We start from the raw sequence: 72,089 nt of genomic DNA, 5'->3' as shown, positions 1-72,089 counted from the left end.
TTAAAATATTCATCACTAGGGTTGAGCGACTTTTACTTTTATAGGATCGGGTCGGGTTTCACAAACCCGACTTTTTCAAAAGTCGGGTCGAGTGAAATCGGCTGATCCTATAAAAAAGTCGGGGTCAGGGTCGGCCGAAACACGAAACCCAATGCAGTGCATTGGGTTTCCAATGGTTCCCAGGGTCTGAAGGAGAGGAAACTCTCCTTCAGGCCCTGGGATCCATATTTAAGTGTAAAATAAAGAATTAAAATAAAAAATATTGCTATACTCACCCTCTGACGCGCCCTGGTACTAACCGGCAGCCTTCCTTCCTTAGAATCAGCGCGTGAAGGGCCTTAGATGACGTCGCGGCTTGTGATTGGTCGCGCGACCGCCCAAGTGACCACTCGCGCGACCAATCACAAGCCGCGACATCATCTAAGGCCCTTCACGCGCTGATTCTAAGGAAGGAAGGCTGCCGGTTAGTACCAGGGCGCGTCAGAGGGTAAGTATAGCAATATTTTTTATTTTAATTCTTTATTTTACACTTAAATATGGATTCCGATACCGATTTCCGATATTGCAAACATATCGGAACTCGGTATCGGAATTCCGATACCAGATTCAGAAGATCGCCGACCTCATGGCCGACCCCACACAGGGGTCGGGTCGGGTTTCATGAAACCCGACTTTGCCAAAAGTCGGCGACTTCTGAAAATGGCCGACCCGTTTCGCTCAACCCTACTCATCACACTTAATATCACTATTTCTACCCTTGGCCCCCTTGTGGGGTAATGCCCAGTTCCCCCCGGGCGTGGATTCCCTTAGGGACTTCCAACTATGGGTGGCAGCGGGTATAACGAGAGTTCACCATCTCTTCAACGTGGATGGGATTATCCCATTCTCTGCTTTGAGCAAAAAATACCATCTCCCACCGAGAGAAATATTTCGATACTTGCAACTTAAAAATGTTGTTCAATCTCTACTAAGAAACTCTGCCCCCCCTTATTCCTTCACCCCCTTTGAACAGAGATGCCGCCAAAACCCACATGCCCCAGGTATCATATCTCTTCTCTATGCACACATTAACTCTCCAACCCACAGGCGGTCCCTAGGCTACACCTCTCGCTGGGAGTCTGATATTGGTTCAACCCTGACGGACTCGGAATGGACCCAGATTTGGTCTTCCTCCACTGGAGGTTTGCTTAACACCCTCATGTTGGAGACTAATTACAAAGTGCTAACTAGATGGTACCTGACCCCAGCCAGAGTAGCTAAAGGTACCTTCACACTGAACAACTTAACAACGATATCGCTAGCGATCCGTGACGTTGCAGCATCCTGGATAGCGATATCGTTGTGTTTGACACGCAGTAGCGATCTGGATCCTGCTGTGACATCGTTGGTCGGAGCAGAAAGGCCAGAACTTTATTTCGTCGCTGGATCTCCCGCAGACATCGCTGAATCGGCGTGTGTGACGCTGATTCAGCGATGTATTCACTGGTAACCAGGGTAAACATCGGGTTACTAAGCGCAGGGCCGCGCTTAGTAATCCGATGTTTACCCTGGTTACCATTGTAAATGTAAAAAAAAAAAAACAGTACATGCTTACATTACATTCCGGTGTCTGTCCCCTCGCCGTCAGCTTCCCGCACTGACAGTGAGCGCCGGCCAGCCGTAAAGCACAGCGGTGACGTCACCAACAAGCTTATTGCCTCCGTGTGAGTAATGCTTTTCAGTGACCTTCATGTACATCTGCACCCATGAGAGAGGACGCCCTCTACCACCAAGGGTGACTTCTGTAGAACCTGCATACAGTCATGGCCGAAAGTGTTCGCACCCTTGAATTTGTTCCAGAAACTATTTCTCACAGAAAATGATTGCAATTGCTCTTGTTTTGTTATACACATGTTTATTTCCATTGTGTGTATGGGAACAACAAAAATAGAGGAAAAAGGAAAATTGGACATAATTTCCCAGAAAACCTCAGTCAAAATTGTCACCTTTGCAAAATTTCAAGGGTGCCAACTCTTTCGGCCATGAATATGTATTTTAAGGGGCTCACCCTCCTACCTCATCATATGAACATATTTTTTTTTTAAAAAAAGAAGTCCCGATTATGCTCCGGATATCATTCTCTGCAGGATCTGCTTTTTTCTAGTCTCCTATAGTGGTAAACTGTGCAGGACTCAGAAGGCTCAAACTCTTTAATTTCATGCTAAATACATTCTCCAAATTGCAGCAGAACGAGGTAAACACGCTTTTTTCTGCACTTTACCCGAAAGTTTTCTCTTGTTGTAGAGAGGCTCATTTGCATCTTTATTTTTGGTTCAGGAGAGGAACATTGTCCTTCCATCTGTACTCAATGTTCTAGTCGGGCTGTACAAATTATATCAATTGTCGGTGTGAGATTTATGGCACCTTATTAAATATGCCTCCGGCTATATACTCGCAGACATTTGATTAATGACCATTTTTGAGACACTTCTAAGCTGTCTGAGCTAAATGCTACCGTGCCCCTCCGAAACCCCAGACAGGGAAGACCGTAATAGCGTATTTATTGTATTGTCATTCCATTTATACAGTAAATCATCAAATCATTCTTGGTTGATATTTCTTAATATATTTACATCTTTTAAAGCTTGGTGATGCTGGGCATCCTAGAACACCGCTTTATTTAATGGGGGCATAGGGAATGGCCCTGTTCTCCCTGGTGGTCACAGATAGTGAAGGGCCCCCTGAGCAAAAACAATATATTACCCTTAGCAGCCCAAGAGCTCATCATAATGCACCATTCCATCTGCTTAGGAGGTGCAATAGGCTCCCTGACCTCTTGGACCCCTGTGCAACAGGACATCAATATGTCCTCCTCCTGTTCTAGTGATTATGATAATCCAGCAATCATACATTTCTCAAAAAAATTATAAATACATTTAAAAAGTAAGAAAAACATTTTCCAGACCTCTGCTTTTAAAGGAATATGATGGCGGAATATAAGCAAGCATAATAAATAAATAAGATAAACAAACCTGCACATACCTACTATTTGTATTAAAGCCAATGTCTTATTAATTCATATCCAGTTTATAAAATTTTCTGCAAGATAAATGCATTAGCAACAGAGAGAAGAAAAGAACGGAGCACACCGCTTAATTCAAATGTGAAAATGACTTTATTAGGTGAACAACAAGTGCGTACGTTAAAAATATTTAAAATCACATAAAAAGTGAAGCATGGTGGAGACTCACAGTAAAGACATAAATATAAATGTATTACAATAAAAAAAAAACGCTAGGCCTGGGAGTGGCAATACTAGAATAAACCCAATATATGAACTGGGGAGATGTAATTGGTATAAATACCAGGACATGCACCAATGGATGAATAAATTCAAGCACATGTATATGATATCAGAACAAGTATGTACACAATTGCTCAAAGAAGAATACATGATAGTAAATAGTAAATTGTCAAATTACCACATGCATTTAAAATAGTATATAAAGCCTTGATTTAATCCAAATGTTCGTTTGTCAACATGCAAGGTAAAATAAAGACAGAAAGAATAATTATTTTGCTAATGAGCAAGGATAATACCTGTCAAATAAATAGTGAGAGCGAAAAAATACCATGTCTCTGTAATAAGATCATGATAACCTTATAAACCCATCAACCAGTAATAGTGAAATTCATATTGAACAAACTTACTTACCCAGGCCAATAGGAGGTAAGCTATATGTCACGTCCCAACGCGTGTCGCTATGCCATGTAGCTTCGTCAGGGGAAGTTAGTACTGTCTGTGTCTGGTCTCGTATAAATAGAGGTAAGTGCACTTATAGTTGATAAGCAGATCGCCGACAACTGAGTCAGCGTTCCGGGAACACATGTGGAGCAGTCAAAAGGAAATATATGGTGTGCCTTCATCGCCGGTCAGCGTGCATGCCAGGGATGTCACTGCATCTCCCATGTCTAAGATCGATGAAAATTAATTGAGTCGTCTCCAGTTAATTTATTATTACGGTATTTATTTTTTAATTCACATTAAACCTAAATTAAAAATGTAAACCCACAAATAGAGACAAAAATAGATGAAAAAATATATTTCTATCAAATTAACCTGCTTTTCTGTCTCTTTTTTTCCTCGGGGATTTGGCATTTTAATTTAACGGTTTACAGTTACTCCCACAGAAGCAGAAAATCCTGAGCCCTTTCTCTACCAGAACTCTCTGGAGACTCTCTCATTAGTTTATGGCCGTGACTATTGGACCACGTAAAGAAGTAGATGAAACAATTAAGTCAATTATGTGCTTGACCTATGAACCATTGATTTTGTTTTATTGGATACGGTTTTTTAACCCCTTAGTGACCGAGCCAAATTTTTGAAATCTGACCAGTGTCACTTTATGTGGTAATAACTCTGCAACGCTTCAACAAATCCCAGTGATTTTGAGATTGTTTTTTCGTGACACATTATACTTTATGATAATGGTAAATTTAGTTCAACATTTTTTGTGTTTATTTATAAAAAATATAAAAAAATTGAGAAAAATGTTAAAAAATTAGCAATTTTCTAAATTTGAATGATTATCCCTTTAATCCAGATAGTCATACAACAGCAAACCATTAATAAATAACATTTCCCACATGTCTGCTTTACATCAGCACCATTTGTAACATGTTATTTTATTTTGTTAGCATTTTAGGAGGTTTAAAAATGTAGCAGCAATTTTTCATTTTTTCAAAGAAATTTACCACATTTATTTTTTTAGGGACTTATCCATGTTTGAAGTGACTTTAGGGGTCTCATATATTGGGAAACCCCCAAACGTGATACCATTTTAAAAACAGCACCCCCTGACATATTGAAAACTGCTGTCAGGTAGTTTATTAACCCTTCAGGTGCTTTACAGGAATTAATGCAAAGTGGCATGACAGAAATGAAAATGTGTATTTTTACCACCTAAATGTTGCTAACTTCTAAACAGATTACTACAGCCGTCAGACTCTGAGGCCGCTATTTGGTCATGAATTGCCATCGCAAACATCAGGACAACAAAATCATGATCTGAGGGCACCAATTGGGATAAAGAAGAAGCCCCCACACTCTGTTAACCATTTACAATGATGTAGTCACTTTTGACAGCAGCATCTAAGGGGTTAAACAGATTTGGACGGTGCAAACACTGATCGTGGATGATACAGCAAGTTGTCAGCTATAGTGTACAACCAACAGATGCTGGATTGTCATCTGTATGGGGAGGCTATTCTCTTATATCTCAGGTCAGTTAAAAGACGTATTGGCGGTCCTTAGGGGTTAATGGCCCGGGATTTTGGTGTTCGGGTTTTAGGAGCGACCAGAACAACTGGGTGCTTTTCAACCTTTTCCCACATATCATGCTTCAAACATAAAGATACCAAATGTAAATTTTTGGTGACGAATGAACAACAAGTGGAACACAATTGTGAAGTTGAACGAAATTTATTGCTTATTTTAAATTTTTGTGGAAATTCAAAAACTGAAAAGTGGGGCATGTAATATTATTCGGCCCCTTTACTTTCAGTGCAGCAAACTCACTCCAGACGTTCATTGTGGATCTCTGAATGATCCAATGTTGTCCTAAATGCCTAATGATGATAAATATAATCCACCTGTGTGTAATCAAGTCTCTGTATAAATGCACCTGTTCTGTGATAGTCTCAGGGTTCTGTTTGAAGCACACAGAGCATCATGAAGACCAAGGAACACAACAGGCAGGTCCATGATACTGTTGTGGAGAAGTTTAAAATCTACCAAGACCCGGCCGTCCATCTAAACTTTTATCTCAAACAAGGAGAAGACTGATCAGAGATGCAGCCAAGAGGCCCATGATCACTCAGGATGAACTGCAGAGATCTACAGCTGAGATGGAACAGTCTGTCCATAGGACAACAATCAGTCGTACACTGCACAAATCTGGCCTTTATGGAAGAGTGGCAAGAAGAAAGCTATTTCTCAAAGATATCCATAAAAAGTGTTGTTTAAAGTTTGCAACAAGCCACCTGGGAGACACGCAAAAGATGTGGAAGAAGGTGCTCTGGTCAGATGAAGCCAAAATCAAACTTTTTGGCAACAATGCCAAACGATATGTTTGGCGTAAAGGCAACATAGCTCATCACCCTGAACACACCATCCTCACTGTCAAACATGGTGGAGGCAGCATCATGGTTTGGGTCTGCTTTTCTTCAGCAGGGACAGGGAAGATGTTTAAAATTGATGGGAAGATGGATGGAGCCAAATTCAGGACCATTCTTGAAGAAAACCTGTTGGAGTCTGCAAAAGACCTGAGACTGGGACAGAGATTTGTCTTCCAACAAGACAATAATCCCAGACATAAAGCAAAATCTGCAATGGAATGGTTCACAAATAAATGTATCCAGGTGTTAGAATGGCCAAGTCAAAGTACAGACCTCAATCCAATCGAAAATCTGTGGAAAGAGCGGAAAACTGCTGTTCACAAACGATCTCCATCAAACCTCACTGAGCTCGAGCTGTTTGCCAAGGAAGAATGGGCAAGAATTTCAGTCTCTCGATGTAGAAAACTGATAGAGACATACCCCAAGCGACTTGCAGCTGTAATTGCAGCAAAAAGTGTCAGAACAAAGTTTTAAGTTAAAGGGGCCAAATAATATTGCACACCCAACTTTTCAGGTTTTGAATTTCCACAAAAATTTTAAATAACCAATACATTTTGTTCAACTTCACAATTGTGTTCCACTTGCTGTTGATTCTTCATCAAAAATTTACATTTGGAATCTTTATGTTTGAAGCATGATATGTGGGAAAAGGTTGAAAAGTTCCAGGGGGCCGAATACTTTCGCAAGGCACTGTACCTGAAGCACTGTCAGAAAGGGAGTGATCCTTACAAAATATATATTTATATCATGGAATAGAACAGCTGTCATTTAGCAAACATTCTATCTCGATCATGGAACAGGAAGGCCGTCATATAGAAACCACTTTGTTGGACCAAGGAACGGCTGTCATTTAGCAATCACTCTGTCGGGCCAAGGAACTGCTGTCATTTCACAACCACTCTTTTGGAGAAAGGAACGGCTGTCATTTAGTAACCACTCTTTTAGGGAAAGGAATGGCTGTCATTTAGCAACCACTCTGTTGAGGAAAGGAAATGCTGTTATTTAGCAACCACTGTGTCAGGGAAAGGAATGGCTTTCAGTTAACAACCAATCTATGTCAGCAAATGGAACGGCTGTCATTTAATAACCATTCTATCATGGAATGATATCAAGGCATTATGGGCTCGATTCATTATTATTTTTTCGCCATTTTCGTTGTGGTGTTTTTGCACCTTATTTTTGCTTATACTCAATTCATTTGTTATGTGTTTGGATTTTTTTTTTGTTTTTTTTTCAGTTTGCCAATGTGGGTGTGGTTTATTGAATGGAGAAGCTGTGATTTAACAACCATCTTATCTTTATCAGACACTGTAATGGCTGTCATCTATTAAGGTACCTTCACACATAACGATATTGTTAACGATATCGTTGCTATTTGTGACGTAGCAACGATATCGTTAATGAAATCGTTATGTGTGACAGCGACCAACGATCAGGCCCCTGCTGGGAGATCGTTGGTCGCTGAATAAAGTACAGAACTTTATTTCGTCGCTGGACTCCCTGGAGACATCGCTGGATCGGCGTGTGTGACACCGATCCAGCGATGTCTTCACTGGTAACCAGGGTAAACATCGGGTAACTAAGCGCAGGGCCGCGCTTAGTAACCCGATGTTTACCCTGGTTACCATGCTAAAAGTAAAAAAAAACAAACACTAGATACTTACCTACAGCTGTCCGTCCTCCAGCGCTGTGCTCTGCTCTCCTCCTGTACTGTCTGTGAGCCGGAAAGCAGAGCGGTGACGTCACCGCTCTGCTTTCCGGCTCCCAGACAGTACAGGAGGAGAGCAGAGAAGCAGAGCGCAGCGCTGGAGGACAGACGGCTGTAGGTAAGTATGTACTGTTTGTTTTTTTTTACTTTTAGCATGGTAACCAGGGTAAACATCGGGTTACTAAGCGCGGCCCTGCGCTTAGTTACCCGATGTTTACCCTGGTTACCGGCATCGTTGGTCGCTGGAGAGCGGTCTGTGTGACAGCTCTCCAGCGACCAAACAGCGACGCTGCAGCGATTCGGATCGTTGTCTGTATCGCTGCAGCGTCGCTAAATGTGAAGGGGCCTTTATGGTCATTTAACAGCTGATCCTTTTTTGTGAGAAAATGTCCACAGAGAATGAACTGCTATAATCTGACAGTCATTTTATCTCATTCAGGTCATAAAACAGCTCTCAATCAGCTCCATCAGCACATGGATGAGCTATTTTTTTTTAGAAACTGGAAATCAAGCGAAATAACTTTTCTATTTTTTTAAAACTTTTATTGTAACTCCAAAAGCTGCATTTCTGAAATAATACTGGTCTACAATACCAAAATACCACCTCGATACAGAATCCTAGTGATTATACCCTATTAACACTGCCATATATTTATTGCTCACACAATAGTGCAAAAACATATAGCATTGAATCTCCAAATGGTATCGCCACATGAAGAACAAATTAATACTGCCATAGAGTATATGTTTAATACCACCATATAGATGTGTGCAGACTAGGAGACAAAGAAGACTTCATAACTATGAGTTAGTGGCTACAAATATCTTTTATTCTCAGTCAGAATAAAAGATATTTGCTCATGGACTTCTAGGAAAAAGGGGTATTTGCTCCGACCCTGAACCCAGGCATGTTATCAGGGAATGAAACAGCTGTTTTTTTATGGTCTGTACAAATAGATCAGCAGGCATAGACTAATAAAAGATAGGACTAAGTTCTACCCTGAAGGTGTACCAGAGGTTTCCCAATGGGTACTGGCATCCAATCCGAGGGTCCTCTTTCACAATGAGAGAAAGGGATGGCAATGGGGGAAAGCTCACCCCTGCAACCATGTGATGTTGTGGCATATTTGAGCACTATGAAGGAGCCCATAGCTTTCCCTAAGTAATAGGACGTATATTGGCTATAATTACATATTGAATGAAGTATTATATTTTATTTTCTCTTTTCTGCTCCTTTTTTTTAATTTCTTTACTGTTCCCTCCAAGTTTTGACATTTTTCTTGTAAGTCTTCAGATCAGCACAGAGATCTCCCTGCGACAAGCAGAATAGAGTTATCTATCCCCACAAGACTTAAAAGTCGTGAATCAGCAATTTCTATGACACAGATTGAACATGTTCAGTGTATATACAGTACCGTTACTGCAATGCAGGTGTAGGCATGCTCAGCGGACTTAACCCTTTGCTTCCCACTAAAGATTACACTTCTCCCCCTCCTCCTCCACTTTCTGTGCCTGTACTGTTTCCTATCTTCTCGTTATTTTTAATTATTCTGGACATTCCCACACATTTGGTTTATTTCTTGAAAATTCTATATTTACATGGAATTACATTCATGGCACTGATCAAAACCAGAAGAAGATGGCCCTCATTAACGTCAGTGTAAACATGGTTTTGCTTTCCAGGGTATAATCAATGTGGAGATGAAATTTTCAGCGATTGTTAGTATTGTAACTAAACAAGGCATAGTTATATCATACGCTCATACTATATCTATACATGTAGGTATATGTCAATCAGACTGGGGTACAGAGAACGGCATTGTAGAGTAAAAGAAATGGCAAATTATCAAAAAATGACATTTACGGATTTTTATAGAAAGGTGTCATGGGCCACTAGTGATGAGTGAAAGTGCTGGGATAAAGTTTTATCCCGCATGCTCGTGTGCTAACCAAGTAACTTCAGCGTGCTCAAATAATATATTCGAGTCCCCGTGGCTGCATGTATCACGGCTGTTAGGCAATTCCTGCATGTGTTGTGGCTGTCGAAGACACTCAGTTAGCAGCCAAGCATGCGGGATAACACCTTATCTGAGCACGTTCGCTCATCATTATGGGCCAGCAAAGATTTGATATATATAGCCACTGCCCTGTACTATTTGCCAGAGCCAGTTTTAGCGTAATATATAAACTTAGCCCTGAGCAACAAGCAAATAGTCATCTCTCATTCTTGCAATTTTAAATCATGTTTCTGGAGCGCCCCACCAGGGTCGTGGGGTACTCGGTATCGGTCTTAAAGGGGATGTCACGGTGGCTGTGACCCGGTCCGTGGCCCTGGGTGTCCAATTAAAGGGGAGGGTCTTTTAAGGGAATTTGTAATGTCTATTGTTCGTGACGCCACCTGTGGTTTTCGGTCAGTGAGGACCGACGCTGCTTAAAGGGGTCCTCTGGGGTGATGGTATGCAGCAAGATGGTGACGCTTCCCACAGGTGAAGCGGGGTCCCCAGGGATTCCCAAGTGTATGGCAAGATGGTGTAAGCCGATAAATGAGCAAAGAACGAGGACACAGGTTTGCAAAGTCTTTAACTGGTTTACTGATGGTACTCGTAGTCCTCAGTCCAGGGTACCAAGTGCAGGGTTGCTGTGGTCCGGCCGGCTTGGAGGCAATAGGAGATCCCTCTCCCAGGTGAGGTCCGTAAGCCTTTCCTACTTGCGCTGTTTAGTTGGTTATGTCCCTGCCGCTTGAAGCTCAGTGCAAGTCCCCTCTCTCGTCCTAAGACAGATGTCTGTACAATAGGCAGTTCGAACCTGTTTATAGGGACGCTATCATGCCCTGGGATCTAAAGTTACTGCTTCACCTCAGATTTGATTCAGGCAATCGACATACAGTCCTATGCCCTCCGGTTCTGCTAAGTGTCCTAGAGTCCCACTATAGCCTCGGGCTCTCGATACCCAGTTCTGCGCTCTGGCTCCCAGGGTGTCCATCCGCTGTTCCCCTGCTGAGCCTCTTCCTCCTCTGTGTTTCTTCCCTCTAAGCTCCTCCACAATTCAACTGCTCACGATATCTCTTTCCAGGGGTAGCAGCTCTCTCGTGGCTGCTCAGCCCCTACGTCTGCTCCAGACATCCTTCTCCTCTCCTGGAGACCAACTGTCTCCCTCCACTGTCTCCCTCAGACTAACTGGCTCCTCCTCCTGACAAGGATACATAAAGTGTATCCTGAGCTCCCCCTCCTGGCCTAGATTCAGATGTGTTGAATGAGAGTGCCTTACCTGATAAAAAAGAATCTCCCTTGCCTCCAAGCATGACATCACTCTCCCCGAAAGGAAGGCAACATCACTGCAACAACCAGTTACCTGGGGTGTTGCATTTCTCCCCACATAATACCACCATATAGAAAATATTACCATCTACAGCCAACACTGCCATAGAGTGCAAAGACAATACTGCTTAGGAGAGCCAACATGATACTGTCATATAGTATCAAAAAATATTGCCATCTCCTGCTCACCTAACACAGCCATATAGTGCTAAAAAACTGGCATCTGGAGCTGGCATAATACTACCATATAGTACCAAGAAAATAGTGCCATCTGTAAGCCACCTGACACTATCATAGAGTGCTACAAAATAAAGTAATCTACAGTCCACGTATTGTAGTGGTGCTTAGTCAATCTAGTGCCAACTTAATACAGCCTTATAGTGTCACGAAAGTATTACCATCAAAAAGTCACATAAAATTGCCTTAAGGGTTAGTGCACACTAGGCGTTTTTTAATTTTTTCAATGCAAGTATTCAATTGTGTTTTAAAGTACCAGCTATATATATGAGGTTTCAGAAATGTCATGCTCACAGCTTGTATTTTTCTCATCAGTATTTTGTGCTTTCCATGGTTTTTCGCACAATACTGTGTGTCAATACTTTCTTGGGTTTTTTTTTCAGTGTTTTTCACCCAATGACATGAATGTGTGGTGAAAAAATGCTGAAAATCCGCAGCAAAATCAAAGGTATCAGGTTTTTCTGCGTCTTTTTTATGCCAAAACCTGATTCTGTAGAATAGGACTTTTTTTTGTTGCACTAAACTTTATCAGCATTCACAAGAGACAAATCTAGCATGCCAAAACCGCAGCAGAAAAACCTAGGAAAACATGTGTGGCGCCGCAGGGTCCTGGTTGTCACAGTGGCATTGCTTTCCCCACGGGGAGAGTGATGTCATGTTTGGAAGCGATGAAAGATCTTCTTTATCAGGTAATCACAATGCACATAACATGTTCACACTCCAGGCCACAAGGGGGAGCTTTTGATCCTATTCCTAGGTGACTCCCTTATATATATTGTAGTTTGGAGGGAAAGAGAGATTAGATTCTCAGAGAGACAGAAGAGAGCAGACCGACATAGAGTGTCAGAAGGTCTGAAGGGGCCATGTAGTCTGACGTACTACAGCCCCTGGAGAAAGGGACATACAGAAAGAAAGAACATCATTCAGTGAGCGTGAAGGAGAGCGAGGCACAGGAGAGTGATATCAGAGGGAGACCAGCTGCGAAAGAGCTGCCTCTCTCTGAAGCGCAGATAACTGGTAGCCGGAACACCGAGGTTGTAAGGGACTCTACGACTTACAGTAGAGACCGGCAGGACAGCTGAACTGCAAGTTACCTGTCCGCCACACACACCTGAAGACACAGTAACACATAGAGCCCGGGGCGTGATAGAGTCCCTGTAAAAAGGCTTGAGTTACCTAGCATGCAGGTATTGTCCTATCCAATATGGGGGACAGAGAAGAAATGTGAGGACCTTATCAGAAGCCATAGGCAGTAAGAGACTACAATGCCACCGCGCTGGAGGAAGGCTTTTAACTCCCCCTAGTAAAGAGGAACTCTGGATTCGCTTCCAAGCCGGCCGGACCCTGTCTGTACCTGTGATCTGGTGCTCTGGACTGTGGCTGCCAGAAGTCTTCAGTAAACCAGGTAAAGAGAAAGCAAACCTATGCCCTCATTCTTTACTGCACCCTTCACCATCATCTTCCATCTACACACCAGGAGCCCTGGGGATATACTTCACCTGTGGGATGTCATACTATCTAGCCGCCATAACATCACCCCAGAGGACCCCTTTGAAGCAGCGTCGGTCCCCACTGACCGAATACCACAGGTGGGGTCATGAACATAAACTTTATTCAATTTCCCTTTTACATGGGTACCGAGGGCCACGGACCGGGTCGCCACCGTGACATCCCCCTGCGAATACCGGACCCGGTATCCCACAGCCCTGGCGGGCGACTCACATGCTTTTTTTCTGCAGCTTCATTCCTGCCAAGAGATCAAGTTTTGCTGCAGAAAATAAACGCTGAAAAAATGCTTTGTGTGAATTTACCCTTAGGGTATGTGCACTTTGAGTATTTTCTGCAGAAATGCAGCGTGTTTTTGCTGTATTTTTGTTTATTTTTTGTCTAGCTTTTTCCATGTGTTTTTGTTGCAAATTTTTCCCCATTTATTAGTATGGGTGAAATTTGCAGCAAAAACGCTGAAAGACTTGACATGCTGCAAATCTGCAAGTTAAAATTAAGCAGCATGTGTATGAGACTTCAGGATTCTCATTCACTTTGCTGGCACTAGGTTAGGAAATCCTTCAGGATTTGAGACAAAACTGCGCAGAAAAAAGTGATACAAAAACGCACTGCGTACACAGATTCTTATAATCTACAGCTTAAATAATACTGCTATATAGTGCAAAGAAAGTATTTCACTCTGCAGCCTACAAAATACTGCCTCATAGTACCAAGAACGTATTACCATCTACTTCCTATGTAATATTACCATACAGTACAAAAAAAAGCCATCCAAAGCGCACATAGTACAACCATATACTGCCAAGAATACTGTATATTGCCATCTATAACCCTCATAATACTACTATATAGTACTAAGAAAATAAAGAGATCTACTATTCACATAAAACAGCCTCATAGTACAAAGAAAGTATTTATAGCACATATAATACAGCCATATAGATCAGCGAAAATATTGCCATCTATAGTTCACTTAATACTGCCATAAAGTGCAAGGAAAGTATTTCCATCTACAGGTTATAAAATACTCCTATATAGTACTGTGAAAATATTGTCATCTACAGCCCATATAATATAATACTGAAATTGTGAAATTGTGCAAAACAATACAAAACATCTAGAGCCAACAGAATACAACCATATCATGTCAAGAATATGTTACCCTCTACAACAAACATAATTGTGCATTATATTGCTATACTGCCATTTACAGCCCTAATACTCCCAAATAGTGCTACGACAATACTCCCAAATTGATAAGAACCATATTGGTTGCAGGCTTTCCTTATCATAATTATAATAATGGGATGGCATCAAGAGAACAAGACTTCTGGAAAATATTAACCCTACAAGACTCCACAATCTTCCAGACACTAGAGGTGCTATAATGGCATGGTGCATGAAGTCGCATTACATATTTTTCAACTAGCATGAAAATGGTGTTGTCTTGAGGGGACTCAGCTTCATCAGTGGCCCTTGGGCTCCAGTATCAGAAGCGGTTGGGGTCGTAGAGGTAATTTGGAACTACAGGTGCTTCTCACAAAATTAGAATATCGTCAAAAAGTTCATTTATTTTAGTTTTTTTAATACAAAAAGTGAAACTCATATATTATAAAGGGTCATTACAAACAGAGTGATCGATTTCACGTGTTTATTTCTGTTAATGTTGATGATTATGGCTTACAGCCAATGAAAAAGTCATTATCCACATGAAGCATCGCAAGAAGATGGGAGGCGCCGGACCAAGAACAGCGACACCCATCTGACCGGACGCCCCGCAGGTGAGTATAATAAAAGTTACTTATCTCTTCCAGGTCGGATCGGGGGCTTATATACAGCAGCCCTGAAAGGTGGTGGCCATATCTCTAATCGGCCAAACCTTGTGACAAGTTCCCTTTGAAGTGAACCTGTCACCTGAATTTGGTGGGACTGGTTTTGGGTCAAATGGGCGGAGTTTTACGGGTGTTTGATTCACCCTTTCCTTACCCGCTGGCTGCTTGCTGGCTGCAATATTGGATTGAAGTTCATTCTCTGTCCTCCGTAGTACACGCTTGCGCAAGGCAATCTTGCCTTGCGCAAGCGTGTACTACAGAGGACAGAAAATGAATCAAACACCCGAAAACTCCGCCCATATGACCCCAAACCAGTCCCGCCAAATTCAGGTGACAGGTTCCCTTTAATGTGTAAGCCCACTGCCACATCATTGTGAACCTCTCAGTGGGTACCTAAACTGCAAGGCAGAGTGCTTAGTGGCTGCCAATGCCTCAGTAATAACACGCCATGTTACCAGGGCAAAGCCCCCACATCTCACAGCCCCCATTGAGAGGCTCTCCATGATGTGACAGTGGGCTTATACATTATGATCATATTCAGGTTTGTAAATTTTCCGTAGCCACAGTTGATCAATATAAAATATTTGGATGTCCGTTCATGTCTTTTTCTAGAGTTATGTTATGTAATTTTATAGCTCGGCTTCTTAAGAAAGCGCTAACAGCAAATGTTGCATTTTTTTTCAATAATTAAAAAATGTTAATGGGGAAAACATCTTCTATTTTTGATTTTTAAAATATTTAGTCACATGTTTTTTTACAATATTTTAAGTCTTCCGTAGATCAATGCATAATATTTGGATTTCCAGTCCATGGGTCTGATTCATTATTGCAATTGCATTTGCATTTTTGTCATTTTTGTTGCCTTTAGGCCTCGCTCACACTGGCATATAATGGAAGGAGGAGTCCGCTGCGAGAAAATCTCACATTGCACTCTCTCTGGCCAGTGTTATCCAATGAGACAGAAAAGATCTGTTTTTTTTTTCTCATTCTGATTCAGGATGAGAAAAAAATTGCAGCATTGTGCGATTGGCAGCGTATCTTGCACAGTGTGCACCCATTCAGGTTAAAGGATGCGTGCAAAACATCGGAATGCACTTGGATGACAGCCGAGTGCAGTCCAATATATGCCAAGACAGGCAATGGAGAAGATGGAGAGATTAATCTCTCCTTCTCCTCACCTGAGATCCGATTCTCACATGCGAGATGATTGGATCACAATAAAATGACACTCAGATCATGCTTGCAGCAGAATTTGAGCCTAGTGTCACTAGCATATCACATCCAATGCTCTAGGCTAATGTGACCCCGGCCTTAGCCTGTTTTTCAAGGATGCTTAATTCTTCTTTTAAATTGCACCTTTTTGAACCCCTTCATGACATGACGTAAATTTACGTTATATGTCATACCCCTGCCTATCATAGGGCTCTCACGTGATAGTTGATTTCCCTGCACATGATAGTTGATTTAATCCCTTTCTGATGTTGGGTATAATAGTACACCCACGTCGGGCTCCCTCCCTTTGATGTGGGCTCCAGCGCCGAGCCCACATCTTTCCCGGCATGCTAGCTATTTTGAACAGCTGACCTGTGCCTCTAACAGCCGTGGGTGGAATCACGATCCACCCACAGCTGTTAACCCGTTAAATGCCGCTGTCAGTCTCTGATAGCATCATGTAACTCATACTTCCAGGAAGTATGCCGGAAATCCCGCCCATCGGTGACCCCATCACCTGATCGCAGGTCACCGATGGGTTGGCATGACACCAAGAGGTCTCCAGAAGACCTGTATGGTTGTTATATTCAGATTGATACTAGCACCGCCCGGTGTTTGGCCCTCATAGCAAGTGGGCATTTCTGCTGCATACAGGCAATCTGATCATCGCCTGTATGTAGCAGAGCCAATCGGATTATGGCAGCTTATAGTCTCCCATGGAGACTATTGAAGTAAGCCAAAAGTAAAAAAAAAAGTTTTAAAAAATATTTAAAAAAAAATATAAAAATTCAAATCAGTGCCCTTTTGCCCCATTCAAAATAAAACAATAAAAAAATCAAACATGCACATGTTTCATATCCACGTGTTCAAACTTGCCGCTCTATCAATGTAAAAAAAATTAGCCTGATGACTAAATGGCGTAGCAAGAAAAAAGTCAAAACGCCAGAATTACATTTTTTTGGTCACAGCTACATTGCAATAATATGCAATAACGGGCAATAGAAAGAACGTATCTGCACCAAAATGGTATCAATAAAAACGTCAGCTTGGCCAACCCCAGATCACAAAAAATGGAGACACTACAGGCCTTGGAAAATGGCACCATTTTTTTTTCACCACTTAAATAAAAAAGAACCCAGACATTTTTGGTGTCTATGAACTCGTAATGACCTGGAGAATCATAATGGCAGGTCAGTTTTGGCATTTAGTTAACATGGTAAAAAAATATTATAAAATAAAAAACAGTACAGTACATGATATGTTAACACCAATGGTGTTTTTCAAAAGTACAACTCTTCCCACAAAAAACAAGCCTTCACATGGCCATTTTGACCAAAAAATAAAAAAAGTTACGGCTCTGGGAAGAAGGGGAGCAAAAAACAAAAACGGAAAATGGCCCGGGAGTTAAGGGGTTAATCAGCCATTATGTGTCTCTCACAGCAAAGGGTGGATCAGAGGTGTTAACTTGTTAAATCTTTGACAGCAGCATTTAAATTGTGCCGGCATGCATGAGCATCATTCCACGCTCTCATTGGTGAGCTCGTGACGTGAACACGAGGCGCATATGGGTTGTCATGACAGCTGTGGGTCTGCTGAAGAACCACATGCCTGTTATTATGATCCACAGGCCGGTGTTCAGTGGAGATAGAAATTTTCTCTGTATAATTAATCGGATGATCACAGCTCGTCCCCTAAGGCCAAAGAAGAAAAGAGAGCAGCATCCACCTCAAGTGAAAACGATTTCCAAAAAAGTGCTTTATTCTGCCATACAAAGTTACAATGTTTCGGCCAAGGTGGCTTTTGTCAAGTATACAAAATATCAAAAGTGGCCATCTTAAATAGTGTGGAGCCCACATGGGCACCAATCACCATCGAGGGGCGGCCTTTATTAAATCTACATACAAATAAAATATGTGCACAAATAATAAACATCATATCGTCCTAAGAACAATAACAAATCCTCCTCAATAATAAACACAATAATTGACAGCCCAGTAACTGTTTTTGTTGTTCCGTTGTCATGGCATAGATCCACCCAATCATCGGATCTTCATAGAGCACATCCCCTTTCTTCTCCAATCACTGTGCTTTAAGGAAAAGGCGCACAATGTACAGTCACCCAATCAGCTAACCCACGCTGGAAGGTGTGTCACCCACCCTAAGTCGCCGGCGCGTGCGCACAGAAAGCACCGCGCCGCCGGTCACATGACCGTCCCACGGCGCCGCCCAGCACACCGCGCCCGGCGTCATACACCTAGCGCCGGCAACTGAAGGAAGCAGACGCAGCGCGGCGTAAGAGGGTTGGCATGGAGACACCATAGCGTACAGACGCCAGGGACTCCAGCCCGCCCACACGCCACACCGCGCATGCGTCAACAGTGACGACGCAAACATAGCTAAATCCATAGCAATTATGTATTTACTGCGGAGAGATTAGAGCTGATTTAACAAACAAGGAACACAGGGAGGAGAAGAAGAAAAAAAAGGGGGACGGGAAAAAGGGCATAAAAAACCCCCAAATTCTAGGGCGATCGTAAAATGCCAGATAATATAATACAAACAACCTCCGTCTGTTCCTCAGGTATCAAATCATCGACCCACTATAGGAAGAAAAAAGAAAGAAGAAAAACATATTACAACAAAATCATAAAAAAACAAATAACCACATAATTAAAAATACACAGAGGGGGAGTATACGCTCCCAATGAGTAGGGGGGACACTATTTGCATATCATTGGAACTCAATTTATAGACCATGCAATGTCTTAAATACCTAGATAGTGAAGATTATGACACACAAATCTGTAGATTATAATCTACATTCAACCCACTGGGCTGTAGTGTCTCCAATACTGAGATCCACCTCAACTCTTTTTGCTTCAGTTTAAGTGTCCTATCGCCACCCCTCCTCAATACAGGAACCCCGTCTATGACCCTAAAACGTAGCTGATTGATTGAATGACGACATTCACTAAAGTGTTTGGGAATTGGTCAATCCAATACATTGGTCCGTATTGTGCTTTTGTGTTTACTTATTCTCGTTCTTATCTCCTTCGTTGTTTCGCCCACGTACATGAGCCCGCATGGACACACTATCAGGTAAATAACAAATTTTGATAGACACGTATAACGTTCCTTAATCAAAAATTTTTTGCCAGTTCGAGGGTGACAAAAACTGTCTCCTTTAAGCATATTGCCACAACAGGCACAGTTGAGGCAGGGAAAGTTGCCCATACGTGGAGGGCAAAGAGTCCTCTGTATGGCAACCTTACCCGTCCCAACATCAGATTTGACCAATTGGTCTCTCAAATTTCGACCTCGTCTATATGAGAGAATAGGGCGTGAGACAAAATCTTGTACCTGAGGTAGACCCTTATGTAATAAACCCCAATGTTTGTTCAAGATATTGGCAATACCATTGCTAGCTGGGCAAGAGGTGGAAACAAACGGCACTCGTTTCTGTTTCTCTTTAACATTATGGGTCTGTAACTCCTCACTAGTTAATCTCATCGCCTTCTCTTTGTGATCCAACACTTTCGTCTTTGGATATCCTCTCCGTATAAACTTTTTACACATCTCATCGAGTCTTCTGTCACATATTTGTGTGTCATAATCTTCACTATCTAGGTATTTAAGACATTGAATTGTCTATAAATTGAGTTCCAATGATATGCAAATAGTTTCCCCCCTACTCATTGGGAGCGTATACTCCCCCTCTGTGTATTTTTAATTATGTGGTTATTTGTTTTTTTATTATTTTTTTTATGATTTTGTTGTAATATGTTTTTCTTCTTTATTTTTTCTTCCTATAGTGGGTCGATGATTTGATACCTGAGGAACAGACGGAGGTTGTTTGTATTATATTATCTGGCATTTTACGATCGCCCTAGAATTTGGGGTTTTTTTATGCCCTTTTTCCCGTCCCCCTTTTTTTCTTCTTCTCCTCCCTGTGTTCCTTGTTTGTTAAATCAGCTCTAATCTCTCCGCAGTAAATACATAATTGCTATGGATTTAGCTATGTTTGCGTCGTCACTGTTGACGCATGCGCGGTGTGGCATGTGGGCGGGCTGGAGTCCCTGGCGTCTGTACGCTATGGTGTCTCCATGCCAACCCTCTTACGCCGCGCTGCGTCTGCTTCCTTCAGTTGCCGGCGCTAGGTGTATGACGCCGGGCGCGGCGTGCTGGGCGGCGCCGTGGGACGGTCATGTGACCGGCGGCGCGGTGCTTTCTGTGCGCACGCGCCGGCGTCTTAGGGTGGGTGGCACACCTTCCAGCGCGGGTTAGCTGATTGGGTGACTGTACATTGTGCGCCTTTTCCTTCAAGCACAGTGATTGGAGAAGAAAGGGGATGTGCTCTATGAAGATCCGATGATTGGGTGGATCTATGCCATGACAACGGAACAACAAAAACAGTTACTGGGCTGTGAAAATATATTATACCCCGATCTGCGATTTTATATGTCAATTATTGTGTTTATTATTGATGAGGATTTGTTATTGTTCTTAGGACGATATGATGTTTATTATTTGTGCACATATTTTATTTGTATGTAGATTTAATAAAGGCTGCCCCTCGATGGTGATTGGTGCCCATGTGGGCTCCACACTATTTAAGATGGCCACTTTTGATATTTTGTATACTTGACAAAGGCCACCTTGGCCGAAACGTTGTAACTTTGTATGGCAGAATAAAGCACTTTTTTGGAAATCGTTTTCACCTGAGATGGATGCTGCTCTCTTTTCTTCTTTGAGTTTTCCTGGTCTGATTGGATCCTTGGACTTTGGAGCGTGCATCCTTCAAGCCGAGTGCTGATGGTTGAATTTACCTACTCGTCTCCTAAGGCCAGTCTCACACGTCCAGATAATTACGGTTCCGGAAAAATCGGTACCGGAATTATCCGTGTCCGTGTGTCCGTGTGCTTACCGTGAACATCAGTGTGGCACACGTGCGGAATATGAAATATAAAAGTTCAAATCACTTTTCTTTTGCCCCATTAAAAATAAAATAATAAAAAAAATAATAAAAAATAAAACCACATATATGGTATTGCTGCGTTTTTTAAAATTCCGATCTATCAAAAAATAAAATAAATTAATCGGACAAGTAAACGACGTAATGATAAAAAGGATCAAAGCGCCAAAATTACATTTTTTTACTGTGGCAACATTCCAATAAAATGCAATAAGAGGCGCAAAAAATAAGCCCTCACCCGGCCCCATATCAAGGGAAACGAAAACGTGGTGTCTCGGAAAATGGAGACAAAAGCAGAAAAAAAACAAAAACCTATACATGTTTGGTATCTGTGTGCTCTCTCTGACCTGGAGAAACATATTGTCAGGTCAGTTTTACCAAATAATGAACACGGTAAATGAGAAACCCCAAAACCAATTGTGAATTTACACATTTTTTGCACTTGGAATTTTTTTTTCCAGTACACTATGTGGTAGAATTAATGGTGTCATTCAAAGTGCATCTCGTCCCGCAAAAAATATGCCCTCACGCGGCTATGTGGACAGAAAAATAGTTACGACTCTTGGAATAAGGAGAGGGAAAAAATGTAAAATGGCTAAATCATGAAAAGGTTAAAGTCACTTTTTATGTATTTGTTGTTTTTTTTTAGTTCATCATTGTGGGTAGGCGTTGAGGTTTCATACGTTTTCGCTTGATTCATCGTTTGTGACTTTTCAAAAAGTGGCACATCTTTTTTTATACAAATGGTCTTCAGTTCGTCCCTGGAACGACTTTATGTACCCCAACATTTTTGTGATTTTTTTATGCAACTTTTTGTGAAACTTTTTGCTCTTAAAAAGTCGCAAAAAAGGCTAAAGACCAAAAATAAAGATAATTTTTTATTTTATGCAAAATTGTCTGAACCGTGTGCTTCATTTAGTAGAATTAGGTGCAATAAAAATCAGCGAATACAACACAGAAAAAGAAAGGTGACTTAAAAAAACCCAATATGTTTTTTGCAAGGAGTTTACAGCACTCTTTGCCCAGTCAGTTTATTACTTATTGTCCATTGCAATAGTTACGGTACATACAACTCTTCAATAGTTGTCCTATTGTTCTTTGGTTTCACTCGGCACTAGCACCTTTTTCATGCGACATATTGTAGCTACTCTTGTTTATTATATAATTTTTCACATATTGCTTATTTTTGCATTTTTGCATTTTTGCACATGATTGATTCTTCAATAAGTTTTGCTATTGTTCTTTTGTTTCACTAGGCACCAGCACTTTTTTGTGTGACATATTGTGGTCACTCTTGTTTATTATATAATTTTTCATATATTGCTATTTTTGCACATGATTTTTATTATATATATATATATATATATATATATATATATATACATACATGTATATATTTTCTATTATTGTTTTCTTACAATATTTTGTTTTTATTTTTTTTAAATTATGATTAATACTGTAATGATAAAACCTGGTGTATTGAATTTTAATATGCTCTCTCTCTTTCATTTTTTTAATCATTTTATGCATACTATTTTTCATATTTTTTGTTAACATCAGTGGCGTATCCAGGGGGGGGGGCAGCCGGGGCATGTGCCCTGTGTGCAGCCGACAGGGGGGCACCAGCGGGCCGCCTGATGATGCGGCGGTCCAAGGAGGCTTCTCATCGCCGGCTCAGAGAAAGTGCTGCGCGTCGAATCCCAAGTGTACAGCCAGCGACGCTGTCGCTAGTACCCTTGGCTTTCCTTGTGATCCATTTGTAAGCCCTGACCGCACAGGCGCTGACCGCCGCTGGCACTTCCGCATCAGTGAAGCGCCAGCAGCAGCTGACGTCACTCTTCACAGACACACAGCAGGGCACAGGCTGCGTTGCGGTTGGTGGAAAGTGCTCCAGCTTCAGACCGCGGGGTAATGGAGCTGAAGACACCGACCAAAGAATCAGATAATGTTTGAAATTTAGGGGGGCTGGTTAGGGTCGGCTATATGGAGCCTGCAGGATAGGGAGGGAGCAGGGGCCAGGGGCAACGGTAGTAAATTGTGTGTGTTGTGTGTGTGTGTAAATATAGAGGTGAGAGGTGCTGTGTGTTTGTGTGCTGTGTGTGTATATATAGAGGTGAGAGGTGCTGTGTGTGTGTTGTGTGTTGTGTGTGCGTGCATGAGTAGCGCTGCGGGTGAATGTGCAGAGAGTTAAATGGTTTTGTGTGTGTACGGGGAGGAGAGGCGAAGGCAATGATGGGGCTGATGGGGAGAGGGCAATAATTGGGATGAAGGGGGAGGAGGAAATGATGGATGTGGTGGAATTGGCAATGATGGAGGTGGCAATGATGGAGGTGGAATGGGCAATAATGGGGGTGGGGGGAGAAAATGATGGAGGTGGTGGAATGGGCAATGATGGGGGTGGGAGGAGGCAATGATGGAGGTGGAAATTGGAATGGGCAATGATGGTGGTGGGGGGAGAATGCAATGATGGTGAGGGAGGAGGAAATCATGGAGGTGGTGGAAAGGACAATAACGGGGGAAGAAATGATGGAGGTGGTAGAATGGACAAGGATGGTGGTGGTGGAAAGCACACTGATGATATTGGAGGGGGAGAAAATGATGGTGGTGGTGGAATGGGCAAGTATGGTGATGGCGGCGGAAAGGACAATGATGATAGTGGTGGAAAGGGCAATGATGGGGATGGTGGGGGAAGAGAAAATGATGGATATGGTGGAAAAGGCAAAGGAGGAAATAATGGAGGTGGTGGAATGAGCAATGATGGGAGAGCTGGGGAAGGAGAAAATGATGGAGGTTGTGGAATGGGAAATTATTGGGTCGTGGGGGAGAAAGCAATGATAGTGGTGGTGGAGGAGGCAAAGATAGAGGTGGTGAAGAGAACACTGATGGGGTGGGGTATAGGAAAATAATGGGCATATATGAGGAAACAGTACAGGAGAATGGGAAGCATGTATGAGGAAACATTACGGGGGAATTGGGGGCATGTATGGGGAAACAGTACTGGGGAATAGGGGGCATGTATGAGGAAACAGTACTGGGGAATGGGGGGCATATCTGAGGAAACAGTATGGGGGATGGGTGCAGACAGTATGAGGAGCGAACGGGGGAATGTATGTGGACACAGTATGAGTAGCGATGTGAAAAATGTATGTGGACAGAATACGGGGAGTGAGGGTGATGGGATGTGTGCAGACACAGTATGGGGAGTTAGGTGAGCAGGCAGTACAGAAAGTGAGGTGGTAAATATATGAGGAGACAGTATGGTGAACAGGGGGATATGAGAGGAGACAGTATGAGGAGGGAGGGGAATGGTGTGAGGAGACAGTATGGGGGGAGAAAAGTGAGTGGGCACAGAATGGAAACTGAGTAGTGGGAGCATAGCATGGAGGGACAGTGTAAGGGCACAGCCAGGAGGGGACAGTATACCAAGGAGGAGGAGTGTGATGAGAGAGTACAGTATAAATACTGGGCCCTATAGGGGGGACACAGTGTGAGAGAACAGTGTGAAGAGGGGGCCGGTATGGAAAGGAGAGATCAGTGTGAAGAGCATGAACCATAAGAAGGACAGTGTGGGGGTCATATTTTGTGCAGACAATATAGCGAGGGGCAATTTTTTATTCAGGAGCATTATAATGAGACTTGTATCTTTAAGGGTATCATGTGGAAATTTTCTGCAAAAGAGCGGACAAGATGGAAGTCTGAAAAAACGAGCTGTGGATGAGAAAACTCATCATGGGGTCTGGACTAGATGAAGAAAAGGAGAATGACTCCAGAGACGACATCATCTATAAGGTACCTGGATGTAAATGTTATTTGTGATACTAACTAACTCATGTTTTTATTTATGTTAGGAGCATTAAAGCGGATGTCCAGGTTTGTGATGAGTCTGCAGTCATTCTTTGTGACTGCAGACTTCTGAGTTCTCACAGTGCGCACTGCACGCTGTCAGGATTCTCTCGTGCTGGTGATTTACATACATGCGGTCACGTGCTGACTACACATGTATGGCCTCACTCAATGAAAATGAACTGAGCGAGGCCGAGCACATCTAGTCAGAATGTGGTCAGAAGTATACAAATCACATGCTTGTGCTGACATGACTGTCCACAGGCAAGGGAGAATCCTAAAAATGTGCAGTGCATTGGTTGTGAGAATTCAGTAGTCTGCGATGTCAGGATTCAGCTCTACAGGTTCCAGTAGTCATCACATGGACACTTCACTCGTATGCGATTTTCATACTTGTGGTCCTGTGACAACGAGCTTCTCTTCTGCTTCTCTCAGTTTTTCACTGAATATTGAGAGCATTAGGGAGAGGAGGTTGTGGGTATATGACAAAGTGTGCAAATCACATATGTCCTGGGGGGGCACCAAAATGAATTCTTGCCCTGGTTGCCAAAAACCCTAGATACGCCTCTGGTTAACATAATATTGAGAATTTATTTCCATTTTGTATATATTTGATCATCTACTCACTACTTAGCACAATTATGTATTAATCCATGCGGGCACCTCTTTTTTGTAGTGCTACATTTTACCCTCACTAATAAAGGTATTTTAAACCTAAATTTTATTTGTCCTATTGTTTTATAACCCTTGTTCGGTGTTTCATCTTTTTGGTTTTATACTTATTCCTGAATGGTCTGCCATTCCTTTGATACAGCAGGTATATATCACACATTATCTACCATACTTGATCTATTTTATATTATTAGTGATATACATCTATTGCTATGTTCAATACATCTTTTTTACCAAAATTTGATTTACCAAAGTTTCTCGAATTTGTCCAGGACATTCGATTCACATCAAATTTATTCAACTCGAAGCAAATTTCTACTAAAAGTCGTTTCTTACCCTCTGATGTTTTTCTAAACCCATGAGAACAATAAGCAGATGGGTTAAAAAAAATAAAAGATATTATACTCCCTTCGCTCCTTGCCTGTCCTGGAGACGCTGTTCCATACCCAATCCTCCGCTGGCTCGCTTCTTCCTTCCTGGGTGTCCACAGTCTTCGTCACTCTTCGTTGCCTCCTGTGCTCACTACTCTGTCATGATGTGCGACACTCTGCGTGAAGATGGTGAAGAAGCCAGAGCGGAAAAGAAAGCCAGCAGAAGACCAGGCGGAAGGTTTTGTTTATTTCTTCGGTTTATAAACCTTCCTTTTTGCTTAATTTGTGTGAGCTAAATCATAAAAAAATTGAGTTCTGGTAAATATGAATTTTTATGAAAATTCAAAGAGAATTTGATTTGCCTCAAATCAATTCACTCATATGGTGATGCAAAAAAATTATTTTTTAAGTTTTTTTTATCATTGGGAAAAAGAAATAAAACAAGAAAAAGCATCTAAATTTGGAATTATCGTACCTCCCCGGCCCGTTAATGTGTCAATTATCTCCCAAAAATTTTGAGGAATTGTTATTTTCTACCATTCTCCTCTTGAAAGAAAGCAAAAACGAATAAACAGTTTTTCAATTTTTTTTTATACATTCTATAATCGTGGCTTTAAAAAAAATTTAATTCATGCCATCGTGTGGCTATGCTGGAGGAAGATAAAAATGTGTGCATGAAAGATGTGCTTGGTCCAAAAGCTCAAAATAAGATCAGCACAATCCTCTCTTGAAATATTCTATGCTGCTTGGAAATTCCCAGTTTGTGACTCCCAGTTGTCTTTTTTGTCCTAGTTACATATTTTTGGAAAGCTGGTTGACACACAGGCAAGACAAGGAAGTGAAGGGTCATAGTCGTGGTGTAAACTCTGAGCAAAGACCCCCAGGTGGGAACATGTTATAATGTCCATGCTTATCTGTCTTCTAATTCATTAAACAGAGAAGCGTGGCGCTACGTAAGATTGTTCCATACATATTTCATTGACCACAATGTACCAGGGCAGGGACGTGATTAGCACCTCTGAGCGCCAGCGGCTGCACCCCATTGTATTATATAGGATTATTGTTAAATTTTAAATGCCAACTCCTGCCCTATATAATATTTAAAAAAAAAATACATTTTACACACCCTGCTTTTCCTGAATTTAAAATAAATAACAAAAATAAAAGAATTAAGCATATTCAGTACCACCGCATCTATGAATATCCAATCTATCAAAATATAATATTATTTAGTCCATATGATAATTGTAAAGTAAACAATTTTTAGAATGGACATTTTTTAGTCTCTGCACATCTTCCAAAAATGGAATAAAAAGTGATCATAACTTTGCATGTACCTCAAAATGGTAATAATCCAAGACCACTGCGGCACACAAAAAATAAGTGCTCGTATGGCTCCATCAATAGAAAAATAAAAAACTATACAGGTCAGAAAAAATGGAGACACAAACAGTGGAAGAGTGTGAGGGCATATTATGGAGGGAGGCAGAATGCAGAGGGGAAAAAAGTGTATGGAGGGGAAACAGTACAAAGATTAGGCAGTATGTGAATAAAAGCTCAAAAGGACAGTGGGAAGAAGGGACCAATATGGAAAGTGGGTAGTATGGGGGGACACTTAAAATAGGTACAGAGTGACAGTTTTAGCTAATAAGGGCAGTGTACTGCTGCAGTGCAGTATTGTGCAACCTCCACCAGGGGATGCTGGTGAGGGAAGAGAGGTTGCACACACAGCGCAGCACTACTGGGCAGCAGCACAAGGCGCCACCAGGTGGTGAAGGAGCAGTCAGACGAGCCGAGTAAGCAACAGTTGGGAAACAGAAGTACCAGATGTCACAGCAATACACGTGGTCAAATACAAGCCAGAAGTCAGAGCGAGATGGGAGCAGAGATAACCGAGATGTGAGACAGTAAAACAAATCAGAAGACAAGCCGGGTCACATACCAAGAGGTAAAAGCACAGGGAGCGAACACTAAGAAAAGTGGGATGGCAGGAAAGGGAAGTCACGGGAACAGAGCAAACGGTCAGAGGACAAAACACGGTATCAAGAGATCAGCTTCTCTAGCCTGGGAGCATGAACTATCACTGACATTGGTCTGCAGGCCAGAGCAGACTGAAATAGCCACACCCAGAGCAAGGCAGAGTTGGTTAACCCATGCATGACCAGACCGATGAGAGAATAGCAAGAAACAAACCCGGCCTGGATTATGACCGTCAAACAGTGTAGCTAATAAGGGCAGACAATGTAGAAGGTATAGCTAATAAGGGCAGACATTGTGGCAATTATAGTTTATAGGGCCAAAGAGTGTGTTGGTTATAGTTCAGAAGGGTGCACAGTGGCGTCATAGTTCACAAGGGGAGCAGATTATAGCAAACAAGGGAGGATGGTGTGGAGAAAATATTTTATAGGAGCGGATAATGTGGAGGCCATGTACCATAGAAGGGAAATTGTGAGAGTCCTGTGCAGGGAGTACAGTGAGAAGCACAGATAGCACAGAATAGGGTAGATGTTGTTATTCACTGACATTATAATGACAATGTTGTTTTTAAGGGGCCATGTGCTGCAGAAAACCGGAGAAGATGGAAGTTTACAGAGTTGAACTGTTATCATAGCCCATGGAAAAGATGGAGAAGAAGAGAACAACTCAAATCAGAGAAGATGTCACTTATAACATACCTGGATAGAAATGTTTATTTGTGATACTGACTTTGTCTCATCAGTACTGTGGTTCCTGTACGGTCCACTGTCTGATGATGGCTATTAGCAACAACTCAGATCATTTTTTATCACCACTATAAAGGACATACTGGAAGTTGTAGGTTCATATGATATAATCATATATGGCGCTAACTTTACATTGCAATCTACCACAATACTAAGCTTGGTGCTGTATTCACGTATTGATGATTTTTCTGGTGTTGTATTCATGTATTAGAGGTTCTGATTTTATATTCATGTACTGAGAGTGCTACTTCTAGTACTGAATCCATGAACAGATCATGGTTCTTATGATGTATTCATGTACTGATAGTGGTTCTAGTGATACATTCATGTACTGATGGTGGTTCTGGTGCTGTATTGATGTACTGATTATGTTTATGGTGATGCATTCATGTACTGTTGTGGTTCTGATGATATATTCATGTTGATGGTGCTTCTGGTGCTGTGTTCTTGTACTGATGCTGGTTCTGGTATGTTCAATTTTCTAGCAATAGATTTGCACAGAATGAGACCTGGAAGAGAATAGTGTGTATCCACAGTAATATCAGAAGGATAAGCAAATATTTTGATAATAAATAAGTGCTAGATGAGACCTAGAAGAAAGACGTGTTCACTGGGGGTAATACATGAGACTGTCAGCACGGGAAAAAAGGACCAATAAACAGATTGCACTATGCCCATAAGATAATTGCACTTAGCCCAACTTTGTTCTAGCACCTTGCTCAGCTGTGGATGAAAAAATTATTATTATTCGTTCAAGCAGTTAAACAGCCAACGATGGTTAATAGCCACCTGGAAGAAATTGTTAGGGGACCTGTAATAAAGAACCAGCAATAATAAAATGCTTCTATAGAACAATAGGACAATGACATCAGCAATGTTATGAAAGTCTTATATAAAAGTCCATAGGTTGTTAATAATAATATTAACCATCGTTGGCTGTTTAACTGCTTGAACGTATAATAATAATTTTTTCATGCACAGCTGAGCAAGGTGCTAGAACCAAGTTGGGCTAAGTGCATTTATCTTATGGGCATAGTACAATCTGTTTATTGGTTGTTTTTTCCCGTGCTGACAGTCTCATGTATTACCCCCAGTAAACACATGTTTTTCTTCTAGGTCTCATCTAGCGCTTATTTATTATCAAAATATTTGCTTATCCTACTCATATTACTGTGGATACACACTATTCTCTTCCAGGTCTCATTCTGCGCAAATCTATTACTAAAAAATTGTTTATCCTATTGACAACATTGTGGTTATTATCTAGATTTGCAGCAATAGGAGACCATGTATACTAGCGCCGCTGTATCATATATATATATTTTGGTTCTGGTATGTATTCATGTACTGATGTTGCTTCAGAGGATGTATTCATGTACTGATGATAGTTCTGGTACTATATGCATGTACTTATGATAGTTATGGTACTGTATTGCTGTAATGATGGTGGTTCTGGTGCTGTAATTATGAACTGTTATTGGTTTTAATCCTATACACATGTAATGTGATGGTGATGTATTTATGTGCTGATGATAATTCTGGTGCTATATTTATATATAAGTGATAGTTCTGGTGCCTTATTCATGTACTGATGGTATTTCTTGTGATGTATTAATGTACTGATGGTGGCTATGTTGATGCATACATGTATTGATGATGGTTATGGTGATATATTCATGTATTGATGGTGGTTTTGGTGATGTGTTCATGTACTGATGGACGTTCTGCTGCTGTATTCATATATTGATGTTGTTTATGTTGATGGATTCATTTACTGATGGTGGTTCTATTGCTGATTTCATGTACTGATGTTAGTTCTAGCGATGTATTCATGTACTAATGTTGCATCTGTTGATTTATTCATCTGTTGATGGTGGTTCTGCTGTTGTATTACTGTACTGTTGTTGGTTTTGATGCTGCATTGCTGTATTGTTATTGATTCTGATCCTGTCCATTACTTGTCAAATATTGTGATATATGGCGATGTTATTAAAGTATTGTGCCATCTAACAAGTAAAGGATTATTACATCTGTATTTGTGTTTTGTGCATTAATTCCAAAATTAAGCATTGTAGCATGCCAAATCCTATACTTACTGTCAGAATTCAGTTCTACTTGCCAATTACAGCAGCCATCACTTGACCGCTTATATGCAATTATCAGAATTACAGTCACTTACCAACTAGCTTCTCTTCCTGCTTCTCTCAATGAAGCTGTGGCTGTACATTTTCACTGAACATTGAGAATGAGGAAGGGCACGGGACTGTAAATGTGCAAATTGCATATGAGCAGTCCCATGACAACTACTCAAACCGCTGACGCTGTGTATAGAAGAGCACGATAAACAGGATTTTTACCTTGGTTGCAGGAAAACCTAGATTCGCATCTGACATTCGCTTTGGATGTGAACGGAAAAAAAAAAGCTTCAAAGATTCAAGACATTTTCTCCCTGGAATGTGATGTCAGAGCTGTGCTGTTCTTCACACTCACTTTAGGCTAGTTAAGTAAAACACTGACTGCAGCTGCAGTGATTAAAGGGTTATCCCACAAACATGTGTCACCAATCCCTAATGTAGGTCAGAAATGTTTGATTTGTAAAAGTGTCGGACCCCTGGGACCCCATCTGAGAGTGATGGGACTCTCAATCAATCACAAAAATGGAGGTGTTTAGGTTTCCTGTATAATTGGAGCTGTGTGATCAAATCTCAATTCACTTGTATGGACGCAGTGCAGCTCCCTTTTAGACCCATTTTTGAGATCAGTGGGTCTCCCATTAGTAAGACCCCCACAGACCATACATTTATGCTTTAGTATCTAAATAATATGTTGCTAATAGCATAGCCCCTTTAAGGGGTTGAGATTGCAGCAAATCCCCAATCAAGTGACTAGGGAGGGCATAGTTGCAATACCCAACACGGCCTAGAAGTGGTGGTGGCGCTGTTTCTGAAAAAAAAAAAAATATTTTTTATGACATGCAACCCCTTCATCAAAATATTCTATGTATAATCAGATACAATCGGATTGCAAATTTCCCCAACCAATAGTAAAAGATATGCAAAACTGGACGTGTTATTTCCCAGGTGTCTTCATCTCATCAGTCCAAGTGCACAGTGCGTAATTTGTACATTTCTAATTTCTGTTAGAGCCTAAAGGTTCTGTTACTACTGATCTCGATACAATCTCAACACCCTTGGCACCTCTACGGCCTCCCCTATAATCGCATCATTGCTACAGAGACTCATAACCTTCCCTTACCGGAACATTCTCACTTGGAATGATGCTGACATCTGCAAAATTTAAAGGGATAACAGCAATTTTGTAAAATTTCCAGATTGTAAAGATCCGCCCAGTGAATGAAACAACGTATCTATTAATTCAGAGTGTGATTTATTTACGTTTTTAAATATTTCTATTCTGATGGTGGCGCTGTTGCATTTAAATTTATAGAACAGAGTTGCTTGTGGCATAGTGGTGAGAAGTGGTATTGCAGGAGGAGTGCTCCAAAGTGATGAGTCTGCGGAGAAAAAAGTGAATTTGACATATTATGTAGTGTAGTCATTTCTGCAGGGAAATCTGACTGCAAACGGTTAACGTCTCTACAGCGCCACCACAGGAGAAATGAAGTGAGGCTGATTTCTCATTGACTGCTAGTCTATTACATGGGCAGGTAGTGTCCTGAAGCAAAAAAAAATGCTTTCTGCTCTGATTAGAGAAGAAGAGGGAGCGTTAACATAGAGAGAAGATGGATAAGGAAAAGATAGAGGAAAGAAAGAGGAATGAAATGCGATAGAAGAAAGTAGGAAGAGAAAGGTAAAATAAAGAGAGGAAGCTAAGAGAAACGGAAGAGAGACATAGATAGAAAGCGGAAATACACAGAGAAGGAAGGAAAGCAGTAAGGACACAGTGGAAGAAGAGACAGAAGAGTCCAGAAAGGAAGAAGAGAGAAAAAGAGGAGGAATAAGGAAACATGTAGGAGACTGCAAGAGGAAAGACTGGAAAAAAAAGAGAGAAAAGAGTCCAAGAAAGAGGAAAGAGAGCGGTATGAAAAAAAGATTGGTTGTAAAGAGACACAGGAAGAAGAAGAGAGAAGGGAAGAGATTCGCATTAGAGAGTAGGAAGAGTTCAAGACAATAAAAGAGGAAAGAGAGAGGTAGGAAGAGGAAATAATTCACGCACAGAGGGAAAGAAATTAGTATGAAATAGTAAGAAGAGGAGAGGAGATTGGTTGAGAAAAGACTGAGAAAGAAAAAGAGAGAAGGGAAGAGTTAGAATGAGAGAAGGAAAAGTTCAAGATAGGAAGAAGGATTAAAGAGAAAGGTAGGAAAAGGGAAAGATTTGACACAGAGGAGAAGGAGATTGGTAGGGAGGAGGAAGAGAAAGGAAAGGAAGAGAGAAATTAGACAGCGCTGAGATGGAAGTGAGACAGGAGAAAAAGAAGATAGAAGCAACATACTGAAAGAAGATGTCTAAAGAAGCGACAGAGGAAAAAGAAGAAAGGAGTTTGGGAAATGAGGAGAGAGGAAAAGAGTGTCAGGAAAAAAGATAGACTAATAATAGGAAAAATAAAGAGGAAGAAGAGAATAATGAAAGAGGCTAGAATAAGAGAAAATAGGAAAAGTCCAGTATAGGAAAAAACAGTGAGAGGAGGAAGAAAGACGTAAAGAATTGACACAGTGAGGGAAGGACATTGATTGACTGTGAGAAGAAGAAGAGAGTTGGGAGAGTTGACAGAGCAGGGAAGGTAGAGTGATGTGGGGCGGAGAGGAAGATAGACAACATTTAGAGAGGAGATCTGTAGGGGAGAGGCAGAGGAAGAAGAAGGAAGGAGAAAAAGGAGATTAAGAGAGTGTGGGGAGAGTTGGAAGAGTGTGGGAAAAGTGGAATCAGAGGTAACAAGAGAGTGAGTGAGTAAACATAGAGTTAAGCGGGGATTGGTGAATAGGAGGCAGGAGGAAGAGGGAGGAGGAGAGAAGAACTGAGACAGAGTAGAGAGAGCAAGAGGAAGAGAACTAGTTAGAATTGTAGAAAACACAGAGGAAGGAAAAGACAGAGTGAATAGATAGAGTAGGCATGGTCCAATAAAGGAGGAGATAGGAAAGAGAAAGAACAAAAACAGTGTAGGAAGGAGATAGGTAAAGAGAGAAAAAAAAATGTCACAGTACAAACTGCATACATTATTAAATACGTGTCGTAGAACTGATGAGACTGGTGTATAAACTGTGAAAATATATTTTATAATAGATTTTATAATCATTTTTTTTTTAAATGTCTCTACTTAATATTAAAATGAGCAGTTGCTGATTTTAATATCATGATTATGCAGACATTCAATTTCTAAAGTAAGTACACCAGTCTCCTCAGGTCTAAGAGAAGTATTGAATAAAGTATAGAGTTTGTAATATATGGTGAGAGACCCCTTTAACAAATTGACATTGAGAAGGCAGAAGAAGGATTATAGAGTGTATCTTAGAGTTGGAGTGGGTAAGAAGGAGGAAATATAGTAATTTGATGAGACAGATTATACCGAGGGGGGATCATCAGTAGAGAAGACCCAAGAGTGTTAAAAGAGACAGTATGGTAGAGAGTAGAAAAATTGAGAGAGAGTAAGGTAGGAGAAAGAAAAAGGAAGAGTGTGAGATGAAAAGGGACTTCATGTGAGGGTGAAGCCGAGAGTAAAAATGGAAAACTGACAATGAGAGGGAAAGAAAAGAGCTTACAATGGGAGAATGGGAGAGAATAGGGAATGTGAAGGAAAAGAGAGAGGTAGGAAGAGAGAAGTACAAACAGAAAGGATGAGGGAGAAAGAACAGGTACAGTATGGGAATGGGTAGGAGGTGGTGAAAAGAAAGACAGGCTGGAAAGAGAGAAGAAATTTAAATAACAGGAATTAGAGGAAAGAGTGGGATAGACAAACAATAGAGCGTGAGAAGTGAGAGGGTGAAGAAAGCAGAAGAAAGGGTGAGAAGAAGGACATAGGACATGAGATAAAAGGGGAAGAGAGAAGATAGCGGAGAGAGGAGGGAAATAGAAATGAGGGATAGGAGAGAAGGGAAAGGAAAGGAAGGGGGAAGAGAGAAGATGAAAGGGGAAGATAAAGAAATATACAGAAGAAAGATAAAACCTAGGAGACGAGAGAGAAGATGTGGAGAACACAATGGAAAAATACAACAGAGTGTAGCAAAAAGTGAGAGAGAACTAGAAGAAGATAGGTAGGATATGAGAATGTGAGAGAAAAAGACGGTAAGAGGAGGGAGAGAAAATGAGAACAAGAGGTAAAGAGGAGAGTGAGACGGAGAAAGATAGAGTTAAAAAGAGAGTGAGGGAGGAGAGAGAGTCAGTATGAGAGAGATAAAGAGACCATGATGGAGAATCAAGAGTGAGAACTAGAGAGATAGAAAGTGAGAGAGTGAGAGAGACAACTAATTAAGACAGGAGAACGTGAGCGATAGAGAGTTAGTAAAAAAAGAAGGAAATAGTGTGAAAAACAAGAGAATGAAAAAGACAGGAGGGAGAGAGTGAGAGAAGGAAAGAGAGAGAATTGGACAGAAAAGAAAATGAGAGAGAGCGTGAAAGAGAGATGGGGAGAGAACCTGATAAAGAATCAGTGACACAGAGAGACAGAATGAGAGAAAGAGCAAGAACCAGACAGCAGAACAGTCAAGAGCAATATAGTGAGAGACAGAGAGCGACAAAATGAAAAATATTAATAGGAGAAACAGACAGAACGGGAAAGGGGAGAGAGAGAAAGAAAGAAAGCTAAAGAAAAAGGAAAAGAGAGAGAGAGAATGAGAACTAGACACAGAGAGAGAGAGAAAAGGAGGGAGAGCGAGAAAGAGACACCGATAGACACACTGAAAGAAAGTCATAGAGAATGAGACTGAGAGAGAAAGAGAGTGACAGACAGAGGAAGCCAGAGAGAGAGTAACAGGATGGAGGCAGGAGACAACTGACTGAACATTACCTGATTCTGCTCAGATCTGACTGCACAAAAGGTTAAAATAAAATAAAAGCGCAGTGTGAAGCCATCCTCGGCTTATGACAACTCTCATCTTGAAGCAGCGGCCCAGGGAATATGCAGACAATCACATTGTCATTTACCAAGAGAATTGCAGCAATTATTAACCCCTTCCTGCCCATTCCCTCTCTCCCCTCTCTCCTCCACTGGGCTGCTCCTATTCAGGAGGAGGTGGTGAGGCTGGAGGGAGGTAGGAGGGATTCCACAGGGCATATTAATAAAAGTAACCACTCTAAATTCATCACTTTGCTACTGACTGAGCTTCGAAAGTGATGGGCACATCAGACTTGGTCAATAGAAGCTTCTTAAGGAGGAGTATATCCAGATGCTCCAGTGACATCATTAGGTATCTAACTAGACAGCTATTCCAGAGGCTTTAAACATGTTCTCTGCAACCATTCGTAGCCTGCACCGATGCTCAATACTGTGGAGAGAGGGGACAAGTTCTTGTGGGACCTCCCAGGAGAAGGGTAAGGAGGAATTCAAGATGTTTGTTGAGATTGCTCTATCACCTCAGACTTTGTGTATCTAGATAGACTTATTTCCAAGGTTAGAAGATCCAGTTATGGTCTACAGGTTCCTTTTCTTAAATGTGTTAATAACTATGACCTTGAAGATGGGGTTGGGATATGTTGGTGCAATATTAATAAAGGGTATGACTATAGTTCTCAGATGAGGTCCCGTGACATGTTCATTCACCTCATTACTGAGGTAGTGTAGATTTTAGAGAAGACCACTTTGTGGAGGTCTTTGGTCTTGATTTGATTAATATAGTCTCATGAAGGGTTGAATGGTGAGGGATTCAAGGTGCAAAACTTTGTGCTTCTACAGATAAAATGACTGATACAACTTAGTGACCAGTTGACTTGATGGATGGGTCCCTGTAGGGGTTTTCAGTATCATTGACCTTTGGAATATCTTGTTAATGACCTCTAGTTGATGGCTGGTTAATGCAGCTCATTTGAGTTGTGTAATATCGACAAGAGAGACATTGTATCAATGGTTGAAGTAACAACATTCTCAAAGCTCAAGTCAGTCGAAGCAGGTAGACCGTAAAGTAATTGTCTGTAATTTTATGCAGTCGATCCTGGTCTATATATAGTTCAGTGACACATTGACAAGTGGATGCCACCTGCAGATCAATCTCATTTTTGGGTAATTACAAGCAATAGTGCAGAGGGTCTTAATTGTAGCATAATAGTATATTTTGCAGTTTCCCACTTTAGACAGAGATGGATTTTGATGCATTTGATAAATGAGAATCATGCAGCTTGAAGAGAAACGCTACTAAGGTAGACTGCTTTATAACCAATGCCTTTTTCTGTCACTAACCGAGCACTAACCAAAGATTTCTGATCATTTTCTGTAGGAAACTCCTGAAATGGCACCATATAAAATGTCTTAATGGTCTGTGGCCACTGATTGAAAAAGAACAGCCTTAGACATCAAAATGTCTTTCCATGAAGAGCCACAGGGGAGATTATCTCTGTCGACAGACATGCCCATAAAGACCAATATCACCAATCCAATTAACACTACATGGGATGTCCCACCATCTTCAGGAAACACGGAGGACATGATAGCCACATTTACCATCGGGGTGATTTTGTCTCTTATGTGTGTGATTGGAGTAGCGGGAAATGTCTATACTTTGGTGGTGATGTGCCAGTCCATGCGTACTGCAGCTTCCATGTACATCTATATAATAAACTTGGCCCTTGCTGACCTCCTCTATCTTCTCACCATCCCATTTATAGTTGGCACCTACTTCATTCGGGAATGGTACTTTGGAGACATTGGCTGCCGCATCCTTTTCAGCCTTGACTTCCTCACCATGCATGCTAGTATATTTACCCTCACCATCATGAGCACCGAACGCTACTTTGCTGTTTTGAAACCCTTAGACACAGTCAAGAGGTCAAAAAGCTACAGAAAATGCATTACCATCATCGTCTGGTTGGTGTCTCTTCTTATAACGTTGCCCATGTTGATTATGATTAAGCTCGAAAAGAGGGATAACAAGAGTATCTGTCTGCCCACATGGAGTCGGATGTCCTACAAGATCTATCTCACGGTCTTGTTTTGCACAAGTATCATAGGTCCAGGACTCATTATAGGCTACCTGTACATAAGACTAGCCAGAACTTACTGGGTATCTCAAACAGCTTCCTTCAAGCAAACCAAGAGGTTACCCAACCAGAAAGTACTATATTTGATTTTTACCATTGTTCTGGTATTCTGGGCCTGTTTTCTGCCTTTCTGGATTTGGCAGCTCCTCGATCAGTATTGTGAATTCCTGCCCATTTCACCCAAAGCCAAAAAGAACATCAACTATCTGACCACATGTTTGACATATAGCAACAGCTGTATCAACCCTTTTCTCTACACCTTACTGACAAAAAACTACAAGGAGTACCTGAGGAACCGGCAGAGGTCCTGGAGCAACAGTGGCTACTTCAGGAACCGTTTCCAAAGGATATCTGGAAGGTCCATGTCCACCAGTAGTCAACAGTGCACCGAAAGTTTTGTCTTAGCACAATGTCCTGGTGGCAACAATGGGTCTTGAAGGTATCAAAATAAGACTTCTGAGACCTCAATGATCCTGGGTGTAAAATATAATGCTTGCATCTATGTACTGCTGTTGTACAAATCGAGAATAATGTGATAAATGGGTATTTTAAAATTTGGTTTTGCCAATCAACATGTTATACAGAAGTGTCCTTCCTTACCTTTCCTCTTGGCTCGAAATAAGATGACAATAAACCAGCTTTAGCATTAAGCTGACGGAAATCAATCCTGCTATATGTACAGTACGTTTTTGTGAAAACATATTACATTGATATTATCAGAAAGGTGAGCTCCTCTCAAAATTCAAGGATGGGTAAGGGTGGACAGATCTGTAATAGTGATGAGCGAGTGTGCTTGCCACTCGATCATGCATTGGGGTGCTCAGGTACACCAAGTATCGTGGGTGATCGAGCGCCATGCTCAAGTCCCCGCATGTTTTGTGGCCGTTGGACAGCCAATAAACATGATGGGCAATCCCCGCATGTTTATTGGCTCTCTAAAAGCAGAGAAAAATACGGGGCGAGGATTAGAGCATGGAGGTAGAGTATTCACGATGCTCGATGCGTACCCGGGCACCCCAATGCACGATCGAGTGGCGAGCATGCTCGCTCAACATTAATCTGTAGATATTTGCGTCCTCTTCCGAACACTGGTAAAGTCAATAATTGACTTGGTGAATTGGTTCTTCTCATCTCATCTTTTCATTAATTTGATCTTCTTGTCTCGTCATTAAAATGTAAATGTGGCCGTCTTATTATCTGTGGTGCTCATATTCCATCCTTCCAGCTTTTGTAAATGTTGACTGTAGCCAACTACCTGAAATTGGCCGCCCAGTAATGGCTTCCAATTTTTTATGGTCTCCTTGCTTCCACGAAGATGGAAAGGACCTTTTGTAGGTAAAATCTACCCCCTCCTTTAAGTAAATCTGTCAGCCTAAACAGACAGAAGAAAATAAGCAGTTAGCTGCTACAAAAATTACACCTTTTATGTTGTAATCACTGTTTCCATTGTGGAGAAACTAAAATTTGGTCAAACATGTTAAATGTGATCACTGCACCCTTAGTGTGACCAAGGGGCTCAGTACACTAGTTTTGCATATCCCTGCTTTACTGCCTGGTGATTAGTGAGCTTTATCAGCAAACAGTGCTCAGAATGGCAGAGACATGTAAAACAAGTGATTGAATGGTGCAATGAGCCTTTTGGCCACACCAAGGGTGCACTGAGCTCCTTATTGAGCATTTTTTATTTAATTTCAGTTTCTGCAGAAGAAAAACAGTGATTAAAACTTTAAAATTGTAATTTTTTATAGAGGGCTATATCCCCTAAAAGACAATGTGCTTAGTTTATACTTAGTTTGGACTGACAGACTTTAAAAAAAAAAAAGCCTTATAGACGTCTTCACATTATGATAGCAAAATTACATTGCCTATGGCAGTAAATATACCCTTCCCCCCCAGCATTTGATTTGTTGCTTTGTAAACTTTTGGAATTTTTTATATTTTTTACCATAGGTACAAATTGACCCTGTGAAAGAGACATGACTGAAAGCTCCAGAAATCCAATGCAAATCTGCATTGGGCCCCAAACTTTTGGACATGCCATTTTAAATACTGGCATCTTCATTTATGTCATATGGAGCTTTGTAGGCATTGTACTACTGTTACCTCTACACCACTCCAGCTACATCCGCTTTTACCTACTGGTATAGCCAAAATTTGGAAACAACTAGTAGTTTTGAGACTACATGTGAGAAATTTCCACATGTTTACATTTTTACGGTTTTCTCCCTTCGTCATCCTTTTCTTTTAGACAGCTTACCTTCTGCCCAAAAGGTTGAGACCATGAAAAAATTAACAACTGAGCTTTGCAAAAATACTCACGTAATTCTTCCTTTCTAGCAATGGCTTTTTTTTAACAATGTCGAGCAATTGTCTAGAGCCCTTGGTGGGAACCAACAAGTGTCTGATCAACACAGCTGTGGAGATGTCTATCACGCAAGGCAAATCAAGAAGAAAACAAAAAACATTTTGGGTTCTGCTGACCCTAAAGCAGATCTATGACAGCTGTAAGTCTGATTTAGAGCATATTTTTCTATATTTTTGGCATCTGTGAGGTATGCACATTAATTTTACAACCTCATGACTGTAAATAAATATCCTTCTGGCCATGATAAAACTTTTTAAGCTGCCTGGAAAATGTACCCCGAACATCATGCTGTTCCTGAATTTGATGCCTTCCAAGAAAAATGTTCATGTCTATTGCGATTGTTCCAATTTTTTAGTTTTTATTTTACAATTTTGAGTTATGTTGAGATGAAAGTCCCTCACTTGGACCTGTATGGTCATATTGTGTCACATCTCTGCACCATTAGAAGTCAGGAACCCTGAAAACTTTTTCAAGCCTAATTGATTATTATCTCCGCAAAGAAAAGTTGCAGTGGGGAGGGGGGAATGAACAAAAACATGCTGTGAGTTTAGTACCTTGGTTGGAACAAATAGTCCTGACACCGCTGTAGTAGGACTGACAGGATGAATGAGACATTAGGTGACATCCCAGAAGCTACCTTATCAAGATAACAGAGATGAGCACATTTTTTAAAATTCTAATTCATCGGCTTTGCCATATTTCTCTCCAAAATTTGATTCATGGCAAATCAATTTGCTACAAATCAGCACTCTGAGGTCTGCTAGAACTGTATGCAACCCACTTTAAGCTGTTCATGCAAGCATGAACTTAGTAATGTCAAAGTGACCACAACGTGGCTTTTATAATCAGTGGTAACCCAACAGCCACTTCCTCACACACTAATCTTCTCCACTGCTGTGCTGCTGCACACTATATGTACATTTTTTCCAGTGTTTTATCATTTTCTCTCATTATATATGCGGATTTATGCGGATGCATTGTTTTGACGTGCCCACCGACCGCAGGACGCATGCAGAAGTATGCGGAAGTAGGGCTTAACGGAGGACGTATGCAGCCCTCTGCAAAGCCCCAGAACGCAAATGTGAACCCGGCCTAAGAGGGGCTTTAAGCCTTTTGGAGGAAGTCATTGAAGCTGACCCATCTAATTGCCTTAAGTGGGGTGTAGTGACCTCCACTAGGCGTCTATACCTTAGAACCATTTTTATGGGTGCAGCCACCAGAATAATAATGTCTTTACTGTGGTCTCCTTCACCATGTAGAACTAAAGAATGTCAAGTTTTGTCACATCAATAGGAGAGATATGAGGAAGCAACAAAACAACACAGGTAGAGATGGGGGTTAAAGGAAGTAGCCAGGGGGGCCAAGAAGCTAATCTACAATGACCACTACATTTTCAATAGAGATCTAGGCAACAAAATTAATCTTTGCTCCAGTTAAAGGAAAGCTAACCTAAAACCTCGGGAAGTGTAAAAATGTGCCCCAAACAGAAGCTCTCAGATTTTACAAATTATAGTTGCTAAGTTATATGACGATTAATATTGGTAATATTCGTTATTGTTACAGTGCAGCATGTTTTGCTTAGGGGTGGGAATCTATACATTTCTCAACGCTTTTTGGGGATCAGCTAGGCCAAGCATGGTGGCTTTTATCGGCAAGATATTGATATTTGATCCATAATATTTCAATGGTCTTCAACCCTCTTACTGGTAAACTCATAATCCTTGACTTTCACTGTAAGAAGTAAAACATGGAAAAAAGATAAAGAAAGATGATACTGTAATATATGAGCCCTGGTGAACATGTTGACACTTTACAACATAATACTAATGAAACTTTACAGTTATGAAAAATGTCCATTTCTGACAAATAAAATTGATGTAACTATTATCCATGGGAATTGCTTGGTTTGTTCATGATTGTCTGTCTTAGAAAAGTCTAAAGAAGGCCCTTAGGTATGAAAGCATAAAAGTGTCCCATTGCTACCTAAACCTAATCATCCAATATGTTAGGCTAGGTTCACATTGCGTTAGTGCAGTCCGTTCAACGCATACGTTAAACGGACTGCGTTAACGCAAGTCTCGAAAAAGATCGCATTTATGCAATCGCGCTAGTGCAGATGCTCTATCTGTGCTAGCGGTGACGGACCCGAAAACGCTACAGACTGCATCCGAGGGTCCGTCACAGAATGATGGAACATCGCTAACGCATGCCGATTATGACATGCGTTAGCGATGCGCTACATAATGGCAGTTAATGGGTGCGCTAACGCATCCATTACATAGCGTTAGTGCCGCTATGTTACAGATGCCGTCAGCGCATAGCCATTAACGCAATGTGAACCCAGCCTTAGCCTAAAAACATTGTAAGTCAGCTTTTAGATCCTAAGGTTTAATATAAAAAATCTCTGAGCTCCCCAAATTCTGTTGCTTTTTCCATTTTGCGCTGCGTCGCTCCATTGCAGAGATTATCAAATTTGTTGATTTTGGAGCACAGTATGTGAAACCACTACTTGGAGTCTAACTTGGCATGATCAAAAGGGGTATGGCCCCTAGTTCAAAAGTTAGATAATTAAGAAAAAAATTGGACTGGCCTAAATCTAGAACACCCATTTGAATTCCTGTTCCTCAACCCATATCAATGTTGTTTATGTTCTTATAGAAAGTTCAGGCTTACAGAGGTGTCACTTACTGAAAACATTGAGTTTAATACCTAGCAATACCTTATGGAAATCTCTGTGTTTCCCTGATTATGGCAGTTTTTACTGTTCTAGTCTACGTCGCTTCACTGTAGAAATATTCCTGTTTGTTGCTTTTAAAGCACAGTATGTGAAATCTCTTCTTGCAGTCCAACTAGGCATTACTTCATAGTCTTTTCTGAGAGCATGCACTTTATCCCCTCCCTCTAAGATACTGCTAGTAACAGCTCAGAAGTTTGGCAGTGTCTTAGACTGCTAGATCAGCTGCTGAGATATAATGTGCTGTGTCTGGGAAGGAGGGATGAAGGTGTATGTGCATACCCCCAGAGAAGACTTTGAAGAAACACCCAGTTGGACTGGAAGCAGAGATTTCATATACTATGCTACTAAAGCATCAACTGTGAATATCTCTGCAATGGAGAAACAGCACAATATGGAAAAGAGCGGCAGAATTAGGGAAACTCAGAGATCTTTGCAAGGTATTTAGCTCAATTTTGAGTGAGACATGCTATTTAAGGCTGAACATTCCATAGGAGCGCAAACACTATTTGCATAGATTGAGGTGTGAAAACCCAAATGGATATTCTAGCTTTAGGCCAGTCCAATTTTTTTTCTTAATGATCTGACTACTGAACTCTGGGCCATACCACTTTTGGACAATATTATCCTACTTTTCATGATAGGTAAGACAGTTATCAATGGTATTCTTTCCAAAAAAAGAAGGCATTGTTGCTATCTTTGAACTGTGGAACCTTGAGGACCATCTGAGCTTTGACTTCTCCAAGCTATGGATCGTGATTGTGAAATTCTGACTTGGTAGGGCAGCTAATAATGAGGGCAATATGGGCAGTTTATCTGGCCCCGAGGGCCCCCTGGCCAGATTGCTCTCATGTTCGGAGGCTAGGGAGCAATCCCTGCACTTCGCTGCCTGCAACAGAAAATGGGAGCAGAGCTGCAGGGAATTGATCCATTTCACTCTCACTTCCTGCCTTTCTTGCTGCAGTGCGAGTGCTGACTGAATGATCTTCCCACAATCCTCTGCACATTGTGGGGGGCGGGGCCACAAGATCCCAGGAAATTCAGAGGCCGTTTACGTGGTTGCTCCCAACACCATGGCAACCACAAGCACAACTGGGGCCCCCAGGGGCCAGCCGCGCAGTCCGTGCAGGTGAGGAGCGGCGTCCATCCCCGAGGTGGGGGGTGTACGGATATGAAGCAACGAGGACGAGACGTCTGCTATATAACTGGGGGACAGAGCACAAGCTGGCGCCATATACCCGAGGGAGCAGAAGTCAAAGCATGCCCGCCAGGTTGGATCTGGAGCTGTTATGACTCATACAGCAGCGGCTGAATGACATCATCATTCAGCACCGCAGCTGTGCGAGACAGGAAGCTGCCGGCGATGGTGCGATTTGGGATACCGTGTGGTGAGGTGTGTGTATGCAGAGAGGTGACTGGTGCTGTGTGTGTGTGTGTGTGCTGAGAGGTGAATGGTGGGGTGTGTGTGCAGAGAGGTGAATGGTGCTGTGTGTGTCTGTGTGTAGGTGGAGGAGAGGGCAATGATGGGGGTGATGGAGCATAAGGCATTGATTGGGTTGAGGGCAATGATGGGGCAGAAGGCAATGATTGGGTTGACAGAGAGGGCAATGATAGGGTTGGTGAGGGAGGAGGAAATGATGGAGGTTGTGAATGGGCAATAATGGGGGTGGTAGGGGAGGAGGAAATGATGGAGGTTGTGAATGGGCAATAACGGGGATGGTGGGGGAGGAGGAAATGATGGAGGTGGTGGAATGGGTAATGATGGCGTGGTGGGGGAGAAGACAATGATGGTGGCAGTAGAAAGGACAATGATGGGGTGATGGGGAGGAGGCAATGATGGAGGTGGTGGAATGGGCAATAATGGGGTGGTGAGGATAAAGCAATAATGGGGGTGGGAAAGACGGTAATAATGGGAAGCGAGGGGGAGGAGGTATATATATATATATATATATATATTTATATATATATATATCTTTGTCGTCTTAAAAGGAGGGGGGCCCAGACACATTTTCTGCATAGGGGCCCCAAGCTGTCTGTGTCCGCCCCTGATGAAAGATATATCTTGTGCTAGCTCACACTGCTCGATGTCCATAGAAAAGAAAAAGTAATTTGATAAGGTTCCCCTTGCTCTATTGGCACTATAACAGTCAGCATGACTTCTTACATAGTATGCATGCCCTGGAGAATCATTGTATTATTTTTACACAAGATATAAAATTGTAATTAACTACAGTGCAGCAGTACAATAATTTAAAAAATGAATCATATCCATCTTTGATGGCCACATGATTTGTAAAACCATTGCCCTGAGATAGCAGGATGCAGTAATTAACATTTTTGTGGATCTTTTCAAGTCCCCAGATGTTTCATTTGCATACTCCTTCCATCGCATAAAGCAATGGTGACCATGGTGTGTGACAATGTATCACATAGCACTGAGCTGTCTATTACAAGCCGCAAGACAGACGAGAGTATTCAGATGGGGGGAATGGATTACTCAGAAAAGACATAAGAAAGCATTAAATAAATTGTCTTGGCAGGCAGGAAGATAGGGCTGCATCTGGCAATGCTTAAAATGACATGATGGGATTTATCTTCGAAGTTATATTTGTAAAAAAGTGAGACTTAAAACACTGAAAAGCAATTTTAGAAGATCATCGGTGGGAGATTCATGGGGCACCTCAACCCCCTGAGATAAAGGACCCAGATATTTAATCTTCTGACATGACCATTCAGGTTGATGTTCCACCATCACTTATGGATCGAGACATATTGGGATTATAGTGAGTTCATGATGGGTCACAAAGAAACTCGAAGGGTTATCGGGAAGCAAGAAAAAAACCTTATTGTGGTAGATGAACCTCAATAATGGAAGACCTTGGAGTTCTCCTTATAGGTAAAAGTACTTTGGCCACGTTTATGCAATGTGTCCATGGGATCTTCAAAAAAATGAAAAAGCAGGGCCATAGGATGAAAAACCGAGCACTAAGGCCTCAAAGATGCAAGTTTAGTGGCGCATAGTTTTTGAGACATTAGGAGGGTCCTGAAGTGAAGCTAGTGGTGTAATGGACAAATGAAGCATGGTGTAAATGGGTCATAATACTAAATGCTGTTTAACCCTTTCCTGACAATTTTCTTTTTTTGCAATTTTATTTGTTCCTACTTTTCTTCCAAGAGCTATATTTTTTTATTTTTCAGTCCATATAGCCATATGCGGGACGAGTTGCAGTTTTGAATGACACCATTCATTTTACCATTCAATGTAATGGAAAATTGGAAAAAAATTTCAGGTGCAATAAAATTGCACAAAAAAAAAAATTTCTAGAAATGTTTTTTGGGGGATTTGGCATTCACTCTGTGGTAAAAACGACCTGGCAATATGCTCTAGGACAGTACAGTTACGGTGATACCAAACTTGTATATTTGAACTTTGTATTGAAATAAATCATAGATAAAGCAAAAACATTCGCTTGTGTCACCATTTCCAGAGAACAATTTTTCAGTCGATGGAGTTTGGGCAAGGGCTTGGGATTTTCTTGCGCCTTGAGCTGACATTTTATTGATACCATATTCGGGTAGTGCAATGTTTTGTTGATTTATTATTGAATTTTTTTGCAGTGTTGCAGAGACCAAAAATCTGAAATTCTAGCACTCTGGTAATTTTTCTCATCTTGCCATTTACTGTCCAGGTGAATTAATTTTATATTTTGATAGATTACACTTTGATAAACGCAGTGATACCAAATATGTTTTTTTATTATTATTTGTATTGAGTGATGATTAGATTTTTTATATTTTTAAAAACTTTTCTTTTACTTCTTACTGTATATATTTAGTACCCTTAGGGGACTTGAACCTGTGATCAATCTTGAGCCTTTGTGAACCTGTTAAAGGGAACCTGTCACCCCGAAAATCGCAGGTGAGCTAAGCCCACCGGCATCAGGGGCTTATCTGCAGCATTCTGTAATGCTGTAGATAAGCCCCCGATGTTACCTAAAAAAGGAGAAAAAGACGTTAGATTATACTCACCCAGGGGCGGTCCCGCTGCTGGTCAGGTCGGATGGGCGTCTCAGGTCCGCTGCGGCGCCTCCCATCTTCATTACAAGACGTCCTCTTCTGATCTTCAGCCATGGCTCTGGCGCAGGCGTACTTTGCTCTGCCCTGTTGAGGGCAGACAAAGTACTGCAGTGCGCAGGCGCCGGGCCTCTGACCTTTCCGGCGCCTGCGCACTGCAGTACTATCCTCTGCCCTCAAGAGGGCAGACCAAAGTACGCCTGCACCGGAGCCATGGCTGAAGATCAGAAGAGGACATCTTGTAATGAAGATGGGAGGCGCCGCAGCGGACCGGAGACGCCCAGCTGACCTGACCAGCAGCGGGACCGCCCCTGGGTGAGTATAATATAACGTCTTTTTCTCCTCTTTCAGGTAACATCGGGGGCTTATCTGCAGCATTACAGAATGCTGTAGATAAGCCCCTGATGCCGGTGGGCTTACCTCACCTGGAATTTTTGGGGTGACAGGTTCCCTTTAACTAATACAACTGTATTGCAGTAATTAATGAAAGTCAAGGTTTTCTATGAATTCCAGCGTGTAGCATGGGAGCACTATCATGACACCATCGTAGGAGCACTGTCATGAATGGGAATGGTATGGCAGTCATCAGCAAGCATTGCAGGAGGGCTGACAGACCCTCAGAGCAGCAAATCCCTGGGCTGAGCCAAGGACTGCCACCAGAAATTTCAGGGCCCCTTGAGACTTCACTCAGACTCAACTCCAGCTCTTCCTCCACCTCTTGAACCTCCCACAGTCCCACCACTCTCTCTTGGAAAAATTCCACTTCTGCACCAAATCCTCCCCAGTCAGACATTAACAGTTCCCATCCAACACAATATCACATACATAGCCAGCAGCTTTTGTTTTGTCCAAAATATTTTTTGAGCCTGCCATCATAACAAGGTAGACTCTTTTGGCAGGGACCTACTCTAAGCTATTAAAAATTTCTTAAAATATCCAATATTCTCTTTAGGTATATATATATATTTTTTCATTAAGGGAATGTGGCACATACATTTTTTTAAATGACCAATAATACCACATAAAAGGGACAAATACCATCACACCATAGTCCGACCACATATTACCAATATATAGTGACTGAATAATATCACATGCAAGGAAAAAACACCGCAACACACTATGAGCAGATCACATATTACCACCACACAGTGACCAAATAATACCACAAACAAGGAATAAATACTGCAACACCATGACCAGACCACATGTTACCACCACATCGTTACTTAATACCACATACAAGGAAAATATACCACCACTCCATGACCAAATTACATATTACCACCACATAGTGACTTAATAATACCACATGCAAGGAACAAATACTGCCAGAGCATGACCAGACCACATATTACCACCACATAGTGACTGAATACTACAATACTGATCATTATAAAAAAAAACACAATACTAATATTACCATAAATGCCATTATATACAGAAACTCTGTACATAGTATACAGTGTAATCAAAAGAAGGTGTGATCCATACACAGTAAAACAGTCTGAGTCACAGAGTCTCTTTGAATGGAAAGAGACAAAGTGGCCAGAAAAAAGCAAAAAAAATTAAAAAATTTTTAAAAAATATATCAAATGCAATTTTTATTAATATACAAAAAAATACACAAAAAATACAGAATAATATAAAACAAATTCCTCTAATGTGAGGGACGCTAATGGATAGGGAGCTCGTTAAACATTCACTAAAGGGAAGCATAACATGCAGGCTATGAAGGAATCAATAAATTCCTTGTTGCTAAATTCAGATGATGAGGCTAAGTATATACAGTGGGGAAAAAAAGTATTTAGTCAGCCACCAATTGTGCAAGTTCTCCCACTTAAAAAGATGAGAGAGGCCTGTAATTGACATCATAGGTAGACCACAATTATGAGAGTTACAGTGAGAAAACAAATACAGAAAATCACCTTGTCTGATTTGACAAGATTTATTTAGCAAATTATGGTGGAAAATAAGTATTTGGTCATTAATAAAAGTTTATCTCAATATTTTGTTATATATCCTTTGTTGGTAATGACAGTGGTCAAATGTTTTCTGTAAGTCCTCACAAGGTTGCCACACACTGTTGTTGGTATGTTGGCCCATTCCTCCATGCAGATCTCCTCTAGAGCAGTTATGTTTTGGGCCTGTCGCTGGGCAACACAGTGTTAGGGTTGGTGGATTGCACTAAATAAATTTAGTGAGGAAGTACTATCACAACCTCGGGTCCACCGTGCAGAGATGTAAAACTGCAGCTAAAGTGAACAATGGCGGAGAACGCAGTGAGCGATTGCTAGCTCTCACTGAGTTAGACGTCACTCAGTGAACAGCACATAATAACAGAATAGATGCCCTGAATTCATACAAACATTCTCCTCTCTGGAGGTACCGGAATTCTAACGGCTTACAGCCAACCCTGAGCACATGCTGACACAGACCACACAGTAGCAAAGTTCATACACATATGAACATAAGTTGATACTAGCACACTGGTGTGCATCTCTGAAAACCTTTTATACGTACAGCTCAAGTCCAGTCGGACAGGACCTAGCCAGTGGACCAATCCGGAGCTGCCACATCACCAGAGCACCTGAAAACCGACCACCAATGAGACATCGTCACATCATGAGCATGCTCAGTAGGGTCATTTCTGGACTTAGTCTCCAGTGTGTTCGCTCATCGCTGACTACAGCTGGTTACCATAGGCTTGGCTGAAGAGCCAGCAGTAACCAGATGAATAGCATGACCGACGTCTGTTACCTCGGCTCCTGTTCCTGGCGCTCCTGCTGCCGCCGAGTCCAGGTCAGCTGATGTCCTTGCTGCGTCCTCCTCACTCCGGGGCTCGGTGCTTGCATCCCGGCGCGCGTCCTCCCTGCACTCAGCTGCGCGCTCCTGTGGGTTGCGCAGGCGCAGTAGGCTCTGACCGCGCGCGCTCCTTCTGCTCTTCTATCCCTCCATGACCTGACCCGGAAGTACTTCCTGCCAATCAAAGTCTGGCCTCAGGTATTTCTGGCCCTCCTCCCTTTGTGGAGGCGCCTGATTATTGTGTTTTCCTGCTTTAGTTAGGCCGCATAGTTTTCTGTGCTTTACCAGTCCTGTGCATTTCCAGCCCTGTGTTGTTTAACCTCTTGTTCTCCTGTTTTCTCTTTCAGTTCCTGCTCCTGTGTTCCGCAGTTCCTGTGTTTTCCCTTTCCTCAGTCCGTTCCTCAGCTCCTTTACTTCTCACCCAGGTTTTCCTCCGTCACCTTCTTCCCTTTCTGTTTTTCCCCGTTTTTCTCCCTGTTTCCTTTTCCTGGAGCCGATCCCTGGTCCTGGCCTCCGTGGTACTAGTTTTCCCTGTGCTTGCCTTCTAACAGTCCCTGTATAGGGGTTGGTTCCACTCTGGAGTGCTCGCTCAGGGGAGGTTCGGTGCCACGGTCCAGTGGGTCCACTCTTTGTTCTCGTCGCCTTCGGCGTTACAGACTGCACTCGGACGACATCTGAGTGCAGCCTGATTCTAACAGTATAATCAGGCCATGGACCCCGCTGGGGCCTCTGCCCAGAAGGAGTTGGTTTTCTTGCGTGAAAACCAGACTCGCATCATGTCTTTTATGAAGACAATGGATTCCCGCTTGTCTGCTTTACAAGCCGCGGATCCTGGGAATGCTACTCAGTGGCCAGCCTCCAGCAAGAGCTGGTACAGCAGCGTGATACCCAGGCGCACATCCTGTCTTATATGGCGTACGTGGATGATCGCTTACATTCCTTGCAATCGGCTTCTTCGCAAAGTTCTTCCCGACCTCCTGATACTGCCACAGCGCCTACTCCTCGTTTGGGTAAACCACCTCGCTACAGCGGCGATCCCAAACTGTGTCGGGGTTTCCTCAACCAGTGTCGTTTACACTTCGAGTTGTTGCCCCAACAGTACCCTACCGACCGGGCTAAGGTCGCCTTTATCGTGTCTCATTTGGAGGGTGAGGCCCTTTCCTGGGTGAATCCCCTCTGGGAACGAGACGACCCTATTGTGACCAGTATAGTCACCTTTTTGGACACTTTCAGAAGGGTTTTTGATGAGCCCGGAAGGCTCGCTTCCACGACTGAGGCTCTTTTTAATCTTCATCAGGGTACCCTCTCTGTGGGGCAGTATGCCATACGCTTTCGTACCCTATCTTCTGAACTAGGGTGGAACAACGAGGCGTTGGTAAGTACCTTTTGGCGTGGTTTGTCGGGAAAGATTAAAAATGAGCTCGCAGGACGGGATACTCCTACTTCCTTGGAGGAGCTCATTTCACTTGCTACACGCATTGATTTGCGCTTCCAAGAGCGCTCTAGAGAGGCTGCTAGGGAGAGGAGGCCTATGCGCCCTTCCTCTTTATCTGTTCAGTGTCCTCTCACTCTTCGGCCTTCGGTTTCTTCCGGTAGTGCTGCTCCTGAACCCATGCAGGTTGATCGGGTCAAGATGGCGGACCAACGCAGAAGAGAGAGGCTGGCACAAGGTCTTTGCTTGTACTGTGGTGGAGCATCTCATTTCCTGCGTTCATGTCCTGAGAGGCCGGGAAACGCCTCCACTTAGGACAGGTAAGAGAGGCCTCCCTAAGTGTGTTTGAACCCTCTCCACCTCTTACTCTTTCTGTTCTTATAATTCAGGGTCAGAGACATGGCTCGGAACTAGCATATTTGGATTCGGGTGCGGCAGGTAACTTTATCCGGCTTAAGGAGGTGAAGAAATACCAGATTCCGGTGGTCGCCCTGAGATGTCCACGAATGATTGCTTCCGTTGATGGCAAGCCTCTGCAGGAGACCATCTCTATGGTTACCGAGGAGGTAACTCTGCAAGTGGGAGCTCTGCACCAAGAGAAGATTGCTCTCTACGTTTTGCCCAATTTGTCTCATCCCCTTTTGCTCGGTCTTCCTTGGCTTCGGACTCACGAACCCGTCCTGGATTGGCATTCTGGTGAGATTCTTCGGTGGGGACATCCGTGTCAAGAGAGGTGCTTGGCTTCTGTCCGACCAGTTATGGTCTCTCAATCCTCGTCTGGCCCCGTGGGCTTGCCTCCTGCCTATTGGTCCTTTTCTGACATTTTCGACAAGAAAGAAGCCGAGACTCTTCCGCCTAATCGGCCCTATGATTGTCCTGTCGAGTTACGTCCCGGAACCACACCGCCCAGAGGTCGGATCTATCCTTTATCCCCTGCTGAGATGTCTGCCATGTCTGATTACATCCAAGAAAATCTCGCTAAGGGTTTTATCCTCCTCGCCTGCTGGTGCCGGCTTTTTCTTTGTGAAAAAGAAGGACGGCTCTTTACGTCCCTGCATTGACTATCGAGGTTTGAATGACATCACAGTAAAAAATAAATACCCTTTGCTGTTAATTCCAGAGCTCTTTGATCGCTTGAGAGGGGCACGGATCTTCTCGAAGTTGGACCTACGTGGAGCCTACAATCTCGTTCGTATTCACCCAGGGGATGAGTGGAAGACTGCCTTCAACACCCGGGATGGACATTACGAGTATCTTGTCATGCCCCTTGGTTTGTGTAACGCTCCCGCAGTCTTTCAAGAATTTGTAAACGACATCTTTCGGGATCTGCTTTACTCCTGCGTTGTGGTCTACCTTGATGATATCCTCATCTTCTCACCGGATCTGTCTTCCCACAGAAGAAGCGTTCGTCTGGTCCTGCAGCGCCTCCGGGAGAATCGCCTTTATGCTAAGATGGAAAAGTGTCTCTTCGAACGATCTTCTTTGCCCTTTTTGGGGTATATTGTCTCTGAGAATGGATTGGAGATGGATCCAGAGAAGTTGTCCGCTATCCTACAGTGGCCTCGTCCGGTTGGGGTGAAAGCTATCCAACGCTTCCTCGGTTTTGCTAACTACTACCGACAATTTATTCCGCATTTCTCGTCCATCATCAAGCCTATCTCCAACCTCACTCGGAAGGGATCCAGTTCTATTGTTTGGTCTTCAGAGGCCGAAGAGGCTTTTTCTAGTCTTAAACAGGCTTTCTCTACCGCACCAGTATTGCATCGGCCTGAGGCTAATAAGCCGTTCATCCTGAAAGTGGACGCCTCTTCCACTGGAGCTGGCGCAGTGTTATCCCAAAAGTCTTCTTCCGGTCGATTGGTTTCCTGCGGATTCTTTTCTAAAGCCTTCTCTCCTGCGGAGTGCAACTATTCTATTGGGGATAGAGAGTTGCTAGCCATCAAGATGGCCCTTGAGGAGTGGCGCCATTTGCTGGAGGGAGCTGTTCATCCGTTTATCATCTTCACTGACCACAAGAATCTGGCCTACATCCAGTCTGCCCGGAGGTTCAATCCCCGACAGGCCAGGTGGTCCTTGTTCTTCGCTCGCTTTGATTTCGAATTGCATTTTCATCCTGGTCTGAAGAATGTCAAAGCAGATGCCTTATCCCAGTCTTTTCAACCTCAAGATGTGGAGGAGGATCTCTCTCACATCATTGATCCTCTCGAGGTCATCTCTGTGGCTCCCGTGAGGTTGATTACTCCACCGCCTGGCAAGACCTTTGTTCCTGAGACCAAGAGAACTCAAGTGTTGCGATGGGGCCACTCCTCCAAAATTTCTGGTCATGTCGGGGTTAAAAAGACTTTGGAGCTCATATCTCGGTTTTACTGGTGGCCCTCTCTCCGCCAAGATGTGATTGACTTCTCTGCTTCTTGCTCCTCTTGCGCCAAGGTTAAAGTTCCCAGAAGATTACCTTCTGGATTTTTGCTTCCGTTACCTGTTCCTTCTACTCCTTGGCAACACATTGCCTTGGATTTCATCACGGATCTACCCTGCTCTTCCGGTTTCACTACCATCCTGGTAGTAGTAGACCGCTTCTCCAAGATGGCACACTTTGTTCCGTTACAGCAACTACCTTCAGCTCATGAACTGGCAAAAGTTTTTGTCCAGCATGTTTTCTGACTTCATGGTTTCCCGTCACACATGGTGTCAGATCGAGGTGTGCAGTTTACTTCTCGATTTTGGAGGGCTCTCTGCGGTCTCCTGGAGGTCAAATTGGATTTCTCTTCCGCGTATCACCCTCAAACCAACGGGCAAGTGGAACGTGTCAATCAGGTGTTGGCGACCTATCTTCGCCATTTCTCTAATGCACATCACGATAATTGGTCAAGTCTTCTTCCATGGGCTGAGTTTGCCTACAATAACCACCCTGGCGAGTCTTCAGGCAAGTCTCCTTTCTTTGTGGTCTATGGCATGCATCCCAGGGTTCCATTGCCCATCTCTGCCTCCGCCGGGGTTCCAGCAGCTGACTCCGTGACTGTGGATTTCTCCAAGATCTGGCTGGAGGCTAAGGAAGCCCTGAAGAGGTCAGGTGAACGCATGAAGAGACATGCTGACAAGAGGCGTCTGGAGGCTCCATCTTTTCTTCCTGGCGAAAAGGTTTGGCTGTATTCAAAATATATTAGATTGAAGATTCCTTCTTACAAGCTTGGACCTCGTTATATTGGTCCTTTTGAAGTCCTCCGGCGCATTAACAATGTTGCTTACAAGCTCAGGTTACCTGTCTCACTCCGTATTCCTAAAGTCTTCCACGTCTCTCTCCTAAAACCGGTCATTCTTAATCGTTTTCATTCCGTTCCGAGTCCTTCTCCTCCTCCAATCTCTGCAGATAACGTTTTTGAGGTGGAGGATATCTTAGCATCCAAAAGAGTCAGGGGCAAGACATTCTTTTTGGTTGATTGGAAGGGTTTTGGTCCTGAGGAGAGGTCTTGGGAACCTAGGGAAAACATTAATGCTCCTCGCATTCTTAAGAAGTTTTTGTCAAAGTGTAGTAGGAGGGGGTGTAAGAGAGGGGGTACTGTTACCTCGGCTCCTGTTCCTGGCGCTCCTGCTGCCGCCGAGTCCAGGTCAGCTGATGTCCTTGCTGCGTCCTCCTCATTCCGGGGCTCGGTGCTTGTATCCCGGCGCGCGTCCTCCCTGCACTCAGCTGCGCGCTCCTGTGGGTTGCGCAGGCGCAGTAGGCTCTGACCGCGCGCGCTCCTTCTGCTCTTCTATCCCTCCATGACCTGACCCGGAAGTACTTCCTGCCAATCAAAGTCTGGCCTCAGGTATTTCTGGCCCTCCTCCCTTTGTGGAGGCGCCTGATTATTGTGTTTTCCTGCTTTAGTTAGGCCGCATAGTTTTCTGTGCTTTACCAGTCCTGTGCATTTCCAGCCCTGTGTTGTTTAACCTATTGTTCTCCTGTTTTCTCTTTCAGTTCCTGCTCCTGTGCTCCGCAGTTCCTGTGTTTTCCCTTTCCTCAGTCCGTTCCTCAGCTCCTTTACTTCTCACCCAGGTTTTCCTCCGTCACCTTCTTCCCTTTCTGTTTTTCCCCGTTTTTCTCCCTGTTTCCTTTTCCTGGAGCCGATCCCTGGTCCTGGCCTCCGTGGTACTAGTTTTCCCTGTGCTTGCCTTCTAACAGTCCCTGTATAGGGGTTGGTTCCACTCTGGAGTGCTCGCTCAGGGGAGGTTCGGTGCCACGGTCCAGTGGGTCCACTCTTTGTTCTCGTCGCCTTCGGCGTTACAGACTGCACTCGGACGACATCTGAGTGCAGCCTGATTCTAACAACGTCTATGCTCAACAGCGCCCGCAGCGGTCAAAGTAGAATGAGAGACTGCAGATGCAGGCAAGGCTTGGGATCTACCCTGTGCAGCGAGAGAATCCCGGCGCGTAACACACAGACTTTCTATCCCCTCCAAAGGTTTTCTATGTGGTTGAGATCTGGAGACTTGCTAGGCTACTCCAAGACCTTCATATGCTTCTTAGAAAGCCACTCCTTCGTTGCCCTGGTGGTGTGCTTGGGATCATTATCATGCTGAAAGACCCATCCACATTTCATCTTCAATGCCCTTGTTGATGGAAGGAGGTTTGTACTCAAAATCTCACAATATATGGCCCATTCATTGTCCTGGTCTCTTTGCAGAGAAGCAGCTCCCAAGCATGATGTTGCCACCCCCATGCTTCACAGTAGGTATGGTGTTCTATGGATGCAACTCAGCATTCTGTCTCCTTTAAACACGACAAGTTTTGTTTCTTCCAAACAGTTCTACTTTGATTTTATCAGACCATATGACATTATCCAAATACTCTTCTGGATAATCCAAATGCTCTCTAGCAAACTTCAGACTGGCCCGGACATGTACTGCCTTAAGCAGGGGGACACGTCTGACACTGCAGGATCTGAGTTCCTGAGTCCCTGGCGGCATAGTGTGTTACTTATGGTAGCCTTTGTTATGGTGGTCCCATCTCTATGCAGGTCAGTCACTAGGTACCCCCGTGTGGTTCTGGAATTTTTGCTCACCGTTCTTGTGATCATTTTGAAATCTTGCGTGGAGCCCCAGATCGAGGGAGATTATCAGTGGTCTAGTATGTCTTCAACTTTCTTATTATTTCTCCCACAGTTGATTTCATCACACCAAGCTGCTTGCCTATTGCAGATTAAGTCTTCACAGAATGGTGTAGGGCTACAATTCTGTTTCTGGTGTCCTTCGACAGCTCTCTGGTTTTCACCATAGTGGAGTTTGGAGTGTGAATGTTTGAGGTTGTGGATAGGTGTATTTTATACTGATAAGTTCAAACAGGTGCCATTACTACAGGTAATGAGTGGAGGACAGAGGAGCCTCTTAAAGAAGAAGTTACAGGTCTGTGAGAGCCAGAAATCTTGCATGTTTTTAGGTGACCAAATACTTGTTTTCCAACATAATTTGCAAAATAATTCTTGCCAAATCAGACAAGGAGATTTTCTGGATTTGTTTTCTCATTTTGACTCTCATAATTGTGGTCTACCTATGATGTCAATTACAGGCCTCTCTCATCTTTTTAAGTTGGAGAACTTGCACAATTGGTGCCTGACTAAACACTTTTTTCCCCACTGTATGTCTTACAATGTTTTCCCAAAGGTAAAGCAACTCAAAGGAGTATACAATTTTTATAAAGTGCTAATTCATAAGAGGGGCATAACAAATAATAAATACCTAAATAGGGGATGTATGGTGGTCAATATCCTAGATAAAGCAAACGAACATCCTAGAGAAATTGTATACTACAATAAGACTCTACGCTAACAATAGATAAACCAGCATCCCCAATATATAAAAATAAGACAGCCAAAAACCACCATATGTTTTTCTATATGCAGGATTAAAGCCCATGCAGTGAAACTTGCTATCAATGCAGGGCCCGTGCCATATCCCTCCACCCCGATGCCCATTTGTTCACACTCCTTCAGAGAGCGTGTGACACTGGGTGGAGGGATGTGGCATGGACCCCACATTCATAGTAAGTTTCACTGCATGGGCTTTAAGCCTGAATATAGAAAACATATGGTGGCTTTTGGCTGTCTTATTTTTATATATTGGCCATATTGGGGATAATGGCTGTCTCTACCTACTGTTAGCACGGAGTCCTATTGTAGTATGCAATTCCCATAGGACGTCCATTTACTTTATTTAGGATACTGACCACCATACATCCCCTATTTAGGTGTTTATTATTTACAGTATTTCCCTTTTATGAATTAGCACTTTATAAAAAATTGTATACTTCTTTGAGTTGCTTTACCTTTGGGAAAACATTGTAAGACATATTTACTTAGCCTCGTCACCTGAATTTAGCAACAAGGAATTTATTGATTCCTTCACAGCCTGCATGTTATACTTCCCTTTAGTGAATGTTTAACGGGATCCCTATCCATTAGCGTCCCTCACATTAGAGACATTTGTTTGATTATATTCTGTCACTTTTGTATATTAATAAAACTTGCATATGATATTTTTTTTATTCTTTTTGTGTGCTTTTTCTGGTCACTTTGTCTCTCTCCATTCAAGGAGCCTCTGTGACTCAGACTGGTTTACTATAGTATACAGTGTGCAGTGTACAGGTAATACAATGATCACCAATGACATTATACACAGGAGATCTGTATATAGTGTCAGTGTACAGGTTGTACAGTGATCACCAGTGACATTATACAAAGGCGCTCTGTATATAGTATCAGTGTACAGGTAATAGAGTGATCACCAGTGACATTATTCCATTATACACATGAGCTCTGTATATAGTGTTAATAATAATAATAATCTTTATTTATATAGCGCCAACATATTCCGCAGCGCTTTACAGTTTAACAGTATCAAACACAACAGTCATAAGTAACAACGTTCACAATACAATAATTAGAGCGAAATACAACGACCCTGCTCGTGAGAGCTTACAATCTACAATGAGGTGGGGGAGATACAAAGCACAGGTGTGTATTTACAATGATATATTTACAATGATGGTCTAGCCATCTTCAGAGGGTGAGGGATAGATGGGGATAGTGAATGGGCTACACACACACACAAACATAAAATGAGTTTGATTAGTGACTGTGGTAGGCCGCTCTGAACAAATGTGTTTTGAGGGAACGCCTAAAACTATGCAAATTGTGGATGGTCCTAATATCTTGGGGTAGAGCATTCCAGAGGATTGGTGCAGCACAGGAGAAGTCTTGGAGTCGGGAGTGGGAGGTGCGGATTAGTGCAGAGGTTAGTCGAAAGTCATTTGCAGAGTGCAGACTTAGGCCAATAGATTGAAATGAGGGAGGAGATGTAAGGGGGTGCCGCACTGTGGAAAGCTTTGTGGGTGAGAACAAGTACTTTTAATTGTATCCTGTAATGAATGGGCAGCCAGTGTAATGACTGGCGAAGAGCGGACGCATCCGAGTAACGATTAGCCAGATGGACAACCCTGGCTACTGCATTAAGGATAGAATGGAGAGGGGAGAGTTCATATATTAGTGTACCATGTTAGTGTACATGGTGTACATGGGAATACAGGGATCACCAATAACATTAGACACAGGAGCTCTCCTCTGTATATAGTATATAGGTAATACAGTGAAATTATAGAAAGAAGCTCTGTATATAGTATATAGGTAATACAGGGATCACCACCAGTGACATTATTATACACAAGGAGCTCTGTATATAGTCTCAGCGTACAGGTAGTTCAGGGATCACCAGGGACATTATACACAGTAACTTTGTATGCAGTATATATTATATAGTGTAGAGTTTAAGTATACATGTAACCCACTGACTTATCGGTGATGTCTCTAGGTGAAGTCCTTCATATTCGCTTTACTTCTTCATGCAGCGCAGACAGCCATCACTTTTTCCAGCCAGGACTTGTTTGTGCAGATATTCAAACACAGTTATGTAGTGCACTGCTTCCAAAGCACATTCCCCACTTTGTCCCCAACTTTTACACTACGCCAGATGATGAAAAAAGCAACATAATAAGACCCTGCACAGTAATAGGACCTCCCCCCATTGAAAACAGTATCCTCAAAGCCAAAATGTATCACAGCAGTAATAATATCTCTAAATTAGCCCCTACAGTAATAATGTCCCATATCCTGGCTCCTTCCAGTAATAATATCTCACTTCCTGGCCACATATGTCATTTTCCTTGCCCCTTGTGTCTCATTTCTGACCCTCTTGTGTCTCATTCCGGGCCCCCATGTGTCTCATTCCTGGCCCACATGTGTCTCATTTCTGGCTCCCATGTGTCTCATTCCTGGCCCCCATGTGTCTCATTCCTGGCCCCCATGTGTCTCACTCCTGACCCCATGGGTCTCATTTCTAGACCCCATGGGTCTCATTTCTGGCCCTCATGGGTCTCATTCCAGGCCCCATGTGCCGTTTCTGGCCCCCATGTGTCTCACTTCTGTCCCCCGTATATATCTGTTCTCCATACCTGGCCACGGTCCATCGGAGTCCTCTTCCTTTTTGATATGCAGCCCGGATGCTCTGGAGCATGGCAATGACGTCATATGTCAGCAACATGCGCGCCAACATCAGCTGCCAGCCTCTGATTGGCTGGCGGCTGTTAACTATTAGCCAATGGCTTCCTGCATGGCAATATATTTAAACTGAATGTGCGCCCAGCATTCTGTTAAATACTAAACTGGCCCAACCCACCACTGCCCCTGGAGCCCGGTAAGCAGAAGCAAAAAGGGGGGCCCGGCCTGTCTCTTCCAGACACCAGTAAGAATAGTAATGCCCTGATGGTGGCCCTGGCTGCGCCCTCTAAATGCCGCTGTCCAATAGCTCATCATAGTGCACAATTTCACCTGCTTTGGAGGTGGTAATGAGCTCCTTTACATCTTGAACCCTGTGCTACTACACAGGTTGCACCAATGATATATCCACCCCTGGTAAACAGAGCTAAGCTCTAATGTTGGCTGTTTGAGGTAAATGATAGCAGAATATCACATGATCGGATTAATCTGACAATGTGTTCAATTTCTCCACAGTTCCACCACTGGAGAAATTGAGATATTACACAGTGCTCATTCATATGATTTATTTGCTTGCAGGACAGGACTGATTTTAAAACAATTTAAACCACCCAAAGTGGCCGAGAGATAAGGATCCTAAATCAAGGACCTCCTCTATTAAAAAATTACCCAGTAGTAAACAATAAAGAAATGATTTACCTGGCCGCCATTCTATGCCCCAGGGAGACCCACAAGTAATACTTCATGAAATTATTATTAATCCTTATATTGCTAATAATGTGCCAAACGACAGACTCATCTCTGCCACATTGACAAGCCCAAGCAACCAGGGCATTTGTGTAATTTGCTCTAGAGCTATAATCCCAGACTGCGAGCTCTGAACCTGCCCGCTAAATGTGCAAATGAGAGCAGCACTGCGCTACATTCCTCACCACCACGTGAAGCCCTCAGAAATCCATTTGCAGAGAGGTGAGGAGTCAGGTGTGAATGAAAATGAAGCACTTTACACCTAAATCAGCTTGTCTTTGGCAATAAACAAGCCGGCGCTTTCATAGCTGGATTTCATATAAACAATTTGTGATGATTCCTTGTCTATTTCTTAAGATGATGCAGCAAGAAGATTTAAGAAGCCTGAGTAATTATAGTATAAATCCTACATACAGGTGCATCTCACAAATTTCGAATAAAATCAAAAAGTTAATTTATTTCAGTTCTTCAATACAAAAAGTGAAACTCATATATTAGATAGTCATTACAAACAGAATGATCTATTTCAAGTGTTTATTTCTGTTAATGCTGAAGATTATGGCTTACAGCCAATGAAAACCCAAAAGTTTATCTCAGTAAATTAGAATACTTTATAACGCTAGCTTGAAAAAATAATTTTAAAATCCAAAATGTTGGCCTACTGAAATGTATGTTCAGTAGATGCACTCAATACTTGGTCGGGGCTCCTTTGTCATCAATTACTGCATGAATGCAGTGTGGCATGAAGGCAATCGGCCTGTGGTACTGCTGAGGTGTTATGGAAGCCCAGGTTGCTTTGATAGCAGCCTTCAGCTCATCTGCATTGTTGGTTCTGGTGTTTCTCATCTTCCTCTTAACAATACCCCATAGATTCTCTTTGGGGTTAAAATCAGATTAGTTTGCTCACCAATCCAGCAAAGTGATACTGTTGTTTTTAAACCAGGAACCCGGGCGCGTGGCCGGAAATCATCTTCCTCGGCTGGGGCCAGATTTTTCTTCATTTGGAAAAAAAGATGGGTCCCTTCAGCCTTGCATCGATTACCGGGGCTTGAACAACATCACAGTCAAGAATAGGTATCCTCTCCCACTTAGTCCAGTGCTTTTCGATCACCTGAGAGGATTCTGAATCTTTTCCAAACTGGATCTGAGAGGAGCATATAATTTGGTTTGGATATGTGCTAGTGACGAATGGAAAACTGCTTTTAATGCTCGAGATGGCCATTGTGAGTATTTGGTCATGCCCTTTGGTCTCTTTAATGCTCCGGCAGTCTATTTGTTAATGAGGTATTTCGGGATCTTCTGTGTGGTGGTTTATCTGGACGACATCCTCACCTTTTCTCCCGATCTTTCCTCCCACAGAAAGAGTGCCCGTCTGGTCCTGCAACATCTTCGGGAGAATCGTCTCTATGCAAAAATTGAGAAATGTTTATTTGAACAAACCTCTTTGCCTTTCTTGGGCTATATTATTTCAGACCCTGGCTTGAAGATGGATCTCGAGAAATTGTCTTCCGTGCTTCAGTGGCCGCATCCACTTGGTATTAAAGCCATTGAACATTTCTTGTTCTTCACAAATTATTATAGACAGTTTATAACTAATTTTTCTTGTCTCACTAAGCCACTCACCGACCTTACCCGGAAAGGAACTAAACCTAACTCTTGGCCGCCAGAGACAGAAGATGACTTTATCGCCCTAAAATGGGCCTTCGCCACTGCATCTGTTCTGCACCGGGCCTGTGGCCAGCAAACCCTTTGTTCTTGAGGTAGATGCCTCCTCCACAGGGGCCGGGGCGGTTCCTTGGGACGTCTGGCTCCCTGCGGGTTCTTCTCAAAATCTTTTTCCCCTGCTGAATACAATTATACTATTGGAGACTGGGAGCTCCTGGCCATTAAAATGGCTTTGGAGGAGTGGCGATATCTTTTGTGAAGGGCCGTTCATTTTTTTTACAATATTCACCGACCACAAGAATCTTGCGTATATGCAGTCGGCACAAAGACTTAATTCCAGACAAGCCAGGTGGTCTTTTGTTCTTTTCTCGCTTTGATTTCAAGCTTCACTCTCGACCAGGTGGCAAGAATACTAATGCGGATGCACTTTCTCGTTCTTTGCAGACTAGAGAGGCGGAAGAGGTTCCGTCACACATTATTGACCCAGTTAAATTCATCACAGTAACTCCCGTGAGTTTTCTTCCTGTTCCGCCAGGTAAGACCTTTGTCCCGCAAGACAAGAGACTAAAGGTGTTAGAATGGGGACACTCTTCTAAGATTGCTGGAGATGTCGGAATCAAGAGGACTCTCAACCTTCTCTCTCGCTATTACTGGTGGTCTTCCCTTCGACAAGATGTGTCTGACTTTGTACTCTCCTGTGAGACCTGCGCTAGGAATAAAGTACCTAGAAAATTGCCTTTTGGACTTCTGCATCCCTTGCCTGTTCCAGAGGGTCCTTGGCAACATATCGGCATGGATTTCATCACTGATTTGCCCCGCTCCTCTGGATGCACAACAATCTTGGTGGTAGTGGATTGATTCTCCAACATGGCCCATTTCGTCCCGCTACCTGGATTACCTTCGGCTCCTGGACTAGCCAAAATCTTCATTCTTCAGATCTTCAGATTGCATGGGCTTCCTCAATGAATCATATCTGATCGGGGGGTTCAGTTTACTTCCCATTTCTGGAGGGCGCTCTGTAAGCTTCTGGGCATATCTGTGAATTTCTCCTCCTCCTATCATCCACAAACCCATGGTCAAGTGGAACGTATTAATCAGGTTCTAACATCATATCTACGTAACTTCACTAATGCTCATCAAGATGACTGGGTAGGCCTTCTTTGGGCGGAGTTCGCTCATAACAATCATTCCAGTGAATCTACCTCCAAGTCTCCATTCCTTGTGGTCTATGGTTGGAATCCTGGTATGCCTCTTCCTTTGACTCCTTCTTCTGGCGTTCCTGCTACTGATGCCCTTTCTCTGGAGTTCTGTTCCCAGGTTCGCTTGTCCGTTGGAGCCTCAGTGCTGTGACCCAGAGGGTCCACTCTTGCTACACATCTTCCCGACGTCATAAAACTATAGTCAAACATATCTTCTTAATTTTGGTGTGACCACTTTACCATGTAATGTGTGTGGGGGTGTACTTACTTTAGATGACTTAGCAGCTCTCAGGAAGAGAAGGATCGGGCTGTTCGAGTTTATCATGCCAAATTAAAGATTATTGAAATTAATCTAAAGTAATCCAATTCTCCTCAAAAACTCAGATTCTAACTAATCCAAATTTTGGGGAGTGTAATTTCTGTGATTCCAGCGAAATGGCAGCCAGTTGGATTCTGAAGGATGGGAAAGAGTAAAAAAAACAAAAAAAACAATAAACTTTTATACTCATCTCCTCTCATCCCTCCAACCACCATCGCTTCTCTTACTCCAATTGACTTGGTTCATCTTCCTTTTTCTTGTCGCTGTGGTGTTCCATTGACTAGTGTCACATATGACTGAGTGAATTCTAATAAGCTGCAGTGCCCACCGGAAGACCAAAAGGATAAGAAGATGGAAGAGGAGCCGATCAGAAGAAGGAAGAGAAGCAGTGACAACGATACAGAAATGGAGAGGACCTAGGAGATGTGAATATGAGCAGATTCAATTTGTACCAAATCTATTCAATGCAAATCAAATTTCCCTATTAATTAAGTGAATCTGAATTTTAGGCAATTCACTCAACTTTATGTACAATCCACTTTTTTGTCAGGGAATATAAGAGGCCACTAGAGTTGTCTAACAACGGCTTTTTTCCTTCCATTAGAAGCTCATGCACTCTTAGTTAAACTGAGCATGCATGTGTATGGTAGGGTCTAAACTCGGGGTCCCCACAATTTTTGGTCCAAGGGCCACATTAACATACTGAACCAATCTCAAGGGCCGCAAAAAATGTAAATGGTTACTGTGATGCAGTGGTAGGACCATCCACAGTGAAACGGCAGTGACCCAAGCAAGTTCAAACAAAACGTTTCATTATTGTGTTACTTTACACAGTCTATACATTATACTGCTTGTTCAGTCCATTAGTAGTAATACAAGGCTATATGATGCAGTCAATAAACAGGCCGAACTTCCATCAGTCCAGTTTTCCTGGGTGACCGCACGCCGGTATCAAGTCTCTGTACTCACTCAGTGCACTGCACTCTTTATCCTCCGGATTGTAGCCGGGTAAACACAAGACAGCCCAAAACGCAGGGTGTCAGTCTCTTTGGTTCCTTCTGCCTCTGTGTTGCTCCACACAGAGAGAGCTCTGCAGACAACTGTTCTGCCTGCTTCCAAGCTCAACACTGACACACATCCCCCTCTACTCCAGGGCTTTTAATCAATCACTGCTTCACTATTCTAATTATAGCCACACCTGTGTCTGTAGTATGCCCTCATGGCCTCACTACGCTTCCATGCACATTCAGGAGAGCCCATAGAGCGCCCCCTAGCTGTAACAGGTGTCACTGCCTCACATTACTTATATAAATTAATCACCAGAACCAAGTTTTGAGCATTTGAGGAGGATTTGGAGAGTTTCTGCTCCCAAAAAATAAGTGTCAACGCACACTAACTTACACTGAGTTTTTTTTTAGCAGAAATTCACTAAGTCCTCCTCATAATTTCAAATCTCTAAATTTGAAGGATTTTGAAGTTTTAAAATAGCCATGAAGCATGTTATGAATTGCTACATGTGTACAAGATCATAATCATTGTCAGCACATAAATGCAGCACCAGGACCACCTTCAGTACATGAATGCAGCTAAAGAACCACCATCAGTAGATGAAAGCAGTGCTAGAAACACCATCAGTAACTGAATGCAGCACCAGAATCACCGTCAGTACATGAATGCAGCTCCAGAACCACTGTCAGTACATGAATGTGTCAGAGCCACCATCAGTACAAGAATGCAGCATCATAACCACAGTCAGTACATAAATGCAGTGTCAGAACTCCAGTCAGTACATGAATGCAGCACCAGAACAACCATCCGTACATAAATGTAGTGCCAAAAACACAGTCGGTACATGTATAAAGCACCAAACTTAGTACAGCGATCAATTGTAAAGTCAGGTCAGTGCCATATGTAAATGTATTGCATGAAACTACATTTCCCAGTATGTCTGTGATAATGGTAAGGAGATGCTGAGAGTTGTTAACAGCTATTTACATACAGGTATCGGTAACATCTTCTCTGATTGGAGTAGTTCCCATCCCTTTTGTCTCATTGTTGTACAGACGTGATGATGAGATTTCACCCCCGGAGCTCATCTCTCCATAATTCCCTCTCTCCAGTCTTCTGCAGCACTTCCTGACAAGGTGCTACTAAAAGTATCAGTATACTGCCCCATAAATAAAAATATCTCCCATTCTGCACCCCTGAATTAATAATTGTCCTTTTTTTGCTTTCTGTACAAAATATCTCCCCACACAGCCCCTTTCCATAATATTCCTCCGCACTGCATTTCACCATAATATCCCCCCACATTCCCCCTCTCATAATGATCCCCCACACTGCCCCTCTCCATAATATTCCCTCCATATTGTCCTTCTCCATAATGTTCCTCCCTCACTACCCTGCCCCCTCCATAATTTTCCTGACAGACTGAATTCCTCCATAATATTCCCTCCACACTGCATCTCTACATAATGTTCCCGACACTCTGTCATCTCCATAATATACCCCCACACTGCCCCTCTCCTTAATTTCCCCCAATAGCATTCCACCCCCACACTACCACTCTCCATAATATTCCTCCCACCCTGTCCTTCTGCATAAAGTCATCCCCTACTAAACTGCCCCTCGCTATACTATGCCCCCTTTCACAAGCAATGCATCATTGCTCAATAATGTTCCCCATTGCTCCATAATGTACCCTATAGTAACACTAAAATTCTCTCCCTCATCTAAAATAATTTAATCTTTAATTATTTAATGTTCATTTCCTCCAAGGACCGCTTGCCGGTGCCTGTGCACACTGTGGAATGAGCAGCGAGAGTGTGATGACTTCAGCAGCGTGCTGACCTGATCACACTGCTGCACGTCAGGGCTGGGGCTGACAGTGCTGCTTTGGCCCTCAGCCAGTGGCAGAGTGTTCAAATGTATTCGCTTCTAAAAGAAGAGAATACATTTGAATACAGGAAGAAGAAAACAGTATCCCGTGTGTCCTGCGGGCCACAGCAAACTCTTCGGTGGGCAACATACACCCAGCAGGCTGTATGTTGTGCATGCCTGGTCTAAACGAATATCCTTCAGAAAAACCTTTAAGTGACTTAGCTTTTTCAACTGTCCTCCTCAATGTTGGCTGGAAGGAAGTGCAGTGGTAGCAGTCATACTCAAGCCCTGGTGCCTTAGAGAAGGAGTGCAAAAATGCCAGGAAAATGACCTGTAGATGGCACCAGAGAGTTGATCTTCTTTCTTTTGGAATAGAACTATTTTGCATACTTTTTCCCCAAGAAGCATTGCTCTACCAGCTGGATCTCCACAAGTAGATACAATACCTGCCAAGAGCTAATTATATTAGTATTGCATTCTTACATTCCAGGTATCCAAGACTAAATTAGTTACATAGTTCATCATCTCAAACCACTACCAGGGGTGTAACTATAGTGGGTGTAGGGATTATAATTGCACCTGGGTCTGGAGACTAGGGGGCCCAAAATGTCCTTTTGACTCATATGAATCAATATTAATAAAGAACCTGCCATAATTGGGGATCCCGTTAGAGATTTTGCACTGGGGCCCATGGGTTTCAACTTACACCACTAACCCCTACCATGATCTTAAGCCCCTATCTAGAAGGAAAATATTATATGTCTGAGAAGCCCTGGTGTCCCATTCAGCTCCCCCCTTCCAGTAGATATTATATTTGCTGCACACACAGTAATAGAAGGATTACTCTCGGTGGTTATTTTCAGGTTTGATTTTCTCAGTTTGGACAGTAGTGTGATAGACTGCATTAGCCTAAGTGTGCGATTACTGCAAAGCACCCTGGAAGACGGGAGAAATTTATGTTGTACATAGAGTAAAATGGAATGGAGTGCACCAAATCTACTGCGGGAGCCTCTTCAGAAACCATTACATCAAAATTGCTCTGACATGTGTCGTATGTCATGAAAAATCTAGATTTGATAATGTTTCTGTACTAGGAAGGTTACCAGCCCATGAAAAGGACATAAAAAACCAATGCCTGCACGTACAATACAGCGTTTACCCCATAACAGCTGGGGCCAAATCTCTCAGCCAAATCTACAGTGGGTACGGAAAGTATTCAGACCCCTTTACATTTTTCACTCTTTGCTTCATTGCAGCCATTTGGTAAATTCAAAAAAGTTCATTTTTTCTCATTAATGTACAATCTGCACCACACCTTGACTGAAAAAAATGTTGAATGTTGAATTTTTTTGCAAATTTATTAAAAAAGAAAAACTGAAATATCACATGGTCATAAGTATTCAGACCCTTTACTCAGACACTCATATTTAAGTCACATGCTGTCCATTTCCTTGTGATCCTCCTTGAGATGGTTCTACTCCTTCATTATAGTCCAGCTGTGTTTAATTAAACTGATAGGACTTGATTTGGAAAGGCACACACCTGTCTATACACAGTGCATGTCAGACCAAATGAGAATCATGAGGTAAAAGGAACTGGCCAAGGAGCTCAGAGACAGAATTGTGGCAAGGCACAGATCGGCCAAGGTTACAAAAGAATTTCTGCAGTACTCAAGGTTCCTAAGAGCACAATGGCCTCCATAATCCTTAAATGGAAGAAGTTTGGGACCACCAGAAGCCTTCCTAGACCTGTCCGTCCAGCCAAACTGAGTAATCATTGGAGAGGAGTCTTGGTGAGAGAAGTAAGGAAGAACCCCAAGATCACTGTGGCTGATCTCCAGAGATGCAGTAGGGAGATGGGAGAAAGTTCCACAAAGTCAACTATCCCTGCAGCCCTCCACCAGTCGGGCCTTTATGGCAGAGTGGCCCGACGGAAGTCTCTCCTCAGTGCAAGACATATGAAATCCCGCATAGAGTTTGCTAAAAAATACATGAAGGATTCCCAGACTATGAAAAATAAGATTCTGTTCTGATGTGACGAAGATAGACCTTTTTGGTGATAATTCTAAGTGGTATGTGTGGAGAAAACCAGGCACTGCTCATCACCTGCCCAAGACAATCCCAACAGTCAAACATGGTGGTGGCAGCATCATGCTATGGGGTGTTTGTCAGCTGCAGGGACAGGACGACTGGTTGCCATTGAAGGAAACAAGAATGCGGTCAAGTACAGCGATATCCTGGATGAAAACCTTTTCCAGAGTGCTCTGGACCTCAGAATTGGCCAAAGGTTCACACCTTCCAACAAGACAATGACCCTAAGCACTCAGCTAAAATAACAAACAAAGGAGTGGCTTCAGAACAACTCTGTGACCATTCTTGACTGGCCCAGATCTAAACCCAATTGAGCATCTCTGGAAAGACCTAAAATGGCTGTCCACCAACATTCACCATCCAACCTGACGGAACTGGAGAGGATCTGCAAGGAAGACTGGCAGAGGATCCCCAAATCCAGGTGTGAAATACTTGTTGCATCATTCCCAAGAAGACTCATGGCTGTACTAGCTCAAAAGGGTGCTTCTACTCAATACTGAGCAAAGGGTCTGAATACTTATGACCATGTAATAATTCAGTTTTTCTTTTTTTAACAAATTTGCAAACATTTCTACCTTTCTTTTTTTCAGTCAAGATGGGGTGCAGAGTGTACATTAGTAAGAAAAAAATGAACTTTTTTGAATTTATCAAATGGCTGCAATAAAACAATGAGTAAAACATTTAAAAGGGTACTTTCCGTACCCACTGTATATCTGGTTCCAAGACATAATTGGCACCAAGGTGATGATGAAGGCAGGGTACAAGATGGGCACAAAAGTCACCTGCCCAATAGCTGCCACTTTTAACAATATGCAAATCGCATACTTGAGGATACATGATGACAAGCTATCAGTGCCGGCACCAGACAATCCTGACAGTGCATGAGCCATGAGGATTCACAAGTCTGACAGCCATGTAGAGTGACTGCAGATTTAAGTATCTAAGCCTGGGCAACCCCTTTAGATATGTGGTATCCAAAATAATACACCAAACTAAAGTCCTGGTAAATACACTGACTTTACCATGGACTGGAAATAATTTACACATATGAATCCAGTGCTGAATGCAACATGCTGAACTCTTATCTTGTTCCTAGACTAATGTGCAAAATCGTGTCTAGTGCAAAACAGGTATGCTAAACTATATCTGGTGCCGAATGCAATATGCTGTATTTTATTTGGTATCTAAACTCTTATCTGGTGCCACACATAATATGCTAAACTCTATGATATCTATTGTAAAAATATCTACCTGGTACCAAATGTTTTGTGGTGTGATGTGTTCTATCCACTGGGTAAGACAATGTGCTCAATTCTATCTGGTGCCAAATGGTATAAGGATACTGAACTTCATGTGATATCAAGACTAATATGAAGTTTTATAGTGTGTATCTTTCTCTCTAGTGCAAAATGTCATATGCTGAGCTTCAGGGTTACCACCAGGAATTTCAGGGCCACATACTGGCAACATTTTTGGGCCCCCTTGATGTGAGTCGACCGCCAGGGCCGTGGGGTACCGGGTCCAGTGTTCACAGGGGGATGTCATGGTGGCGGCGACCCGGTCCGTGGCCCTGGGTGCCCATGTAAAAGGGGAAAGTCTTTAAAGGGATTTGATGAATAGAGTTTGCTTGTGATGCCACCTGTGGTATTCGGTCAGTGGGGATAGACGCTGCTTTAAGGGCTCCTCTGGGGTGATGTTATGGCAGGTAGATGGTTTAACTTCCCACAGGTGAAGTATATCCCTAGGGCTCCCGGTGTGTAGATGGAAGATGATGGTGAATGGCGCAGTAAAGAATGAGGACACAGGTTTGCAGTCTCTTTACCTGGTTTACTGAAGACTTCAGGCAGCCACAGTCCAGGGTACCAGATCACAGGATAGGCAGACTCCGGCCAGCCTTGAAGTGAATCCAGAGTTCCCCTTTACCGGGTGGAGATGAAAGCCTTCCTCTAGCGTGGTGGTTTTGTAGTCCCTTACTGCCTAAGCTGTCCTGCTGGTCTCTGCTGTAAGTTGTAGAGTCCCTTACAACCTCGGTATTCTGGCTACCAGTTATCAGCGCGTCAGAGTGAGGCAGCTCATTCGCAGCTGGTCTCCCCTGATATCACTCTCCTGTGCTTCACTCTCCTTCACGCTCACTGAACGATGTTCTTTCCTTCTTTATCTCTGTACAGGAGCTGCAGCACGTTCTCGTGGCTGCACGGCTCCTCATACGTTTTTCCTACCTCAGACTGCTCCAGTCTGCTCTCTGGCACTATCTGACTAACTTTCCCTCCAAACCACAACATATATAGGGGAGCACCTAGGAATAGGATAAAAAGCTCCCCCTTGTGGCCTGGAGTGTGAACATGTTGTGTGCATTGTGATACCTGATAAAGAGATATCCTTCATCGCTTCCAAGCATAACATCACTCTCCCTGTGAGGAAAGCAATGTCACTGTAACGACCAGGACCCTGGGGCGCCACAGATGCGCCGTCCAGGCTCCACTCCAGCCCCGTCTTCACTACTCGAACCTTCTACAGTTCCACCGCCCACTCTTGGAAAAACACCACCTTCTACAAGGAACAAATACTGCCACACCATGACCAAACCACATCTTACCAGCGCATAGAGACCGAATAATACCACATACAAGGAACAAATACCACCACACCATGATCAGACCACATATTACCACTAGAGATGAATGAACGTGTTCGGAAAATGTTCGCCAATCTCAATTTCGACACGAATGTAGCACATTCGGATTCGCGTTCACTTTCATGAGCATTTTTACTCAAAGTCGGCAAAAGTCAGCCACAGTCTGGTAAATCATTGCGTTTCCACTAATGCTTTTGTTATTACGTTGGCTATGAAATTGGTCCTGTATGATGAGCTGGGTGTATGGGTGGAAGAGTTTGATGAGGGGAGGGAGTGTGTCTAGGTCAGGGGAGCATGTGAAGAGGTACAGCATTGGCTCATGCTTTTCTTTTCTTTTCCATTAACTTTGTGTGTTGATTCCGGCAACCAATCAGTGTTCAGAAACCATCCACAACGCAAAGTCTTCTGTGATTAAGTTGCCGAAGTCACATGTCTCTGGCCATATGAAAAGCGGACATCTTGTTTTTTTCTGGCGCCATTTGCTCAAACTCACAGTGCACAGAGGCCCTCTTGCATCAGTGCTCGTGCTGAAAGTGAACTTGTTCTGTGTGAAATTGATCTTTCAGCATCAAAGTAGATTATGCAAAAACTGTGTGGCAGTCTCCGGAAGCCCCATTAGCTACTCCAAATCATTTGTGCGTTTCAGTGGCAAATCAGAAGGTCAGATTTCCAAAAACTCATTAGACCCAGTAGTGTAGCTCTTGGGGGGGCAGAGGGGGCCATCGCCCCGTGCCTCATCTTATGAAGGGATCCACCAGGAGCCACTGCCATTTGTGTGTTAAGGAGAACACACACAGTACAGGAGGAGAGTAGCAATATGCCTACTCTTGTCTGATGGAGACTGCACGCTGGCTAGCACAGTGGCCAGTTGCAGAGTCTCACTTCTGCAGTGTACAGTCCTAACTGCCCTGAGGAGCTTCTGCCAGGCT

At 42.7% G+C, this 72,089-nt stretch overlaps 1 protein-coding gene across 1 annotated transcript; it reads left to right on the top strand.

The window, feature by feature from the left end:
• The first annotated feature begins 35,824 nt into the window (after positions 1-35,824).
• On the top strand, positions 35,825-41,945 carry LOC138664192 (urotensin-2 receptor-like). The gene is made up of 2 exons (XM_069750675.1): positions 35,825-36,034; positions 36,934-41,945. Exon 2 carries the CDS (start codon positions 37,015-37,017, stop codon positions 38,128-38,130), a length of 1,116 nt encoding a protein of 371 aa, XP_069606776.1. The 5' UTR covers positions 35,825-36,034; positions 36,934-37,014; the 3' UTR covers positions 38,131-41,945.
• Positions 41,946-72,089: the final 30,144 nt, after the last annotated feature.

This window comes from Ranitomeya imitator, chromosome 2 (assembly GCF_032444005.1).
Source record: "Ranitomeya imitator isolate aRanImi1 chromosome 2, aRanImi1.pri, whole genome shotgun sequence".
Taxonomy (NCBI): Eukaryota; Metazoa; Chordata; class Amphibia; order Anura; family Dendrobatidae; genus Ranitomeya; species Ranitomeya imitator.
The sequence above is the reverse complement of the archived record's forward strand: the minus strand, read 5'-3'. Positions and strand labels throughout refer to the sequence as shown.

Excerpts from the sequence above, each read along its gene's own strand:
- LOC138664192 (XM_069750675.1), top strand. The coding sequence starts at position 37,015 with ATGTCTTTCCATGAAGAGCCACAGGGGAGATTATCTCTGTCGACAGAC.